The sequence below is a fragment of the Triticum aestivum genome, chromosome 3A, assembly GCF_018294505.1.
Source record: "Triticum aestivum cultivar Chinese Spring chromosome 3A, IWGSC CS RefSeq v2.1, whole genome shotgun sequence".
NCBI classification, from domain to species: Eukaryota; Viridiplantae; Streptophyta; class Magnoliopsida; order Poales; family Poaceae; genus Triticum; species Triticum aestivum.
The window spans coordinates 43,599,238-43,671,326 of NC_057800.1; the positions used below are offsets into that span (position 1 = coordinate 43,599,238).

At 43.6% G+C, this 72,089-nt stretch overlaps 2 protein-coding genes and 1 pseudogene across 4 annotated transcripts; 1 reads left to right on the forward strand and 2 right to left on the reverse strand.

Moving 5' to 3' along the window:
- Positions 1–44,115: 44,115 nt before the first annotated feature.
- LOC123056725 (uncharacterized) lies at positions 44,116–48,592 on the reverse strand (annotated as a pseudogene).
- A 1,181-nt stretch (positions 48,593–49,773) lies between these two features.
- On the forward strand, positions 49,774–51,930 carry LOC123057807 (uncharacterized). Its single transcript, XM_044480693.1, has 6 exons — positions 49,774–50,032; positions 50,534–50,586; positions 50,692–51,125; positions 51,200–51,392; positions 51,474–51,581; positions 51,668–51,930. The coding sequence occupies exons 2-5, from the start codon at positions 50,578–50,580 to the stop codon at positions 51,561–51,563; spliced, it is 726 nt and encodes a 241-aa protein (XP_044336628.1). The 5' UTR covers positions 49,774–50,032; positions 50,534–50,577; the 3' UTR covers positions 51,564–51,581; positions 51,668–51,930.
- A 1,025-nt stretch (positions 51,931–52,955) lies between these two features.
- On the reverse strand, positions 52,956–59,068 carry LOC123060114 (uncharacterized). 3 transcript variants are annotated; one of them, XR_006427788.1, is made up of 16 exons: positions 58,852–59,068; positions 58,299–58,374; positions 58,050–58,190; positions 57,823–57,959; positions 57,439–57,714; positions 57,114–57,253; positions 55,763–55,833; positions 55,381–55,458; positions 55,235–55,303; positions 55,097–55,156; positions 54,867–54,986; positions 54,653–54,780; positions 54,340–54,565; positions 54,033–54,163; positions 53,466–53,501; positions 52,956–53,391 (listed from the first exon to the last, which is right to left on the reverse strand). XR_006427788.1 is itself a non-coding variant. In XM_044482681.1 (16 exons), the coding sequence occupies exons 2-16, from the start codon at positions 58,363–58,365 to the stop codon at positions 53,283–53,285; spliced, it is 1,839 nt and encodes a 612-aa protein (XP_044338616.1). In that variant the 5' UTR covers positions 58,366–58,374; positions 58,852–59,067; the 3' UTR covers positions 52,956–53,282. The 3 variants fall into 3 exon arrangements, 2 of the variants coding, with proteins under 2 accessions (XP_044338616.1, XP_044338618.1); XM_044482681.1 differs by having other exon boundaries at positions 54,290–54,565; positions 58,852–59,067; XM_044482683.1 differs by lacking the exon at positions 54,340–54,565.
- Between the last annotated feature and the right edge of the window lie 13,021 nt (positions 59,069–72,089).

Genomic DNA, 72,089 nt, shown 5'->3' on the forward strand with positions numbered 1-72,089 from the left:
TGGCAGAACCAATCTAGGGCTCCAGCGGAGCTTTTCTGCTGGGGAAACATCCCTCTGTGAGGGGGAAATCATCACCATCGTCATCACCATCGATCCTCTCATCGAGAGGGGGTCAATCTCCATCAACATCTTCACCAGCACCATCTCATCTCAAACCCTAGTTCATCTCTTGTATCCAATCTTAGTCTGATAACCTAATATTGGTACCTTTGGGTTGCTAGTAGTGTTGATTACTCCTTATAGTTGATGCTAGTTGGTTCATTTGGTGGAAGATCATATGTTCAGATCCTTCATGCATATTAATACCCCTCTTATTATGAACATGAATATGATTTGTGAGTAGTTACGTTTGTTCTTGAGGACATGGGAGAAGTCTTGCTATAAGTAGTCATGTGAATTTGATATTTGTTTGATATTTTGATGAGATGTATGTTGTCTTTCCTCTAGTGGTGTTATGTGAACGTCGACTACATGGAATTTCACCATTGTTTGGGCCTAGGGGAAGTCATTGGGAAGTAATAATTAGATGATGGGTTGCTAGAGTGACAGAATCTTAAACCCTAGTTTATGCGTTGCTTCATAAGGGGCTGATTTGGATCCATATGTTTCATTCTATGGTTAGGTTTACCTTAATATTTCTTTCGTAGTTGAAAATGCTTGCGAGAGGGGTTAATCATGAGTGGGATGCTTTTCCAAGAAGGGGCGGTACCCAAGCACCGGTCCACCCACATATCAAATTATCAAAGTAACGAACACGAACCATATGAGCATGATGAAAACTAGCTTGACGATAATTCCCATGTGTCCTTGGGAGTGTTTTCCTTTATATAAGAATTTGTCCAGGCTAGTCCTTTGATACAAAAAGGATTGGGCCACATTGCTGCACCTTGTTTACTTTTGTTACTTGTTACCCGTTACAAATTACCTTATCACAAAACTATCTGTACCGATAATTTCAGTGTTTGCAGAGAATACCTTACTGAAAACCAGTTGTCATTTCCTTCTGCTCCTCGTTCGGTTCGACACTCTTACTTATATAAAGGACTATGATAGATCCCCTATACTTGTGGGTCATCAAGACTCCTTTCTGGCACCGTTGTCGGGGATTGAAGCGCCTTTGGTAAGTGGAATTTGGTAAGGAAAAATTTATATAGTGTGCTGAAATTTACTGTCACTTGTTACTATGGAAAGTAATCCTTTGAGGGGCTTGCTCGGGGTATCTTCACCCCGACTAGTAGAGCAAAGAGTTTCTCCTCAACCTACTGAACCTACTGAAAATGTTTACTTTGAAATTCCTTCGGGTATGATAGAGAAATTGCTAGTTAATCCTTTTACAGGAGATGGAACATTGCATCCCGATTTGCACCTAATCTATGTGGATGAGGTTTGTGGATTATTTAAGCTTGCAGGTATGCCCGAGGATGTTATCAAGAAGAAGGTCTTCCCTTTATCTTTGAAGGGAAAGGCATTGACATGGTGTAGGCTATGTGATGATATTGGATCATGGAACTACAACCGATTGAAATTGGAATTTCGTCAGAAGTTTTATCCTATGCATCTGGTTCATCGTGACCGTAATTATATATATATAATTTTTGGCCTCGCGGAGGACAGAGCATCGCTCAAGCTTGGGGGAGGCTTAAGTCAATGTTATATTCATGCCCCAATCATGAGCTTTCAAGAGAAATTATTATTCAGAATTTTTATGCTCGGCTTTCTCTCAATAATCGCTCCAAGCTCGATACTTCTTGTACTGGTTCTTTTATGATGAAGACTATTGAATTCAAATGGGATTTATTGAAAAGAATTAAATGCAACTCTGAAGATTGGGAACTCGACGAAGGTAAGGAGTCAGGTATAACACCTAAGTTTGATTGTGTTAAATCTTTTATGGATACCGATTTTTTTGTGAATTTAGCACTAAATATGGACTTGACTCTGAGATAGTAGCTTCTTTCTGTGAATCCTTTGCTACTCATGTTGATCTTCCTAAGGAGAAGTGGTTTAAATATCATCCTACCATTGAAGTAAAAGTAGTTGAACCTATTAAACTTGAAGAAAAGACTATCACTTATAATGTTGATCCTATTGTTCCTACCGCTTATATTGAGAAACCACCTTTCCCTGCTAGAATAAAGGATCAAGCTAAAGCTTCAAATGTGATTCGTAAGAGTAATACTAGAACACCTACACCCCCTGAGCAAATTAAAGTTGAACCTAGCATTGCTATGGTTAAAGATCTCTTGGTCGATACTAAAAATAAACATATACCTGTTGTAGGCATGCCTGTTATCTCTGTTAAAACAGGAGATCATTGCTATCATGGCTTATGTGATATGGGTGCTAGTGCTAGTGCAATACCTCATTCTTTATATGAAGAAATTATGCATGATATTGCACCTACTGAGTTAGAAGGTATTGATGTTACAATTAAGCTTGCCAATAGAGAGATGCTACCTCTTGAGCTTGCGTTGGTTTTTCCCTTGAAGAGGAAAGGAAGATGTAGCAAAGTAGCATAAGTATTTTCCTCAGTTTTTGAGAACCAAGGTATCAATCCAGCATGAGACTACACACAAGTCGCCTCGTACCTACACAAACAAATAAGAACCTTGCAACCAACGCGATAAAGGGGTTGTCAATCCCTTCATGGCCACTTGCAAAAGTGAGATATGATAGAGATAATAAGATAAATATTTTTGGTATTTTTATGGTATAGATTGAAAGTAAAGATTGCAAAGTAAAAATAGATTGGAAACTTATATGATGGAAAATAGACCCGGGGGCCATAGGTTTCACTAGTGGCTTCTCTCAAGATAGCATAAGTATTACGGCGGGTGAACAAATTACTGTCGAGCAATTGATAGAAAAGTGCATAATTATGAGAATATCTAGGCATGATCATGTATATAGGCATCACGTCCGCGACAAGTAGACCGAAACGATTCTGCATCTACTACTATTACTCCACACATCGACCGCTGTCCAGCATGCATCTAGAGTATTAAGTTCATAAGAACGGAGTAACGCATTAGGCAAGATGACATGATGTAGAGGGATAAACTCAAGCAATATGATATAAACCCCATATTTTTATCCTCGATGGCAACAATACAATACGTGCCTTGCTGCCCCTGCTGTCACTGGGAAAGGACACCACAAGATTCAACCCAAAGCTAAGCACTTCTCCCATTGCAAGAAATTAAGATCAATCTAGTAGGGCAAACCAAACTAATAATTCGAAGAGACTTGCAAAGATAACCAATCATACATAAAAGAATTCAGAGGAGATTCAAATGTTGTTCATAATAAACATGATCATAAACCCACAATTCATCGGATCTCGACAAACACACTGCAAAAAGAGTTACATCGAATAGATCTCCAAGAAGATTGAGGAGAACTTTGTATTGAGATCCAAAGAGAGAGAAGAAGCCATCTAGCTAATTACTATGGACCCGAAGGTTTGTGGTAAACTACTCACACATCATCGAAGAGGCTATGGTGTTGATGTAGAAGCCCTCCATGATCGATTCCCCCTTCGGCGGAGCGCCGGAAAAGGCCCCAAGATGGGATCTCACGGGTACAGAAGGTTGCGGCGGTGGAAATAGGGTTTCGTGGTGCTCCTGGATGTTTTCGGGGTATATGGGTATATATAGGAGGAAGAAGTAGGTCGGTGGAGCTGCGAGGGGCCCACGAGGGTGGGGGCGCGCCCAGGGGGCAGGCGCGCCTCCCTGCCTCGTGGCCTCCTCGATTCTTTCTTGACGTCCACTCCAAGTCCTCTGGATCACGTTTGTTCCAAAAATCACTCTCCCGAAGGTTTCATTCCGTTTGGATTCCGTTTGATATTCCTTTTCTGCGAAACACTGAAATAGGCAAAAAAACAGCAATTTGCACTGGGCCTTCGGTTAGTAGGTTAGTCCCAAAAATAATATAAAAGTGTATAATAAAGCCCATTAAACATCCAAAACAGATAATATAATAGCATGGAACAATAAAAAATTATAGATACGTTGGAGACGTATCAAGATACTATTTCACCAGTTGGGATTGTTAGAGATGTTGAAGTCTTGTGTGGGTAAGTTAAATATCCTACTGATTTTCTTGTTCTTGATTCCCCACAAGATGACTTTTGTCCCATTATATTTGGCAGACCCTTCTTGAATATTGTTAATGCTAAGATAGACTGCAAAAAGGATACTGTTACTATTGGTTTAGGGGATATGTCTTATGATTTTAATTTTGCTAAATTTCGTAGACAACCCCATGATAAAGAATTGCCTAGTAAAGATGAAATTATTGGTCTTGCTTCTATTGCCATGCCTCCAATGATCCTTTAGAACAATATTTGCTAGACCATGAAAATGATATGTTTATGAATGAAACAAGGGAAATAGATGAAGTATTCTTTAAACAGGGACCTATTTTGGAACACAACTTGCCTGTTGAAATTCTAGGGGATCCTCCTCCACCCAAGGGTGATCCCGTGTTTGAGCTTAAACCATTACCTGATACTCTTAAATATGCTTATCTTGATGAAAAGAAGATATATCCTGTTATTATTAGTGCTAACCTTTCTGAGCAGGAAGAAGAGAAATTATTGAAAACTCTGAAGAAGCATCCTGCTGCTATTGGATTTACTCTGGATGATCTTAAGGGCATTAGTCCCACTCTATGCCAGCACAAAATAAAATTGGAGAAAGATGCTAAACCGGTTGTTGATCACCAACGACGGTTAAATCCTAAGATGAAAGAAGTGGTAAGAAAAGAAATACTAAAGCTTCTGGAGGCAGGTATAATTTATCCTGTTGCTGATAGTCAGTGGGTAAGTTCTGTCCATTGTGTCCCTAAGAAGGGAGGTATTACTGTTGTTCCTAATGATAAAGATGAATTGATCCCACAAAGAATTGTTACAGGTTATAGAATGGTAATTGATTTCCGCAAACTAAATAAAGCTACTAAAAAGGATCATTACCCTTTACCTTCTATTGATCAAATGCTAGAAAGATTATCCAAACATACACATTTTTGCTTTCCAGACGGTTATTCTGGTTTCTCTCAAATACCTGTGTCAAAAGAGGATCAAGGAAAGACCACTTTTACTTGCCCTTTCGGTACCTTTGCTTATAGACGTATGCCTTTTGATTTATGCAATGCACCTGCTACCTTTCAAAGATGTATGACTGCTATATTCTCTGACTTTTGTGAAAAGATTGTTGAGGTTTTCATGGATGATTTTTCCGTATATGGAACTTCTTTTGATGTTTGCTTAAGCAACCTTGATCGAGTTTTGCAGAGATGTGAAGAAACTAATCTTGTCTTGAATTGGGAGAAGTGCCACTTTATGGTTAATGAAGGCATTGTCTTGGGGCATAAAATTTCTGAAAGAGGTATCGAAGTTGATAAAGCTAAAGTTGATGCTATTGAAAAGATACCATGTCCTAAGGACATTAATGACGCGTTTGGTTCGCGATATTCTGGCTGTCTTCTGAATACACCGGCTCACGATTACATTACCAGTGTTTGTTTCAGCCACATCGGTTTCAGTTCCCGTGTAATCGGAAAACATCTTTCACAAAATAGAAAACACCTGATACAGCCTGGTATCCAATACCGCTCGTCCTGATCATTTTCTTCACCGCCAGGACCAAGGAGCAGCGATGATGATCTCCCTCGCCATGAGCACTACCATCGCCGTCCCTCCATTTGCCTCCGCCGCCGAGCGTCACCGATCTCCATTCTTCTCTGCCGCCGAGCGCCGCTGATATCCATTCGCCTCCGCCGCCAAGCGCCGCCGATCTCCATCGCCTCCGCCGTCATGGGCGGCGCCACCCATCTCTCTTCGTCGTAGCCGTGGGCAGCGCCAGCGGGAGCAGTAGCGATTGTTGTGAACGGCCAGTGATCTCACTTTCTGTCACGAGCCATCGAGTAGTCGTCCGTCCTCCAATCGCCCGGCATCGTCTACAAGGCTGATGACAGTATTAATTCCACGGCTTTCTACTCCCTTGCGTGAACCAAACACGTCTCGTATTCAACTACCTCTAATCCAATACAGTGTATTCTCATTACAACAGTGAATATGTTACCTGAGCTCCAACCAAACGCGTCGTAAAGGTATAGGAAGTTTCCTTGGTCATGTCGGGTTTTATAGGAGGTTCATGAAAGACTTCTCTAAAATTTCTAGGCCTCTGACTAATATCTTACAAAAAAATGTTCCTTTTGTTTTTGATGATGATTGTGTAGAAGCGTTTGAAATACCTAAGAAAGCCTTGATTTCTGCACCTATTGTTCAACCACCTGATTGGAATTTACCCTTTGAAATTATGTGCGATGCTAGTGATTATGCTATAGGTGCTGTTCTAGGACAAAGAGTTGATAAGAAATTAAATGTTATCCAATATGATAGTAAAACTCTAGACAGTGCCCAAAGAAATTATGATACTACTGTAAAAGAATTTTTAGCAGTTGTATTTGCTTGTGATAAGTTCGCAACTTACATTATTGATTCTAAAGTAACTGTTTACACTGATCATGCTGCTATTAAATATCTTATGGAAAAGAAAGACGCTAAACCTAGACTTATTAGATGGGTTCTCCTACTACAAGAATTTGATTTGCATATTATCGATAGAAAGGGAGCTGAGAACCCCGTTGCAGACAACTTGTCTAGGTTAGAAAATGTTCTTGATGACCCACTCCCTATTGATGATAGCTTTCCTGATGAACAATTAGCTGTCATTAATGCTTCTCGTACTACTCCATGGTATGATGATTATGCTAATTACATTGTTGCTAAATTTATACCACATATTTTCACATACCAGCAAAAGAAAAAGTTTTTCTATGATTTAAGACATTACTTCTGGGATGACCCACACTTTTATAAAGAAGGAGTAGATGGTGTTATTAGATGTTGTGTACCTGAGCATGAACAGGAACAGATCCTACGCAAGTGTTACTTCGAGGCTTATGGAGGACACCATGCTGGAGACAGAACTGCACATAAGGTATTGCAATCTGGTTTTTATTGGCCTACTCTTTTCAAGGATGCATGTAAGTTTGTCTTGTCTTGCGATGAATGTCAAAGAATTGGTAATATTAGTAGACGTCAAGAAATTCCTATGAACTATTCACTTGTTATTGAGCCATTTGATGTTTGGGGCTTTGATTATATAGGACTGTTTCCTTCCTCTAATGGGTATACACATATTTTAGTTGCTGTTGATTACGTTACTAAGTGGGTAGAAGCTATTCCAACTGGTAGTGCTGATCATAACACCTCTATTAAGATGCTTAAAGAAGTTATTTTTCCAAGGTTTGGAGTCCCTAGATACTTAATGACTGATGGTGGTTCACATTTTATTCATGGTGCTTTTCGTAAAATGCTTGCTAAATATGATGTTAATCATAGAATTGCATCCCCATATCACTCACAATCTAGTGGTCAAGTAGAACTAAGTAATAGATAGATTAAATTAATTTTTCAAAAGACTGTTAATAGATCTAGAAAGAATTGGTCCAAGAAACTTGATGATGCATTATGGGCCTATAGAATTGCATATAAAAATCCTATGGGTATGTCTCCATATAAAAGGGTTTATGGAAAAGCATGTCACTTACCTCTCGAACTAGAACATAAGGCATATTGGGCCATTAAAGAGCTCAATTATGATTTTAAACTTGCTGGTGAGAAGAGACTATTTGACATTAGCTCACTTGATGAGTGGAGAACCCAAGCCTATGAGAATGCCAAACTGTTTAAAGAAAAAGTTAAAAGATGGCATGACAAAAGGATACAAAACCGTGAGTTTAATGTAGGTGATTATGTTTTTCTATACAACTCGCGTTTAAGATTTTTTGCAGGAAAACTTCTCTCTAAATGGGAAGGTCCTTACGTTATCGAGGAGGTCTATCGTTCCGGCGCCATAAAAATCAACAACTTCGAAGGCACAAATCTAAAGGTGGTGAACGGTAAAATAATCAAACATTATATCTCAGGTAATCCCATAAATGTTGAAACTAATGTAATTGAAATTGTAACCCTGGAGGAATACATAAGGGACACTTTCCAGAACATTTCAGACTCCGACAAGGAATAGGTATGTGGTACGATAAGTAAACCAACTCCAAAACAGTTCTAATAGCAATTTTTCTCCGTTTTGGAATATTTTAGAAAATAGGAAAATAAGAAGTAGTCCGGGAAGGACACGAGGCATCCACAAGGGTGGAGGGCGCGCCACCCTGCCTCGTGGGCCCCTCGTGTGCTCTCCGGACTCCGTTTTCTTGCACGATACTTCTTTTGGTCGGTAAAAATTCATTATATAATCTCCAGAAGGTTTTGACCACCGTACCACGCAAATATCCTCTACTTTTCTACCGAGCTGTTTTTTTGACAGATCTAGATCACCATGACGTCTTCAAGCGCCCCCAAGGACAAGTTCTTCGAGAAGGTCATCAACCCCTACCTCGTGGAGGTGTTGCAACACCCTCAAACCATTGAGATGCGTGAGGGGTTGCTGCACATCCATGATGTTGAGGGACCAAGGAGGACCGAAAGCGTGGACACAATACTCGAAGCAATGGAGCAAAAAGTTTTCAAGTGCCAGGAGATGGTGGAACGTGGACTCCACACCAACCACATAATGATCACGGAGTTCACCAACAACCACAAGATGGATGCCAAGAATATTGGGAAGGCCATCTTCAAGCTTCACGAAAAAATCGAGCACCTCCAAGCCGAGATCTATGACCTGCAAAACCAAAACTGTGAGTATGAATATATATTCAAGAGGATGAGCTTGGCTGCAAATTTGAGGATCCCGGAGACTCGATCATCCTTCTATGATGGTGAGCCTATGCCTTGGAAGATGGACGGCAAGCCTACATCATCAACAACTCCATCTTCACCACCTCCAAAGAAAGAGACATAAATACATGGGTATGGGCACTCCCCTTGGCAACTGCCAAGCTTGGGGGAGGCGCCCCGGTATCGTATCACCATCACACTTATATCTTTACGGTTTTTCTTAATTTGATCCTTTTGGTTATATCTTGATCTAGTAGAATAAAGTTTTACTATGATTTAGTTTTGAGTTTTGCTTTATGATCCTTCTATGTAATCGAGTCCGTGAGCTATATATAATAAAGATTAGTTTTGAGTCAAGGGCTTGATTATCTTGCTATGATCTTAAGGGAATAAAAATAAAAGATAAGAGAAAGAGTAAGAAGGATTAAAGAGATTATATTGATCTTATGGAGAGTAATGACTTCACGTATAAAAGAGTATGATGAATAAAAGTTGTTGAGAGTTGACAAACATAGTTTTGGTCATCATTGCAATTAATAGGAAGTAATAAAGAAAGAGAGGTTTTCACATATAAATATACTATCTTGGACATCTTTTATGATTATGAGGACTCATTAAAGTATAACATGCTAAGAAGTTGATGTTGGACAAGGAAGACAACGTAATGGATTATGTTTTCTTATATCTGAAATAAAATATATTGTCATGGATCATCCAACATGTTGAGCTTGCCTTTCCCCCTCATGCTAGCCAAATTCTTTGCACCAAGTAGAGATACTACTTGTGCTTCCAAATATCCTTAAACCCAGTTTTGCCATGAGAGTCCACCATACCTACCTATGGATTGAGTAAGATCCTTCAAGCAAGTTGTCATTGTTGCATGCAATAAAAATTGCTCTCTAAATATATATGATCTATTAGTGTGGGGAAAATAAGCTTTAAACGATCTTGTGATATGGAAGCAGTAAAAGTGACGGGCTGCATAATAAAGGTCCCTATCACAAGTGGCAATATAAAGTGACGTTCTTTCGCATTAAGATTTTGTGCATCCAACCATAAAAGCACATGACAACCTCTGCTTCCCTCTGCGAAGGGCCTATCTTTTATTTTTCGCTTATGTCTTATGCAAGAGTCACGGTGATCTTCACATTTCCCTTTTTACACTTTATACTTTGGCAAGCACAGTGTGTTGGAAAGATCCTGATATATATATCCAATTGGATGTAAGTTATCATAAACTATTATTGTTGACATTACCCTTGAGGTAAAAGGTTGGGAGGAAACACTATAAGCCCCTATCCTTCTCTGTGTCCGATTAAAACTTCATACCCATAAGTATTGCGTGACTGTTAGCAATTGTGAAAGACTAAATCATAGTTGAGTATGTGGACTTGCTGAAAAGCTCTTATATTGACTCTTTCTGATGTTACGATAAATTGCAATTGCTTCAATGACCGAGATCATAGTTTGTTAGTTTTCAATGAAGTTTCTGATTCATACTTGACATTGTGAATTGATTGCTACTTTAGCATAAGAAATCATATGACAATATTTATATTTGTTGTTGTTATAAGAATGATCGTGATGCCCTCATGTCCGTATTTTATTTTATCGACACCTCTATCTATAAACATGTGGACATATTTTTCTTTATCGGCTTTCGCTTGAGGACAAGTGAGGTCTAAGCTTGGGGGAGTTGATACGTCCATTTTGCATCATGCTTTTATATCGATATTTATTGCATTATGGGCTGTTATTACACATTATGTCACAATACTTATGCCTATTCTCTCTTATTTTACAAGGATTACACAAAGAGAGAGAATGCCGGCAGATGGAATTCTGGGCTAGAAAAGGAGCAAATATTAGAGACCTATTTTTCACAACTCCAAAAGTCCCGAAACTTCACGAAAGTCAGTTTTGGAATATATTAAAAATATTGGGCGAAAAAAGCACCAGAGGGGGCCCACACCCTGTCCACGAGGGTGGAGGGCCCGCCCTACCCCCAGGGCGCGCCCCCTGCCTCGTGGGCCCCCTGGCAGCCCTCCGGTGCCCATCTTTTGCTATATGAAGTCTTTCGCCCTGGAAAAAATCATAAGGAAGCTTTCAGGATGAAGCGCCGCCGTCTCGAGGCAGAACCTTGGCGGAACCAATCTAGGGCTTCGACGGAGATGTTCTGCCGGGGAAACATCCCTCCGGGAGGGGGAAATCATCACCATCGTCATCACCGTCGATCCTCTCATCGGGAGGGGGTCAATCTCCATCAACATCTTCACCAGCACCATCTCATCTCAAACCCTAGTTCATCTCTTGTATCCAATCTTTGTCTCAAAACCTCATATTGGTACTTGTGGGTTACTAGTAGTGTTGATTACTCCTTGTAGTTGATGCTAGTTGGTTTATTTGGTGGAAGATCATATGTTCAGATCCTTCATGCATATTAATACCCCTCTGATTATGAACATGAATATGATTTGTGAGTAGTAACGTTTGTTCCTGAGGACATGGGAGAAGTCTTGCTATAAGTAGTCATGTGAATTTGGTATTCATTCGATATTTTGATGAGATGTATGTTGTCTTTCCTCTAGTGGTGTTATGTGAACGTAGACTACACACTTCACCATTGTTTGGGCCTACGGGAAGGCATTGGGAAATAATAAGTAGATGATGGGTTGCTAGAGTAACAGAAGCTTAAACCCTAGTTTATGCATTGCTTCGTAAGGGGCTGATTTGGATCCATATGTTTCATGCTATGGTTAGGTTTACCTTAATATTTCTTTCATAGTTGCGGATGCTTGCGAGAGGGGTTAATCATAAGTGGGATTCTTGTCCAAGAAAGGGCAGCACCCAAGCACCGGTCCACCCACATATCAAATTATCAAAGTAACGAACGCGAATCTTATGAGCGTGATGAAAACTAGCTTGACAATAATTCCCATGTGTCCTCGGGAGCGTTTTCCTTTATATAAGAGTTTGTCCAGGCTTATCCTTTGCTACAAAAAGGATTGGGCCACCTTGCTGCACCTTGTTTACTTTTGTTACTTGTTACCCGTTACAAATTACCATATCACAAAACTATCTGTACCGATAATTTCAGTGCTTGTAGAGAATACCTTACTGAAAATCGCTTGTCATTTCCTTCTGCTCCTCGTTGGGTTTGATACTCGTACTTATAGAAAGGACTATGATAGATCCCCTATACTTGTGGGTCATCAACCGAAAGGTCGAGCGTGAATCATATAGTAGATATGATCAACATAGTGATATTCACCATTGAAAACTAATCCATCTCACGTGATGATCGGATATGGTTTAGTTGATATGGATCACGTGATCATTTAGATGACTTGAGGAATGTCTATCTAAGTGGCAGTTCTTAAATAATATGATTAATTGAACTTAATTTATCATGAACTTAGTCCTGATAGTATTTGCATAACTATGTTGTAGATCAATAGCTCGCGATGTAGCTCCCCGTTTAGTTTTTTATATGTTCCTAGAGAAATATAAGTTGAAAGATGATAGTAGCAATGATGCGGACTTGGTCCGTGATCTGAGGATTTTCCTCATTGCTGCATAGAAAAATTATGTCCTTGATGCACCGCTAGGTGACAGAACTATTGCAGGACCAGATGCAGACGTTATGAACGTTTTGACAAGCTCGGTATGATGACTACTTGATAGTTTAGTGCACCATGCTTTACGGCTTAGAACCGGGACTTCAAAAATGTTTTGAACGCCACAGAGCATATAAGATGTTCCAAGAGTTGAAATTGGTATTTCATACTCATGCCTGTGTCAAGAGTATGAGACCTCTGACAGTACTTTGCCTACAAGATGGAGGAGAATAGCTCAACCAGTGAGCATGTGCTCAGATTGTCTGGGTACTACAATTGCTTGAATCAAGTGGGAGTTAATCTTCCAAATAAGATAGTAATTGACAAAGTTCTCTAGTCACTATCACCAAGTTACTAGAACTTCGTGATGAACTATAATATGCAAGGGATAACGAAAACAATTCCCAAGTTCTTCGCGATGCTAAAATCGGCGAAGGTAGAAATCAAGAAAAGCATCAAGTGTTGATGGTTAACAAGCTCACTAGTTTCAAGAAAAGGGAAAAGGGATAGAAAGGGAACTTCAAGAAGAGTGACAAACAAGTTGTCACTCCCGTGAGGAAGCCCAAAGCTAGACCCAAGCCAGCAACTGAGTGCTTCTACTGCAAAGGAAATGGTCACTAGAAGTGGAACTGCCCTAGATACTTGGCGGATAAGAAGGATGGCAAAGTGAACAAAGGTATATTTGATATACATGTTATTGATGTGTACTTTACTAGTGTTTACAGCAACCCCTCGGTATTTGATATTGGTTTAGTTGCTAAGAGTAGTAACTCGAAACGAGAGTTGCAAAATAAACAGAGAGTAGTTAAGGGTGAGGTGATGATGTGTGTTGGAAGTGATTCCAAGGTTGATAAGATCACCATCGCACACTCAGTTTACCTTCGGGATTAGTGTTGAACCTAAATAAATGTTATTTGGTGTTTGCATTGAGCAGGAATATGATTGGATCATATTTATTGCAATTCGGTTATTCATTCAAGTCAAAGAATAACTGTTGTTCTATTTAAATGAATGAAACCTTCTATGGTCAAACACTCAATATAAATGGTTTATTGAATCTCGATCGTAGTGATGCACATATTCATAATATTGAAGCCAAAAGATTCAAAGTTAATAATGGTAGTGCAACTTATTTGTGGCACTGCCGTTTAGGTCATATTGGTGTAAAGCGCATGAAGAAACTCCATGCTGATGGGCTTTTGGAATCACTTGATTATGAATCACTTGATGCTTGCGAACCATGCCTCATGGACAAGATGACTAAGACTCCGTTCTCCGGAACAATGGAGAGAGCAACTAACTTACTGGAAATAATACATACTGATGTATGCGATTCGATGAGTGTTGAGCCTCGCGGCAGGTATCGTTATTTTCTGACCTTCACAGATGATTTGAGCAGATATGGGTATATCTACTTGATCAAACATAAGTCTGAAACATTTGAAAAGTTCAAAGAATTTTAGAGTGAAGTGGAAAATCATCGTAACAAGAAAATAAAGTTTCTATGATCTGATCACGGAGATGAATATTTGAGTTACGTGTTTGGTCTTCATTTGAAACAATGTGGAATAGTTCCGCAGCTCACGCCACCTGGAACACCACAGCATAATGGTGTGTCCGAATGTCATAACCGTACTCTATTCAATATGGTGTGATCTATGATGTCTCTTACCAATTTACCACTATCGTTTTGGGGTTATGCATTAGAGACAGCTACATTCGTGTTAAATAGGGCACCGTCTAAATCCGTTGAGACGACACCGTATAAACTATGGTTTGGCAAGAAACCTAAGCTGTCGTTTCTTAAAGTTTGGGGTTGTGATGCTTATGTGAAAAAATTTCAACCTGATAAGCTTGAACCCAAATCGGAGAAGTGCGTCTTCATAGGATACCCAAAACGTTGGGTACACCTATCACAGATCTGAAGGCAAGATCTTTATTGATAAGAATGGATCCCTTCTAGAGAAGGAGTTTCTCTCGAAAGAAGTGAGTGTGAGGAAACTAGAACTTGATGAGGTAATTGTACCTTCTCCCGAATTTGAAAGTAATTCATCACAGAAATCAGTTCCTGTGATTCGTACACCAATCAGTGAGGAAGCTAATGATGATGATCATGAAACTTCATATCAAGTTACTACCAAACCTCGTGGGTCAACCAGAGTAAGGTACCACACCAGAGTGGTACGGTAATCCTATTCTGGAGGTCATGTTACTTGACCATGACAAACCTAAGAACTATGAGGAAGCGATGATGAGCCCAGATTTCGCGAAATGGCTTGAGGCCATGAAATCTGAGATAGGATCCATGTATGAGAACAAAGTATGGACTTTGGTTGACTTGCCCGATGATCGGAAAGCCATAGAGAATAAAATGGATTGTCAAGAGGAAGACGGACGCTGATAGTAGTGTTACTATCTACAAAGCTTGAATTGTCGCAAAAAATGTTTTCAACAAGTTCAAGGTGTTGACTACAATGAGATTTTCTCACTTGTATCGATGCTTAAAATTCTGTCCAAATCATGTTAGCAATTGCCACATTTTATGAAATTTGGCAAATGGATGTCAAACCTGCATTCCTTAATGGATTTCTTAAAGTAGAGTTGTATATGATGCAACTAGAAGGTTTTGTCGATCCTAAAGGTGCTAACAAAGTGTGCAAAGCTCCAGCGATCCATCTATGGACTGGTGCAAGCATCTCGGAGTTGGAATATACGCTTTGATGAGTTGATCAAAGAACATAGTTTTATACAGACTTGAAGTGAAGCCTTTATTTACAAGAAAGTGAGTGGGAGTACTACAGCCTTTGTAATAAGTATATGTGAATGACATATTGTTGATCGGAAATGATGTAGAATTTTCTAGAAAGCATAAAGGAGTGTTTGAAAGGAGTTTTTCAAAGAAAGACCTCGGTGAAGCTACTTACACATTGAGCATCAAGATCTATAGAGATAGATCAAGACGCTTGATAAGTTTTTTCAATGAGTACATACCTTGACAAGTTTTTGAAGTAGTTCAAAATGGAACAGTCAAAGAAAGAGTTCTTGCATGTGTTGCAAGGTGTGAAGTTGAGTAAGACTCAAAACCCGACCACGACAGAAGATAGAGAGAGAATGAAAGACATTCCCTATGCCTCAGTGTAGCGACCAGACCTCAAACAGTCTGATCTCTATGCTTTAGTGTCATCCCTGGATCAGTAATGCTGACACGCACAGTACTTGAAGGATTTATAACAGAGTAGCAATCACACACTTATTACATCGAGTGTCTCAAAGGAGAACTTCTTACAATAAATATGGCTTAAGGCCATCTAATAACGATAACAGCGGAAGGCTTGGAAGATAAGTGAGTCCATCAACTCCAACGGCATCACTGAGTATAGAACCACGACCTAAAGGCACGTTACTCGTCGTCTGAAAAGTCTGCAACATGAACGTTGCAGCCCAAAATGGGTCAGCACATGGAATATGCTAGCAAGGTAACACATAGAGAGTAATGAAAGAATAAAGCTATACTACATGCATATATGGCTGGTGTAAAGCTCTATGGTTACAGTTTTTGCATAAAGCCAATTTTTCCCTACTGCAAAGGAATAAATTTTATTTAACTATCATGGTGGTTGTTAAACATTGAGAAGATAGAGATCCTCTCAATCCCAATTAAGCATCATCATTAAAACCCAACAATATTAATTAAAGTAACATGACAAGATTCACATGATAATCCAAGTACTAGATACTCAAAACATCCATAACCGGGGACACGGCTAACCATGATTAGTTTATACACTCTGTAGAGGTTTGCGCACTTTTCCCCACAAGAATCGATCTCCTCCGTTGGGATTCTCGCACTACATGATGTTTGAGAAACGGATGACCGAGACATAGTCTTTCAGAAGCGCTAGCACCTTACGATCGGGTAGACAGTACCAACCTACATCCCCTACATCTGCTAGTCTACCACTGTAAGAGTTCGCACGACTTAGTAAACTATGTTAGAGCCCATAGTAGCTTGTGGCTGCACACGGAAGTTTCTAGTATGAATAATCTCATGATCCCTTTGAGCCTGGGTGGCGGTCCATAAAGAAAACAGGCAATCGCTGGAATACCCAGGTGCCTCAATCCACCCAGATGTGTATTTAAGTTGCCACCTTAAGTAAACCATTAATTTAACAATCTCACATCTTTCATGGATTTCACTCACCCAATCCACGTCCACAAGCATAGCATGGCATAACAAGCAAACGTAGAAGTAACTCTCAAGGGTTTGATATTAAAACAGGTAATAGGTACTACCTCAACTACTTCCCAAAACCCACATATTAAACAGATCCTAATCATGCAATTGTTGAGGATTGTTCTAATGCAATAAAAATTGGGTAGTAAAGGGGTATGATCAAAGTGTTACTTGCCTTGCTGATGATCCGCGAAACCTAGAGATTCAAAGTAGCAAGCGGCGCACTCCGGGTACTCTATTGCAAACAAACAAGCATACAATAAGTACTCATTGAATGCACGGGTAAAACTCAAATAAGAGATCTAACCATAAAGTTCAACTTAAGAACTCCGGTTTGCAAAAAGAATCAAATCGAACGAAGCAACGAAAGTCAAACGGCGAATAAAACAAGCTTCGTTTACTAATCTGGATCTAAGTCAAATTTTACAGAAGCAAAATCTCGTTTGAGTTGGTTAAACCAAAAGAGGGTTCTGAGACGAAACTCCAGGCGCTTGAATCGCCTGATTCCGATAAACGAGCAAAAAGTTATACTAGAACGAAAATCGGATCAGAAATCACAATCAGAAATAACCGCGGAAAAATCCGAGAAAAAGAAAAACTGACAAACAGATTAACGAACGGACATTCGTTATCTGTAACTAAACGGCGAATTCGTCCATTAAAACGAACGAACGGGCGAACGCTCGCTAGATAAATAAACCGAGAAAGAAAAAAATAAAACCGATCTATTTCTAAAAAAACGAATCTAGGGTTTTCTAAAAAAACGGATCGGTTTCTTTAGAAAACTGGGGCGGCGGGGCGGCTACCTCGACTCGGCTCCGGTGGGGCTCCGGCGGGGTTTCAGTGCAGCGGCGGGGCGGCGTGGGGTGGCGGGGCTGCGGCGGCGGTGGCGGGAGGCGACGGCGGCGAACAGCGGCGGCGGTGGCTGCGGCGAACGGCGGCGGCGGCTACTGGGGCGAACGGCGGCGGCGGCTGCTGCGGGGCTCGGGGTGGCGGGGTGAGGGCGGCGGCGGTGGCGGTGGCTATTTAAGGAGGGGGCGGTGTCCTGGCTTGGGTAGGGGGCGCCTCGGGAGGCGTGCTCCTCCCGGACTCGGGCGGCGGCGGCGATCGGGACTTCGGTCCTGATCCGGTGCGGGAGTCGGCGGCGGCGCTGGGCCGGCTCGGCTGGGCCTTCGGCCCAGTCGTGCGCGCGAGAGTTTTTTTTAAGAAGTATTTCGCCGAAACTAAAAAAATCTAGAAAATAAAATAAAATTCTAAAAATACCAAAACAAATTTTCACCGTCTAAATAAAATATTTAGAACAAGATGAACATTTTCTTGGCCCTAAAATGCAGTTTTGAAAAACATGCAATTTTTCCTAATTCAAATAAAATAGCGAAAACTCCAAAATAAATCTTATTTGATTTTTTATTAAATCCTCAATATTTCTTTATTTTGGGAAAGTCATTTTATTCCCTCTCACTTATTTTTATAATTGAAATAATTGAAGATAAAATAAATAAAATCAAATGATCCAATTTTCAAAATTTGAGAAACTCAAATATGAAAATAACGAAATCCCCAACTCTCTCCGAGGGTCCTGGAGTTGCGTAGAATTTCTAGGATCTAGCCAAAATGCAATAAAATATGATATGCAATGATGATCTAATGTATAACATTTCAAATTAAAAATTTGGGATGTTACAAACCTACCCCCCTTAAGATGAATCTCGCCCTCGAGATTCGGGTTGGTTAGAAAATAGATGAGGGTGGTCCTTTAGTAGATCTTCCTCTTGCTCCCAGGTGGCTTCATCCTCGGTGTGGTGGCTCCACTGAACTTTGCAAAACTTGATAACCTTGCTGCGGGTGACTCGGCTGGCATACTCAAGAATCTTGACTGGTTTCTCCTCATAGGTCAAATCACTGTCCAACTGAATCGCTTCCAGTGGCACTGTATCCCACAGTGGTATATCAGCCATCTCAGCGTGGCACTTCTTCAACTGGGAAACGTGGAATACATCGTGAACTCCTGACAATCCTTCGGGCAATTTCAACTTGTAGGCTACTTCTCCCATACGCTCCAAAACCTTGTATGGTCCTACAAAACGTGGCGCTAACTTTCCCTTAACTCCAAAGCGCTTAACTCCTCGAAGTGGAGATACTCGAAGATAAACTCGGTCTCCAACTTCATAAATTGTCTCGCGTTTAGAATCTGCGTAGCTCTTCTGCCTGTACTGGGCTACCTTGAGCCTATCATGAATCAATTTCACCTTCTTTTCAGCTTCCTTAATCAAATCCGGTCCAAACAACTGGCGGTCTCCAACTTCATCCCACGACAATGGGGTCCTGCACCTCCTTCCGTACAAGGCTTCGAAAAGGGCCATCTTCAAACTGGATTGATAACTGTTGTTGTAAGAGAACTTTGCATATGGCAAATTGTCGTCCCAACTAGATCCATAATCTAGTGCACAAGCTCTCAACATATCCTCCAAAATCTGATTGACTCTCTCGGTCTGTCCATCTCTCTGCGGATGAAAAGCTGTACTGAACTCTAGCCTGGTACCCAAAGTTTCGTGCAACTGATTCCAGAACTTTGAGGTAAACTGGGTTCCTCTATCTGATACAATACTCCTCGGAACTCCATGCAGACATACAATGCTGGTCATGTATATCTTAGCCAACTTGGCACTGCTGTAAGTAGTCTTCACTGGAATGAAATGAGATACCTTTGTCAAACGATCGACTACAACCCAAATCGAGTCATAGAATGAACGAGTTCTGGGCAATCCCGTAATAAAATCCATGCCTAGCTTATCCCACTTCCATTCGGGTATTGGCAATGGCTGTAACAATCCTGCTGGCTTCTGATGCTCTACATTTACTCTCTGACATACATCACAAACTGCTACATACTCCGCAATATCCTTCTTCATTCCAGTCCACCAGAAAGTATTCTTCAAATCCAAATACATCTTGGTATTTCCTGGGTGAATCGAATATGGTGAATCATGGGCCTCCTGCAGAATCATCTTCCTGATCTCCGGGTCGTTAGGCACATAAACACGGTCTTCAAACCATAGGGTATCGTGCTCATCCTCACGAAATCCTGTAACTTTTCCTTTGCTCATCTTCTCCTTTATAGAGGCAACCTCCTTGTCAGTCTTCTGAGCTTCTCTGATCTTATCCATCAAAGTAGACTGAATCTCCAATGCTGCTATATAGCCTCTCTGAACTATCTCCAAACATAGCTCACGAAGGTCCTCAGCTAACTCCTTCGGTAAATCTCCTGTCATTAGTGTGTTGACATGGCTCTTACGGCTCAGCGCATCGGCTACTACGTTAGCCTTTCCAGGATGATAATGCAATCTCATATCATAATCCTTGATGAGCTCCAACCATCTCCTTTGCCTGAGATTTAGCTCCTTCTGCGTGAAAATATACTTCAAACTCTTGTGATCCGTGTACACTTCACAATGGTTTCCAATGAGAAAATATCTTCAGGTCTTCAATGCATGCACTACGGCTGCTAATTCCAAATCATGCGTGGCATAATTCAACTCATGAGGTTTCAGTTGTTGTGAAGCATACGAAACAACTCTTCCCTCCTGCATAAGCACTGCTCCAAGTCCTCGATGTGAAGTGTCGCAATACACCTCATAATCCTTGCTCTGATCTAGCAAAATCAACAATGGTGATGTAACCAAACGTTTCTTCAACTCCTGGAAACTGGCCTCACATTCCTCAGTCCATTTGAACTTGGTATCCTTCTTCAACAACTTCGTCATAGGCTTCGCAATTTTTGAGAAACTCTCAATGAATCTCCAGTAGTATCTTGCAAGTCCAAGAAAACTCTGTATCTCTCCAACTGTTGTTGGTGCTTCCCAATTTGTCTCAGTGACAACCTTGGTGGGATCTACTGCTATACCTTCTCCGGATATAACGTGTCCGAGGAATCCGACTTCCTTCAACCAAAACTCACATTTGCTGAACTTGGCATATAACTGATGTTCTCTGAGCTTCTCAAGTACCAAACGCAAATGCTCATTATGCTCCTCTTCATTCTTTGAGTAGACCAAAATACCATCAATGAACACCACGACGAACTTATCCAAAAACTCCATAAACACCTTGTTCATCATGTTCATGAAATATGCAGGTGCGTTAGTCAGACCAAATGACATAACGGTATACTCGTACAACCCATACCTGGTGGTAAAAGCCATCTTAGGTATATCCTGCTCTCGAATCTTCAACTGATGGTATCCTGATCGCAGATCGATCTTGGAAAATACCTTACCTCCTTGCAATTGATCAAACAGATCATTGATCATCGGCAGTGGGTACTTGTTCTTGATTGTTACTTCATTCAATCCGCGATAATCAACAACCATCCTTAATGATCCATCCTTCTTCTCTATTAGAAGTACTGGCGATCCCCAAGGCAAAGAACTTGGGTGAATATAACCTTTATCCAATAACTCTTTAATCTGCTTCTTAATCTCTTCCAAATCTTTTGCGGGCATCATGTATGGTCTCTTAGATATTGGCCCTGTGCCTGGCAAAAGCTCAATCAGAAACTCAATATCTCTATCCGGTGGCATGCCTGGAAACTCCTCTAGAAATACGTCAGGGAAATCCTTCACCACTGGTACTTCCTCCTGCACAACTCCTGATAAGGAATTTACTTGAGTCCTCTTCGGCACATGCCGGGATACATACTTGATCCTTCTTCCTTCTGGCGTCGTAAGAAAAAATGACTTACTGGCGCATTCAATGTTCCCTTCATAATTCGATAACCAATCCATGCCTAATATCACATCCAATCCTTGAGATTCCAATACTATTAGGTCCGAGGGAAATACATAGTTACCAATCCTTAATGGTAACCGATCACACCATAGACTAGCCATATACTCTGCTCCAGGCGAAGTTACTAACATGGGTGACCTAAGGGCTTGGGTTGGCAGTTTATACTTATCCACAAATCCCCTTGAGATGTATGAATGCGATGCACCAGTATCAAAAAGAATGAGTGCAGTAAATTGAAGGAAATATGCCCTAGAGGCAATAATAAAGTTATTATTTATTTCCTTATAATCATGATAATTGTTTATTATTCATGCTAGAATTGTATTTACCGGAAACATAATACATGTGTGAATACATAAACAAACAAAGTGTCACTAGTATGCCTCTCCTTGACTAGCTCGTTAATCAAAGATGGTTATGTTTCCTAACCATGAACAATGAGTTGTTATTTGATTAACAAGGTCACATCATTAGTAGAATGATCTGATTGACATGACCCATTCCATTAGCTTAGCACCCGATCGTTTAGTATGTTGCTATTGCTTTCTTCATGACTTATACATGTTCCTATGACTATGAGATTATGCAACTCCCGTTTACCGGAGGAACACTTTGGGTACTACCAAACGTCACAACGTAACTGGGTGATTATAAAGGAGTACTACAGGTGTCTCCAATGGTCGATGTTGGGTTGGCGTATTTCGAGATTAGGATTTGTCACTCCGATAGTCGGAGAGGTATCTCTGGGCCCTCTCGGTAATACACATCACATAAGCCTTGCAAGCATTACAACTAATATGTTAGTTGTGAGATGATGTATTACGGAACGAGTAAAGAGACTTGCCGGTAACGAGATTGAACTAGGTATTGGATACCGACGATCGAATCTCGGGCAAGTAACATACCGATGACAAAGGGAACAACGTATGTTGTTATGCGGTCTGACCGATAAAGATCTTCGTAGAATATGTAGGAGCCAATATGGGCATCCAGGTCCCGCTATTGGTTATTGACCGGAGACGTGTCTCGGTCATGTCTACATTGTTCTCGAACCCGTAGGGTCCGCACGCTTAAGGTTACGATGACAGTTATATTATGAGTTTATGCATTTTGATGTACCGAAGGTTGTTCGGAGTCCCGGATGTGATCACGGACATGACGAGGAGTCTCGAAGTGGTCGAGATGTAAAGATTGATATATTGGATGATTATATTCGGACACCGGAAGGGTTCCGGAAGAGTATCGGATAAAACCGGAGCACCGGGGGGTTACCGGAACCCCCCGGGGGGTTAATGGGCCTTATGGGCCTAAAGTGGAGAAGAGGAAGGGGCTGCCACAGCAGGCCGCGCGCCCCCTCTCCCCCTAGTCCGAATTGGACAAGGAGGGAGGGGCGGCGCCCCCCCTTTTCCTTCTCTCCCTCCACCTCTCCTAGTTGGACAAGGAACGGGAGGGGAGTCCTACTCCCGGTAGGAGTAGGACTCCTCCTGCGCGCCTCCTCTAGGGCCGGCCGCACCTCCCCCCCTTGGATCCTTTATATACGGAGGCAAGAGGACACCCAAGACACACAAGTTGATCCACGTGATCTGTTCCTTAGCCGTGTGCGGTGCCCCCTGCCACCATATTCCTCGATAATACTGTAGCGGAGTTTAGGCGAAGCCCTGCTGCTGTAGTTCATCAAGATCGTCACCACGCCGTCGTGCTGACGGAACTCTTCCCCGACACTTTGCTGGATCGGAGTCCGGGGATCGTCATCGAGCTGAACGTGTGCTCGAACTCGGAGGTGCCGTAGTTTCGGTGCTTGATCGGTTGGATCGAGAAGACGTACGACTACTTCCTCTACGTCGTGTCATCGCTTCCGCAGTCGGTCTGCGTTGGGTACATAGACAATACTCTCCCCTCGTTGCTATGCATCACACGACCCGGACCAACCTTACGCGTACGCTTACGCGAGACCGGTTCCCTCGACGTGCTTTGCACAGAGATGGCTTGCGGGCGACTGCCTCTCCAACTTTAGTTGAACCAAGTATGGCTACGCCCGGTCCTTGCGAAGGTTAAAACGGAGTCTATTTGACAAACTATCGTTGTGGTTTTGATGCGTAGGTGAGATTGGTTCTTACTTAAGCCCGTAGCAGCCACGTAAAACATGCAACAACAAAGTAGAGGACGTCTAACTTGTTTTTGCAGGGCATGTTGTGATGTGATATGGTCAAGGCATGATGCTGAATTTTATTGTATGAGATGATCATGTTTTGTAACCAAGTTATCGGCAACTGGCAGGAGCCATATGGTTGTCGCTTTATTGTATGCAATGCAATCGCGATGTAATGCTTTACTTTATTACTAAACGGTAGTGATAGTCGTGGAAGCATAAGATTGGCGAGACGACAACGATGCTACGATGGAGATCAAGGTGTCGCGCCGGTGACGATGGTGATCATGACGGTGCTTCGGAGATGGAGATCACAAGCACAAGATGATGATGGCCATATCATATCACTTATATTGATTGCATGTGATGTTTATCTTTTTATGCATCTTATCTTGCTTTGATTGACGGTAGCATTATAAGATGATCTCTCACTAAATTATCAAGAAGTGTTCTCCCTGAGTATGCAGCATTGCCAAAGTTCGTCGTGCCCAGACACCACGTGATGCTCGGGTGTGATAAGCTCTACGTCCATCTACAACGGGTGCAAGCCAGTTTTGCACACGCAGAATACTCAGGTTAGACTTGACGAGCCTAGCATATGCAGATATGGCCTCGGAACACGGAGACCGAAAGGTCGAGCGTGAATCATATAGTAGATATGATCAACATAACGATGTTCACCATTGAAAACTACTCCATCTCACGTGATGATCGGTTATGGTTTAGTTGATTTGGATCACGTGATCACTTAGAGGATTAGAGGGATGTCTATCTAAGTGGGAGTTCTTTAGTAATATGATTAATTGAACTTAAAATTTATCATGAACTTAGTCCCTGATAGTATCTTGCTTGTTTATGTTGATTGTAGATAGATGGCTCGTGCTGTTGTTCCGTTGAATTTTAATGCGTTCCTTGAGAAAGCAAAGTTGAAAGATGATGGTAGCAATTACACGGACTGGGTCCGTAACTTGAGGATTATCCTCATTGCTGCACAGAAGAATTACGTCCTGGAAGCACCGCTGGGTGCCAGGCCTGCTGCTGGAGCAACGCCAGATGTTATGAACGTCTGGCAGAGCAAAGCTGATGACTACTCGATAGTTCAGTGTGCCATGCTTTACGGCTTAGAATCGGGACTTCAACGATGTTTTGAACGTCATGGAGCATATGAGATGTTCCAGGAGTTGAAGTTAATGTTTCAAGCAAATGCCTGAATTGAGAGATATGAAGTCTCCAATAAGTTCTATAGCTGCAAGATGGAGGAGAACAGTTCTGTCAGTGAGCATATACTCAAAATGTCTGGGTATAATAATCACTTGATTCAATTGGGAGTTAATCTTCCGGATGATTGCGTCATTGACAGAATTCTCCAATCACTGCCACCAAGCTACAAGAGCTTCGTGATGAACTATAATATGCAAGGGATGAACAAGACTATTCCCGAGCTCTTCGCAATGCTGAAAGCTGCGGAGGTAGAAATCAAAAAGGAGCATCAAGTGTTGATGGTTAACAAAACCACTAGTTTCAAGAAAAAGGGCAAAGGAAAGAAGAAAGGGAACTTCAAGAAGAACAGCAAGCCAGTTGCTGCTCAAGAGAAGAAACCCAAGTCTGGACCTAAGCCTGAAACTGAGTGCTTCTACTGCAAGCAGACTGGTCACTGGAAGCGGAACTGCCCCAAGTATTTGGCGGATAAGAAGGATGGCAAGGTGAACAAAGGTATATATGATATACATGTTATTGATGTGTACCTTACTAGAGCTCGCAGTAGCACCTGGGTATTTGATACTGGTTCTGTTGCTAATATTTGCAACTCGAAACAGGGACTACAGAATAAGCGGGCACTGGCAAAGGACGAGGTGACGATGCGCGTGGGAAACGGTTCCAAAGTCGATGTGATCGCGGTCGGCACGCTACCTCTACATCTACCTTCGGGATTAATATTAGACCTAAATAATTGTTACGTTGAGCATGAACATTATATCTGGATCTTGTTTAATGCGAGACGGTTATTCATTTAAATCAGAGAATAATGGTTGTTCTATTTATATGAGTAATATCTTTTATGGTCATGCACCCTTGAAGAGTGGTCTATTCTTATTGAATCTCGATAGTAGTAATACACATATTCATAATGTTGAAACCAAAAGATGCAGAGTTGATAATGAAAGTGCAACTTATTTGTGGCACTGTCGTTTAGGTCATATCGGTGTAAAACGCATGAAGAAACTCCATACTGATGGACTTTTGGAACCACTTGATTGTGAATCACTTGGTACTTGCGAACCGTGCCTCGTGGGAAAGATGACTAAAACACCGTTCTCCGGTACTGTGGAGAGAGCAACAGATTTGTTGGAAATCATACATACCGATGTATGTGGTCCGATGAATATTGAGGCTCGAGGCGGATATCGTTATTTTCTCACCTTCACAGATGATTTGAGCAGATATGGATATATCTACTTAATGAAGCATAAGTCTGAAACATTTGAAAAGTTCAAAGAATTTCAGAGTGAAGTTGAAAATCATCGTAACAAGAAAATAAAGTTTCTACGATCTGATCGTGGAGGAGAATATTTGAGTTACGAGTTTGGTGTACATTTGAAAAACTGTGGAATAGTTTCACAACTCACGCCACCCGGAACACCACAGCGCAATGGTGTGTCCGAACGTCGTAATCGAACTTTACTAGATATGGTGCGATCTATGATGTCTCTTACAGATTTACCGCTATCATTTTGGGGTTATGCTTTAGAGACGGCCGCATTCACGTTAAATAGGGCACCATCAAAATCCGTTGAGACGACGCCTTATGAACTATGGTTTGGCAAGAAACCAAAGTTGTCGTTTCTTAAAGTTTGGGGCTGCGATGCTTATGTGAAAAAGCTTCAACCAGATAAGCTCGAACCCAAATCGGAGAAATGTGTCTTCATAGGATACCCAAAAGAAACTGTTGGGTATACCTTCTATCACAGATCCGAAGGCAAAACATTCGTTGCTAAGAATGGATCATTTCTAGAGAAGGAGTTTCTCTCGAAAGAAGTGAGTGGGAGGAAAGTGGAACTTGACGAGGTAACTGTACCTGCTCCCTTACTGGAGAGTGGTTCATCACAGAAAACTGTTTCAGTGACACCTACACCGGTTAGTGAGGAAGCCAATGATAATGATCATGAAACTTCAGATCAAGATACTACTGAACCACGTAGATCAACCAGATTAAGATCCGCGCCAGAGTGGTACGGAAATCCTGTTCTGGAAGTCATGCTACTAGATCATGATGAGCCTACGAACTATGAAGAAGCGATGGTGAGCCCAGATTCCGCAAAGTGGCTTGAAGCCATGAAATCTGAGATGGGATCCATGTATGAGAACAAAGTATGGACTTTGGTTGACTTGCCCAATGATAGGCAAGCAATTGAGAATAAATGGATCTTTAAGAAGAAGACTGACGCTGATGGTAATGTTACTGTCTACAAAGCTCGACTTGTCGCAAAAGGTTTTCGGCAAGTTCAAGGGATTGACTACGATGAGACCTTCTCACCCGTAGCGATGCTTAAGTCCGTCCGAATCATGTTAGCAATTGCCGCATTTTATGATTATGAAATTTGGCAGATGGATGTCAAAACTGCATTCCTGAATGGATTTCTGGAAGAAGAGTTGTATATGATGCAACCGGAAGGTTTTGTCGATCCAAAGGGAACTAACAAAGTGTGCAAGCTCCAGTGATCCATTTATGGACTGGTGCAAGCCTCTCGGAGTTGGAATAAAAGTTTTGATAATGTGATCAAAGCATTTGGTTTTATACAGACTTTCGGAGAAGCCTGTATTTACAAGAAAGTGAGTGGGAGCTCTGTAGCATTTCTGATATTATATGTGGATGACATATTACTGATTGGAAATGATATAGAATTTTTGGATAGCATAAAGGGATACTTGAATAAAAGTTTTTCAATGAAAGACCTCGGTGAAGCTGCTTACATATTAGGCATTAAGATCTATAGAAATAGATCAAAACGCTTAATTGGACTTTCACAAAGCACATACCTTGACAAAATTTTGAAAAAGTTCAAAATGGATCAAGCAAAGAAAGGGTTCTTGCCTGTGTTACAAGGTGTGAAATTGAGTAAGACTCAATGCCTGACCACTGCAGAAGATAGAGAGAATATGAAAGATGTTCCCTATGCATCAGCCATAGGATCTATCATGTATGCAATGCTATGTACCAGACCTGATGTATGCCTTGCTATAAGTTTAGCAGGGAGGTACCAAAGTAATCCAGGAGTGGATCACTGGACAGCGGTCAAGAACATCCTGAAATACCTGAAAAGGACTAAGGATATGTTTCTCGTATATGGAGGTGACAAAGAGCTCATCGTAAAAGGTTACGTTGATGCAAGCTTTGACACTGATCCGGATGATTCTAAATCGCAAACCGGATACGTATTTACATTAAACGGTGGAGCTGTCAGTTGGTGCAGTTCTAAACAAAGCGTCGTAGCGGGATCTACATGTGAAGCAGAATACATAGCTGCTTCGGAAGCAGCAAATGAAGGAGTCTGGATGAAGGAGTTCATATCCGATCTAGGTGTCATACCTAGCGCATCGGGTCCAATGAAAATCTTTTGTGACAATACTGGTGCAATTGCCTTGGCAAAGGAATCCAGATTTCACAAAAGGACCAAACACATCAAGAGACGCTTCAACTCCATCCGGGATCTAGTCCAGGTGGGAGACATAGAGATTTGCAAGATACATACGGATCTGAATATTGCAGACCCGTTGACTAAGCCTCTTCCACGAGCAAAACATGATCAGCACCAAGGCTCCATGGGTGTTAGAATCATTACAGTGTAATCTAGATTATTGACTCTAGTGCAAGTGGGAGACTGAAGGAAATATGCCCTAGAGGCAATAATAAAGTTATTATTTATTTCCTTATAATCATGATAAATGTTTATTATTCATGCTAGAATTGTATTTACCGGAAACATAATACATGTGTGAATACATAAACAAACAAAGTGTCACTAGTATGCCTCTCCTTGACTAGCTCGTTAATCAAAGATGGTTATGTTTCCTAACCATGAACAATGAGTTGTTATTTGATTAACAAGGTCACATCATTAGTAGAATGATCTGATTGACATGACCCATTCCATTAGCTTAGCACCCGATCGTTTAGTATGTTGCTATTGCTTTCTTCATGACTTATACATGTTCCTATGACTATGAGATTATGCAACTCCCGTTTACCGGAGGAACACTTTGGGTACTACCAAACGTCACAACGTAACTGTGTGATTATAAAGGAGTACTACAGGTGTCTCCAATGGTCGATGTTGGGTTGGCGTATTTCGAGATTAGGATTTGTCACTCCGATAGTCGGAGAGGTATCTCTGGGCCCTCTCGGTAATACACATCACATAAGCCTTGCAAGCATTACAACTAATATGTTAGTTGTGAGATGATGTATTACGGAATGAGTAAAGAGACTTGCCGGTAACGAGATTGAACTAGGTATTGGATACCGACGATCGAATCTCGGGCAAGTAACATACCGATGACAAAGGGAACAACGTATGTTGTTATGCGGTCTGACCGATAAAGATCTTCGTAGAATATGTAGGAGCCAATATGGGCATCCAGGTCCCGCTATTGGTTATTGACCGGAGATGTGTCTCGGTCATGTCTACATTGTTCTTGAACCCGTAGGGTCCGCACGCTTAAGGTTACGATGACAGTTATATTATGAGTTTATGCATTTTGATGTACCGAAGGTTGTTCGGAGTCCCGGATGTGATCACGGACATGACGAGGAGTCTCAAAATGGTCGAGACGTAAAGATTGATATATTGGATGATTATATTCGGACACCGGAAGGGTTCCGGAAGAGTATCGGATAAAACCGGAGCACCGGGGGGTTACCGGAACCCCCCGGGGGGTTAATGGGCCTTATGGGCCTAAAGTGGAGAAGAGGAAGGGGCTGCCACAGCAGGCCGCGCGCCCCCTCTCCCCCTAGTCCGAATTGGACAAGGAGGGAGGGGCGGCGCCCCCCCTTTTCCTTCTCTCCCTCCACCTCTCCTAGTTGGACAAGGAACGGGAGGGGAGTCCTACTCCCGGTAGGAGTAGGACTCCTCCTGCGCGCCTCCTCTAGGGCCGGCCGCACCTCCCCCCCTTGGATCCTTTATATACGGAGGCAAGAGGACACCCAAGACACACAAGTTGATCCACGTGATCTGTTCCTTAGCCGTGTGCGGTGCCCCCTGCCACCATATTCCTCGATAATACTGTAGCGGAGTTTAGGCGAAGCCCTGCTGCTGTAGTTCATCAAGATCGTCACCATGCCGTCGTGTTGACGGAACTCTTCCCCGACACTTTGCTGGATCAGAGTCCGGGGATCGTCATCGAGCTGAACGTGTGCTCGAACTCGGAGGTGCCGTAGTTTCGGTGCTTGATCAGTTGGATCGAGAAGACGTACGACTACTTCCTCTACGTCGTGTCATCGCTTCCGCAGTCGGTCTGTGTTGGGTACGTAGACAATACTCTCCCCTCGTTTCTATGCATCACATGATCTTGCGTGTGCGTAGGAAAATTTTTGAAATTACTACGAAACCCAACATAAATGACTTAACCAAAAACTTACCTATTACTGCATCTGGCTGAGCTTCAACCTCCTCCACGTTAACGTGGTTCACCTATCCCCTATTGAAAGGGTTCGGCTTCTTCCCAGAGCTTACATTGCCATTTCCATTCTGGGCTTCAGGACATTCATTGGTGTAATGTCCAGTCTTCTGGCACTTATAGCAAGTGACTTGGCTCAGGTCTCTCTTGGCTGGTGTTGATGGGTTGGTATGGTTTTGGCCGTTGCTTCCTCCATTCCCATTACCATTCTTGGGGCCATTATGATTGTGCGAGCTACTCCTCCATGGGTATGCTGAAAATGTCCTCCCAGTTTAGGGGTAAAACGTGGCTTCTGCTAAGCTCCAGAATTGTACTTCCCTTGTCCATACTTCCTCTTGCGGTTTTCAATCTGCTGTCGCTTCCCTTCTATCATAAGAGCACGATCTACCAACTCCTGGTAGTTGTTAAAAGTTGCTACCATTGACTGCATGATCAACTCATCATTCAGTCCTTCCAGAAACTTCTCCTGCTTAGCTGCATCCGTAGCAACGTCATCCGGGGCATAACATGCTAACTTACTAAAGTCATCCACGTATTGGCCAACTGTCCGTCCTCCTCGGCGCAAGTTGCGAAACTCACGCTTCTTCATGGCCATAGCTCCTGTTGAAACATGGGCAGTACGAAAAGCTTGCTGAAACTGATCCCATGTGATAGTGTCGATAGGATAAGTGGCTGTGAAATTCTCCCACCATGATGTTGCGGGTCCTTCAAGCTGATGTGCGGCAAAACGCACCTTTTCCGCATCTGTGCATCCTGCTGTGGTCAATTCCCTCCCTGTCTTGCAGATCCAATCATCTGCCACTATCGGCTCGGTGCTACTGGAGAACACCGGCGGATTCAATCTAAGGAAACGGGTTAAGAGGTCCACAGGTGGTGGTGGTGGTGGTGGGTTGTTGTTGTTGTTGTTCCCCTGATTCTGATTCTAGACTAGCAACTGCATCAATGCATTCTGCTGCTGGATTAACTGAGTGAGCTCCGATGGGAAAGCAAATCCATTGTCACGTCTCGGGGGCATCTGAGGGTTTAGAAAAGATGAGAATATAGAATAGATTGAGGTCTAGAGAGAAAACACTACCCATATGCACATGAGGCAAATGCAAATAGAATCACTTCATTCAATTCAAACAAGGGCATACAATCGGTCTAGAACTATCGTTACAAAAGTGCTTGGACTATGCTATATACATGGTGGAATTCTACTACTGTTATGGTGGTCTACTAGAAAAACTGCTCCGATGAACACTCCATGATATCCGCTCCAGCTTCATCAACATAGTCATCATCGCTGTCGTCTGGGTCCGAGTCGGTGTCGTCGATGATGATGTAGTTCTCCGGGCAAGTGGAATCGTCATCTTCTCCTCCTGGCGCGGGATCTCCCATGAAAACTCCTAGCTTCCTTGTCAGGTCATCATTCTTCTCCACTAGTATGACGATTTCTTCCTCATAATCATCACGTGTAGCCTTGAGTTCTTCCTCTAGTTCCGTAATCCTCGTCATTGCTTTCTTCAAATCCATCATGCCTGCGCACACTTGATTCTCCTGACGTCGAATGTGCTGGTTTAACTCCTGGATAAAAGCTGCGATTGATCTATCCTTCCTGGTGTTGACCATCTCCAATGCTCATCTCGGCGCCCACAAATCTGGTAGATAGTATCCTTGAGATCATTGCGGTAAACTTCTCCAATACGTCCCATAGTGATGTGGGCCGCCATGCTCTTTCCTAGACTCCATGTTGGTGCATCAAAGGAAAACTCTATGGGTTCAGTGACTGGCGCGAACGTCCTTCCTGGAACTTGAACTTGAATCATCCAGTGCTCCTCCTCGGGTAAAGTGGTGTTGTAGGTCCCGGTGAAGCTTGGTACTCTGATGTTCAGGTAATTAGTGACTTCCTTCAAGTGACGTCCAAAGGGTGTATCTTCATCCGGTTGCGTGAACTTGTTCCTTGCATCCGCCATCCTAAAAGAGTAGAAAAGATGAGGAGTCAGAATGAGAAGAGTGAGTAGTGATCTAGGGCTTTAGCTTAGTGGTCGTGTCCTACAGTCAGCGTGAGCTCTGATACCATCTGGTAGCGACCAGACCTCAAACAGTCTGATCTCTGTACTTTAGTGTCATCCCTGGATCAGTAATGCTGACACGCACAGTACTTGAAGGATCTATAACAGAGTAGCAATCACACACTTATTACATCGAGTGTCTCAAAGGAGAACTTCTTACAATAAATATGGCTTAAGGCCATCTAATAACGATAACAGCGGAAGGCTTGGAAGATAAGTGAGTCCATCAACTCCAACAGCATCACTGAGTATAGAACCACGACCTAAAGCCACCTTACTCGTCGCCTGGAAAGTCTGCAACATGAACGTTGCAGCCCGAAATGGGTCAGCACATGGAATATGCTGGCAAGGTAACACATAGAGAGTAATGAAATAATAAAGCTATACTACATGCATATATGGCTGGTGTAAAGCTCTATGGTTACAGTTTTTGCATAAAGCCAATTTTTCCTACTGCAAAGGAATAAATTTTATTTAACTATCATGGTGGTTGTTAAACATTGAGAAGATAGACATCCTCTCAATCACAATTAAGCATCATCATTAAAACCCAACAATATTAATTAAAGTAACATGACGAGATTCACATGATAATCCAAGAACTAGATACTCAAGACGTCCATAACCGGGGACACGGCTAACCATGATTAGTTTATACACTCTGCAGAGGTTTGCACACTTTTCCCCATAAGACTCGATCTCCTCCGTTGGGATTCTCGCACTACATGATGTTTGAGAAACGGATGACCGAGACATAGTCTTTCAAAAGCGCTAGCACCTTACGATCGGGTAGAGAGTACCAACCTACATCCCCTACATCTGCTAGTCTACCACTGTAAGAGTTCGCACGACTTAGTCAACTATGCTAGAGCCCATAGTAGCTTGTGGCTGCACACGGAAGTTTCTAGTATGAATAATCTCATGATCCCTTTGAGCCTGGGTGGCGGTCCATAAAGAAAACATGCAATCACTGGAATACCCATGTGCCTCAATCCACCCAGATGTGTATTTAAGTTGCCACCTTAAGTAAACCATTAATTTAACAATCTCACATTTGTCATGGATTTCACTCACCCAATCCATGTCTAAAAGCATAGCATGGCATAACAAGCAAACATAGAAGTAACTCCCAAGGGTTTGATATTAAAACAGGTAATAGGTACTACCTCAACTACTTCCCAAAACCCACATATTAAACAGATCCTAATCATGCAATTGTTGAGGATTGTTCTAATGCAATAAAAACTGGGTAGTAAAGGGGTATGATCAAAGTATTACTTGCCTTGCTGATGATCCGCGAAACCTAGAGATTCAAAGTAGCAAGCGGTGCACTCTGGGTACTCTATTGCAAACAAACAAGCATACAATAAGTACTCATCTAATGCACGGGTAAAAATCAAATAAGAGATCTAGCCAGAAAGTTCAACTTAAGAACTTCGGTTTGCAAAAAGAATCAAATCGAACGAAGCAATGAAAGTCAAACGGCGAAAGAAACAAGCTTCGTTTACTAATTTGGATCTAAGTCAAATTTTACAGAAGCAAAATCTTGTTTGAATAGGTTAAACGGAAAGAGGGTTTCGAGATGAAACTCCAAGCGCTTGAATCGCCTGATTCTGATAATCAAGCGAAAAGTTATACTAGAACGAAAATCGGATCAGAAATCGCGATCAGAAATAACCGCGGAAAAATCCAAGAAAAAGAAAACCTCACGAACAGATTAACGAACGGATGTTCGTTATCTGTAACTAAACGGTGAATTCATCCATTAAAACGAACGAACGGGCGAACGCTCGCTAGATAAATAAACCGAGAAAGAAAAAATAAAACCGATCTATTTCTAAAAAAACGAATCTAGGGTTTTCTAAAAAAACGGATCAGTTTCTTTAGAAAACCGGGGAGGCGGGGCGGCTACCTCGTCTTGGCTCCGGCGGGGTTCCGATGCGGCGGCGGGGCGGCGTGGGGTGGCGGGGCGGCGGCGGCTGCGGCGAACGGCGGCGGCGGCTGCTGCGGGGCTCGGGGTGGCGGGGTGAGGGCGGCAGCGACGGCTATTTAAGGAGGGGGCGGCGTCCTGGCTTGGGGGAGGGGGTGCCTCGGGAGGCGTGCTCCTCCCAGACTCGGGCGGCGGCGGTGATCGGGACTCCGGTCTCGATCCGGTGCGGGAGACGGCAACGGCGCTGGGCCGGCTCGACTGGGCCTTCGGCCCAGTTGGGCGCGCGGGAGTTTTTTTTAACAAATATTCCGCCAAAACTAAAAAAAAATCTAGAAAATCGATGTTTTCCTCCGTTCCAAAATAGATGACTCGACTTTATACTAACTTGTGGGAATACCTAAAATCGATGTTTTGTTCAAATGAAAAATGCCCCAATCTCGTCTGGATGGTGGATGATCTTTTGCAAAGCATGTAGACAGAGTAAAGGAAAGTGAGAAGTCTCGTCTGGTGAATATGGAAGGAAATGGGCAGTGGCAAAGCATGCTTTACTACCAAAAATACCCTATAAAATGCATGGACTAAAATTTTGAGTAAACAATTCCATATGTGAAGGATTATCCTAAAAATGGTAATTCATGATGGAAAGAGTGAATAAAAATACATGACATTTTTATTTAAATTTCCGGGGAAAATATTAATTTGATGAAAAATGGTACTCCCTCTAATCTAATCCAAGAAAAAAGTGTTGTGCTTTTTTTGGATCGGAGGGAGTTTCTTATTTTGAGACAATTCATAAGCTTTTTTAGGGGAGAGAAAATGCATTTTAATATATAACCTTTTTCAATTAAGGGAGAGAAAATGGTTGACCAACAAAATAAAGAAGCCCCAGTGATCTCTCATTCTCAGTGCGGTGTTCCCAAAGCCCAGCCCAGCTCGCTTAGCTGAGTTTTCTGCGTAGGCCTCTCCTATCCTCTCCTTCTTGACACCCCTAAAAAACCTGAAATCTAAAAAGCGGCCGGCCACTAACTGACCGAAACGAGCGGCCAGCCCGTGGTCGTTCGATCGCGCGAGCGATCGCTCCCAGATCCGCCAGGTGCCACCTGGTCGCGCACCGCGGTCGTGGGCGGTTTTGTCCGCATCCGGACGTGGGAGGCCCACCTGTAAGTGATAGAGGAGAGAGTAGTGGGGGTCGTGGGCGGCGGTTTTTGAAATCTGCGCCTGAAATCCCTCGCCGCAGTGTGCTCTCTCTCCCCATTCCTTCATCATCTTCCTCCTCGCCATCCTCTCCACCGAACGGGGCGTGGCGGGCGGAGTGCTCAGATTTGACGGCGGCTTGCGGGTGGTTCTCCTCGCCAGGGAATCGCTGGTGCTCCTCGCCGCCGGAGGTATGCTCTCCCTCCACTTCTACATGCTTCTCCTCCCTTTCTCTATCTCGCAGAGCACGGATGGTGCCGAAATGCGAGGGGAATGCTCTCTAGGGTTCGGGAACGGCGCGAACTACCCCCGCTTATCTACGATTTCCTGCGATTTTAGGGCGATTTTAGGGCGAGGGGAATGCGAGGTCACGTTGAGTTCCGTTCTCCCATCTCGCAGCACGCGCCCAACGGTGGTCGGGATCTACAAGGTGGCCTGAAATCCCTTGCCACAGCGAGTTCTCTCCCCATTCCGTCTTCGTCTTCCTCCTCGCCATCCTCTCCACCGAACGGGGCGTCGCGGCGGAGTGCTCAGTTTGGCGACGGCTTGCGGGTGGTTCTCCTCGCGGGGGAATCGTTGGAGGCGTAGTTCACGGCACGGGGGTGGCTGGACAGGGTCAACGTGTAGTCCCCGTTTGCACGATTTTAGGGCGATTTGGCTGTTTACTTCATGTTCCATTCAATTTTGCAGAGATTTGAGATCTGTTCATGATTCTTAGTTATTCTGTAAGTTTGTATTAGATGTGCGCAATGTTGTGTGCAATGCATTGGCTGATTTCGTAGTTGGTGTTCAGAGATTTAAGTGGTTAGTTGCACAAAATTCTCCTCAGTTGGCTGCGTCCATATAGTACTTGGCTGTCCATATGCTCTGCAGTTGCAGCAGTTGTTTTGGTCAGTTGGCTCACTGCTTTTGTACTAGGTGGTTGTCTATATTGTGTTCAGTTGCACAAGTTGCCTGCTCGGTTGGCTGCATCACTTTTACTAAGTTGGCTATTCATATGTTATACACTTGTGCCAGTTGCTCTACTTAGTTGGTTTTACTTAGTTGCATATGTTATACACTTTTACTAGTTGGTTGTTTCCCCCTCTGCTGTGTGCAACTAGGGACTCTTGTTTGTACAATTTTAGCACCAATGCTTGCCAGTTTTCCAATATAATCTACCAAATCCACCAACATTGTGGTGGCTGTGGTGGTTTATGTGTTATTCTCCTGCTTTGTGCAACTAGGACCCCTTGATTTGTGCAAATTAGTACCAATGCTTGCCAATTTTCCATTTTAATTTTTCTCAATGTGCAAGTCTTTTGTTGTGGATGTGGTTGTTTTCATGTGTCTCTCTTCATGTTCAACTAGGGACGCTTTTTTCAGAATAAGTTATCTCACTGAGCTTGTTGCCTTTACTTAACTTTTTTCTGTCTAGGTATTACTTGTCACAGTTGGCAAGTAATAATTAGGCAGAAAAAAGTTAGTTGGCTTATTTGATGTCCAGTTTGCACAAGGTTTACTGCCCAGTTGGCTGCATCATTGTAGTAGTTGGTTATCCACATCTTCTAACTATGTTTTTTTTTGTATTTCCTGCCGCAGGGCAAAAATGGTTATAATAGGAGGAGATGCGGGTGGCAATCAAGGAGATGTATTTTTATTCACTTTTTTCTTTTGTTTTTGAGTTTTTTTTGAACTTATGCATGTATGCTAATGTCTTTTTTTCATGTTTTCTTTTGGTTGCTTAATCAGCGTTCTGGAAGTCAGCCTCTTCGCCGGAACTCGAAGCGTCCTGCTAATCGCCAGCCACGACCTGCACAGAGTGTTGAGCAGGGAGAGGATGTTGAGGTAAGTGGCATGTTGATGACACAAGTCCATTTTTTTGGTTTTGTTTGGGTCATATAACATTTTTTTATTTTTTCCCATGCTCATGTTTTTTATTTTTTTTCTTAGGATGCTGATCAGTTCCGTGTTGTAAAGCGGACTAGACGTGCAGCACTTGGCAAGGGAGCTAAGTCATCTTCTAGGGTAAGTAAAATCTCAAATATAAGTGTTTTTCTCGCTTTTTTTAGATAGTGATGAAATTATGCAGCAGTTCCGAACAGTATTTTTGTTTTTAGTCTGTCAATAACAACCTTTTGTAGTTGACATCTCTAGTCATTTTGATTTAAATACAGTTGACATTAGTTGGCATTAGTTGACATCTTGTAGTTCACTAGTTGGCATCTTTTCATAGTTGACATCAGTGGTCATTTTTTTTGTGCAGGCAGCAGTTGCTGGAGAAGCTGTCGCATCTTCCGCAGCAGATGCTGAGGTATGTGGGTTTTTTGTGTGTGTTTATGAGCTATTTGAATAGTTCTTTGCAAACCTTTTTTTAGTTACTGTTTTTCTTGTGTTGCAATATCATTTCTTATTGTTGCACATAAACTAGAACTTTTTGTAGCTGCCAGGTCTCGTTCTTTTTTTATTTACTGTTTTATTGTTGCACATTCAGTTGCACACTGGCAGTCTTTGCAGTTGTCCTCATGAGCTTTATTAGTTGCACAAATACATCATATTAGTTGGCATGATCCATTTTATGAATATATAGCTCATTCTAATACTGATTCAAATGATGATTGCTAGTTTTTTTTCATTCTTGTTTTTCTCTTGTGTTTAATGTTTGTGTAATGCTTTCATTTTCTAATCAACAGGGCAGCGGTGAAGGAGTTGAGGTGCCTCCAGGGGAAGATGTGGAGCGACCATCACAAGCAGGCAGGATAAGGGCATCACCAGCGCGCTTTGCATATTTCAACGCCTCTCTAACCCCACTACAAAAATCAGAGCTAGTTTCGAGGTCGGTCGGGGGGCTATTGAACTTATCAGACACACTTCCAGTGGACCTCACTAAGTTCCTGGTGCAGTCCTACCAGCCACAGACCTCTGAAATGGTTTTCCTAGGAAGGGGAAGGATCCGTGTCGATGCTGACAGTGTTCAGAGGGCATTTGATCTCCCAAACAAGGGTCCAAAAGTCAGATATTTAGTTGACAAGGATGCCACTAGGAGATTCAGACAGGCTTTCAACATAATTGGAAATTCTCATCCCCAGATCACTACATGGCTCAAGATGATTGAGCATATGGCTGGAAGAACGAATGACACATTCTTTATGGCCTGGCTTGCGGTTGCCTTCAGCACTTTTCTAGCACCAACCATGGCCTTGAAGCTCAGCCCAAAGTGTTATGGACTTGTGCTAGATCATCAAATGCTAAAGAATACAAACATCTGCCTCTTTGTAGCAGAACACATTAACGAAGCTTTCCGGAACATGGACCAGGAGAAGCAAACTGTTTGCTGCTGCTTGTATCACTTGATGGTTAGTGAAAACGACCACTTTTTTCCATCTGTTCCTGTTCTTTTTGTGCAGTTATAGTTTGCTGAAATTCTCATAACAATAACTGAACTTGGCTTTTTCTTTTGTTTGGGTCTGGTGCAGATACTATACCTTGATGCGCTCGTACATGACATCCCAGTAAGCAACTGCGCGATACGATCGAATGCATGGGATAGTACTCTAATTGCCAAGGTGATCAAGAAGGATACTATCTCTCCTGGTGTGTTCGGCAAATTACAAGTGAGTTATTTTTTGTTTTTTTCCAACAGTGTCTTCCTTCTATGTTCTTTTGATGTCTGGTCACTCTTTTTTGGAAATTGCACAGAAAACTGTCATCAGTTGGCACAACAATGCATGTAGTTGCACAGATTATAGCTTTAAGTTTGGCAATCTTCACACATGTTCATTTTAAATTGGCACACCATCTTTTTTAAGTTGCACAGTTTTACTAATCTTGTTGCACAGATGTGTTGCATCAGTTGGTAGGAACTTTTTTTTAGGTGCCATGTGTGTTGCACAGTTTTTGTGTCTTTGTTCAGTTGCATATATGTATAGTTGAATTTGTCTACTCCAGTATCTTGTTGTAGTTGCACAGGTTGTAATGTGTGGTTTCATTCAACACACAAATCTATTTTGATAACCTTGTTATTTTCTGTTTCACTTTTTTTTACATCAGCTTAAAGAGGAGTATAGAGGCACGGAGCAGACACCACTGTTTGGTGGAATTTTGCAAGCTGAAGCATTTGTGGCATCCAAGTTACCAATAACATACAATCCGCAGGTTAGTGTTTTGCATACAGAAACTTGTATCACTTACTAATATTTTTTCTATTGGCTGGGATGTATGTTCAGTTGGACATGTATAACTTTTGTAGTTGCGAAAATACAGAATTTAGTTGGCTGTGATGTATGTTCAGTTGCACATATAAGCTTTTGTAGTTGCACATGTTCTTTTGGATAGTCAAAGTGTTCATTTACAACCATTGTCATCAACTTTTGGCAGAAATTCATGGTTTTTACTTTGTGCCACAGTGCATTTTGTAGTTGGCTAGAATCATGTTTTTAGTTGGACAGAAAGTGTGTATTAGTCGTTTTTGCTTATCACATCATGGTCAGTTACAGACATTTTTACTTTTATTATTTTTTCTAACTGAATCAGTACTGAATCTTTTTTGTGTTGATGCAGAAAAAGGCAAAATTTGCGAAAGTGGTCAATGAGCTGTGCAAGGCTGTAACTGAACAGGTTGGCACCTTCATTGAAGAAGTTGCCAAGATTGATGACGAGGAACCAGATATTGATCCTTATGTACAGCAGCCATCAATGCAAACTGGGGCATCACGCCGTGCTCCAAAAAGAAAGAGACGGCGGTCAACTATACAAGAAGAAGAAGAAGAATTTGTTGAGGATGATTCAGAAGAAGATGAGGAAATGGAAGCAGCGATAGATGCTGACGACGATGAGGAGACAGATGCGGATGAATCAGAGGAGGAGGACAAGGATGAGGATGACGATGAAGAAGATGCAGACGAGGAGGAGGATGAGGAGGAAGAGGAGGAGGAGGAGGACAAACAAGAAGAGGACAAAGGAGAGGAGGAGGACAAGGAAGAAGATAGTGATGCAGAGGAGGAGGAAGAAGAAGGTGAGGCCAGAGAGGGGGACGGGGACAAAGGGGCAGCAGTTGATGGCAGTGGGAGGGGAGAAGACAAAGGCACAACAGCTGATGGCAGTGAGAGGGAAGAAGACGAGGATGAAGAAGACGAGGATGATTATGGTGATGATAAAGGGGGATCCAATGGAGGCAGCGACAGCAGCGATGACGATGATGATGACAACGCCCCTGGTTCTGGTGGTACAGGTGGCAACACATCCAGGAGGACTAGCACTCATGCCAACCCTGCGAGCAGCAGCAATTCATTGAGTAGCAGGAGCACACTACAGATGTTGATTGACAAGACTTGTTGGAAAGACAAGGATTTTCCAAAGTCAAAGAAAAATGATGAAGCAGAGTCTCAGGGCAGCATTGATATGTTCAAGCTCTGCAACTTGAAGCCAGCTTTGCCAACCACCTTTCCCGTGCCAGATTTCAGCGACAAAGATATGTGTGAGAAGATCAACTTTGCCATTGACAAGAGCCTGTTCTTATCAACTGATGCTGAAAAGAATCAAATTGACATGGAGGAAGCAGGAAAGGGTCTTGACTGGGTTCATTCAAAGGAAAAATACAAGGAATATTTAAAGCAGCTCCCAGACCTAAGCTCCAGCAAGAGCAAGGCAGCATCCACGGCAAACCCTCACGTGGTTCAGAAGCGTAAAGCAGTTTCAATTAAGAAGAATCTGCAGTTGCCTCAAACCAAGGAGAAGATGGTGAGTGCAGATGCTGAAGTAAATATGGTCAAGGAATCTGTGCTTCAAACTGATATGCCAATAGTAGTGAGCAGAGAGCCAACCAATGTCAGAGAAGTTCAACAGATCAAGGGGAAGACTCCCCTTTCAACAGTCCCACCAAAACCACCTAAGCAGAAGATTGTCAAGTTTGCCAGGGGTGCAAAGGGGGAACAGGCCACAAAAGATTTGGGGTTCAGAGACGAGAGAGAGCTGCGAGCCGCGGCCATTGATGCAGGGGTGCCAAGTTCTGCCAGGTTGCTGCCAACTCAGACTGGAAAGATGCCAACTACAGATACCAGTGTGCCAACTGATGTGTCAGTTAGCAGCATGGTCACAGTTAAAACCACCACAGCTGGCCAGGAAGGCACCACTGCAACTGCAAGTCCCAAGGTGCCTACTGATAGAGATGCTTCAATGCCAAACACAAAAGGAGGTCATCCAACTATCAAAGTGCCGTCCCCAAGAGCTGTCTTTCAGCAACCATTAACACAAGAGGAGGTGTTCGACATTATAAGTAGGTGCAAGCCTCCAAGGCCGCCAACTACAACACTATTGCGAACCAAGTCATTGAATGATGCACCCGTGTTTGTGCCGCAAGGAGATGCCCTGGTCCTTGAACCCTTACGAAGATCAAACTCTTATCATGGTGACAGGTTCTGCGATGCACCATCTTTTGACCTCGGCATAGATGGTGATGCTCCAGCACCTACTCCAGCAGCAGAAACAACGGAAGCCGGTGTGATCAGCATCGATGAGTGTGAGTTAGACCCAGCAGCTGTGAATGAAGGATGTGATGCTGCTGATGCTGGCAAGGCAATAGCTCAAGAACTAGATGTTGGTTCACCAAAGAATTGCCACACCCCGATATGCGCAGAACCAGAACTTGGCACGAGCAGTTCTTCGGGGCCACCTCTTGCACAAAGACAGAGGAGGGTAAGAAGGCCCGCAGCATCTCAAAGGTCTCCATTCATCGACTACAACAAGAACAAGACTTTCAGCACCAATGAGGTAGTGAACAAGCTTTACGCTGCCCTCTTGTATTGGGTCAGGCATCACAAAGGAGTAGATGATGGAGCTACCAGGTAAACTAACTCCCCACATCCTACATACATATCTTTTTTAGTTGCATAGTACCAGCCACTTAGTTGCACAGAAAGCATAGTATGTTGCACAGAACAGGGCTTTTAGTTGCACACTGTTCTTTTTTCATTTTCATGCACATTTTTTTTGCTGCTGTGACCCTTCGAGCTAACTTGTCTTTTTATTTGCTTTCAAAAAAAATCAGCCCTGAGATAATCAGGTATGGTGCTTTCTACATTTCTTTAGAGGAGTTAGTTGATTCGATGAAGCCGGTTCAATGGTTGTCAAAAATTGTTATTGAGACTGGAATCTTACACATAATGGATAACTTATCGGAAGGGTCAAAGAAGGTTGTTATGCCACTGAGGTTTTCTGTAAATTTTTCCAAAACCTTCTTTTTACCCTCATCTTTGTTCTGTAGAACTTTTTCGTTGACCATTTGAGGGAGGCCTTTCACCTACTAAGGAGTTTTCAGCCATGTTTTATAATCTCTGCAGATAAAATTACAGCAAGGGATCCACAATGTGAATGAGATGAACAAGAAGTTTGATTACAAGAACCGTCTCGACAAGAAAGACTTGGTGAGTGTTGTGTCCACATCATCAATCTTTTTTTAGTTGGCACCCACAGCATGTCCAGTTGCACATGACACATCTGTTAGTTGGCAGATACTTGCTGCAACCCGTTTTTAACTTGACCAAGTCTTTTTACTGTTTTTCTTAGCTACATCTTGTATTTGTGTCTGAAATCGTTCACGCTTGCAGGTCATGCTGCCAGTGCTCGAGTGCGCAGATGTAACCGATAAGGACGGAGGGAGGCATTATTGGGTCTTTAGTGTCAACTTGAGGGACGGACGCTTCGAAGTTCTTGATTCAAGCAGGACGCTGGACAACATTGAGCTGATGAACAACGCCTCTACCATTGCGGGGGCAGTACGCCAGCTATGGAGGAAGCATTACCCAAAGTTCAGCTTCGAGCACTTCCAGATAATTGACATTGACGTACCAAAGCAGCTTGGCAAGTAAGACAATAAGCATTTCATTCCTTCTCAATCAAATACAATCATTTTGTAGTTTTTAAATTTTTCTACATGTGCAATCTTTAGTATTTTTTAGACACAGTACTAGTCTTCAATCTGTTTTATCATTTTTATGAGTTTCTAATGGATTATCTAGCTAGTTGCAGAGTGGCGCATAAGTAGTTGCACAGTGGCACATAATGAGTTGTAGTAGAACACAAGCAGTTGCACAGTAGGACATAAGTAGTTGACCCAATTATTTGGTTTTAATTTTATGTGACATTTTTTTGCCCATTTTTTGCGGTAATGAGTGTGGGTTGTTTGCACTGCTTAACGCCACCGAGTGGAATGGTAGCCAACTGCCCAACTACGACCCCAAGGAAGTACTCAACATCAGGAAGAAGCTGGCGTATGATTGGGTCACCAGCGTGCACAACACCGCCCCATGGAGGAAGTTGCTGAGATACGACAAGGAGTAGGTCAGTACTATTTTTTTTCTGCTCCACGGAGGAAGTTGCTGGTTTGTACAATTTTATTAAGTAGATTTTGTAGTTGCACACTGCTAGTAATTGCGTTTGCAACTCAATATCATCACTTTTGTTGATACATTAGGAGCACTGGATATACAATTGTTCAACAACTAAATATTTAACCAGTTGCCAACAAAGGCACAAATAGCAACTTTTTTTACACAGTGCATGAACTAATTCAAGCAGCATAAATTAGATAAAGAGGAATCATAGATGCTGAATGTGTCCACTTGGTCCCAACATTGCTAAAAAAGACATCATTATTTTCCTTTTTTGTTCCAAAGTTACAAATGAGGAAACAGAATCACAGGAGCCTCTGTGGACACACACCAGCAGTGTGCTCTGTAGATTGGCACTGGCTGCATTTATTTTTCTTCTTTGGGTGTAGCTCCAGCGCCGATTTGTACCGTCGACTCTTTGCCCTACCCTTTGTAGTAGACCTTGGAGGATCCCTGGGCACAAAATCATCAGAAGCTTGTGCAAGGGATGCAGCCTCCAACGGGGCAGTAGGACCGTCACAATCACCTGTGTAATAATCATATAAAAAGTTTAGTATTTTTGTTATTGTGCAACCAGCACTGATGTTCTGTGCAACCACACAGTACATTTTGTGCAACTAACTGGTTGCTGTGTGCAAGTTAAGTTGAAAAAAACACCTGCAATAGCACGGCCTGTCATGGTACTTGGATTGTAGTCTCCTATGGGCAGAACATGAAAAACAAGTTAGATTTTTAGCTTGATCCTCAAACTAACACAGCGCACGCAACTGGCAGCATGTTTTTGTTCAACTAGGCACTATGATATGTGCAATTAAAGTCACTCACCCTAGTTTTTGTTTTGGAGTCGGTGAAGGTACTAACCTGGGTTATGAGCCCCCTGAGTCCTGCCTGTAGGTCCATTCGGAGTAGCACAAAGGGCACTGCTAGTTGGGCCTGGCGGGGGAGGAGGTCTTTGAGGGTTGGCATCACCTATAGGCAGAATAGGACAAACAAGTCGGTTGTGTTTATCTTTTTGATGCTCGAACTAACACAGCATGCGCAACTAGGTAGCCTGTTCGGTGCAACTGAGCACCATGATGTGTGCAATTGGAGTTACAGACCTAGTTTGATGGGGAGTTGGGGGCAGGTAATTACCTAGACGACGAGCCCCCTGAGTGCTACCTGTAGGGCCATTGGGAGGAGCATGCGGGGGAGGAGGTGGCGGAGGATGCCGTGTACAGCCAGGAGGGGGAGGAGGTCCTTGAGGGTTGACATCACATATATGCATAACTGGAAAAATAAGTTAGCTGTGTTATCTTGATGCTTGAACTAACACAGCGTGCGCAACTAGGCAGTATGTTTTGTCCAAGTGGCTACCATGGTGTGTGCAACTGGGCACAATGATGTGTGCAACTGAAGTTACACACCTAGTTAGATCAGGAGTTGGGGCAGGTAATTACCTGGATGATGAGCCCCCTGATTGCTGCCTGGAGATGGAGGAGGTCCTCGAGGGTTGCCATCATCTGATGGCCCCGTTGCAGCAGTCGGTTTTTTCTTTTTCTTGGACTTGTTCAGGTGGCCGATCTCGGTACGTGCTGCACACATATGCTTGTATACAATAGCTTGTGCTGGATCAGAACCACTCGCAAACTTTGCTAGTTTCCGAAAATCGTATATCATGTTCCTCTCCCTTATCTGCTTCTTTGATTGAGGAGGCATTTCATCCGGTTGCTCATAACCAGTCCCTGGCGCACTAGGTACAGCAGTAGGTGTCCACCGTCTTAGCAGGTACCTTTCCGGTATGACATCAACGCCAACATGGGTGAACACCTTGAGGATGTGGCAACAGAGGATGCCGTCCTTGTCCATTTTACAACACTCACACAAATAGGAACCCTCCTCCACCCTTGCCTGCACCAAGTAGTTTCGAGAACCATATTTCACAACAAATTCCTGGTTCGGTCTGAGCTCAAACGCATCAGCACCAACTTGGAATGCATTATAACGTCCAATCAGCTCAAACTCTTCTCTAAACTTGCGGTAAAGGTCTCTAGTATAGGTTTTGTAAGCTTGCTTCTCTATTGGGAAGTTGGACCACAACTCAATCTCAAGGTGTTGTGTCCTGTAATCATTGCAGCCTTCCTTGGCAAGGATGTGGTTCTGTATTTTTTCATATTGCTTGACGAAGTTCAGCATTGAGTTGTGTGGGTTCACATATCTTTTGAGGACGGCGTTGAACCCCTCACTACGTTGTGTAGACTGGAGGAAGGGAAAGAACCTGTGTTTGAAGTAGCACGGCACCCAAGTTGACCTGTATTCGTACAACTTCTCAAAGTGCGTGTGTGCCATAGCCTCATACTTCATCATTAACCCAGCCCAATTCTGCTCAAACTCGTCTATAGTGAAGCTGAAGTCTACACACTTGTTGAAATCATCAGAGAGTCCTGGATTCCGGCACAGCAACCAACCAACCTTTTCCTGAGCCTTTTTCATGATGTGCCATCGACAACAACGGTGCACGGTGGTTGGAAAGATGCTCTGTATTGACTGCCTCATCGCACCATCCTGATCGGTGATGAAGTTGTCAGGAGGTTTGCCATCCATAGCCTCTAGGAATGCTCCAAAGACCCAATCAAAGCTCGATGCCAACTCCTGCCTCACAAACGCGCAACCCAGCATGAAAGATTAGCCATGTCGGTTTATTCCTATGAAGGGCGCGAATGGCATATTGTACAAGTTGGTCATGTAGGTGGTGTCAAACGATATGCAATCGTGGTACGCCTCCGCATAAGCTTTTCGAGCTAAGCCGTCCACCCAAAATATGTTCACAACTCTGTCCTCTTCATCATATTTCACCTTATAGAAGAAGTCTGGATCGGTTTTTTGTATATCCTTGAAGTGCGCAATTGTCTCAATCAGATCACCCTCCTTTGTGTCATCTCTACGGAAACTTGTACAAAGATTTGTTATTGCCTTTGGTCCGAACGGCACCATCATCTCAGATCCATAGAACTCTGCCATTACATGCATCATTCGCCCTGTATAATACAAAAACAAACAGTATATCCTTTTTTTAGTTGCACAAATGCGCACATCCAGCTGCACAGTAATAGGACACATGTTGGCACAGAAGATAATCACAGGAAATGGACACCTAGCTGCACCTTTTTAAAAACACTATGCAGTTTTTGCATACAGGACATTGTGTATTTGCACAGTAAAGACAATCTAGTTGCACAAGAAGCACCAAAAGTGAAATATAAAAAGCATGGGAAGTTGGACAGCAGTTGCATAGTTAAGCCATTTCAGTTGCACAGTAGTACCATAACAGTTGCACACTGGACTGCCTAGAGGGAAACTTAATTCTTCAAGGGATATAGAAAAACACCACACCTGTAGTCAAGTTGCAGTTATACAAGATGCGCAGAAACTCCTTTTCATCAGGTCAGATGCCTTGGTGGGATCTCAAGTATTTGGACAATGAAGGTTTGTTCACGAGCGGATGATTGTGGTCACGAACAAAGTGCGTCACCTCCCATCGCCCATCTATCAGCTTCACCAACATTTTCGCCTTGCATTCAGTCTGCTTTATTGTCTCGCGTTTGCGCTTCTTCTTCTTCTTCTTACTAGTACCAGCCTCCTCTTCAGCAAATATTGGAGGTTCTTCTTCCATCTCCTCATCACTGTTAACAGATGTTGGATCTGGAATAGGGTCCAGGTAAGGAGGAGCCTCAGCTCCTCCATCATCAGCTTTGGGCTTCTTGAACTTGTTGCAGCAAAACTGTTGTTTTATCAATTCATTGGTGCGGTGTGTCCGTCTAGAGGTGTTCATCTTGATAGAGAAACCCATCCGTAGTGCGTAACTGTTGTAGTGATCCTTAGCAATTTGAAGGCTGTCAAACCTCATGCCAACATAGGGTTCCATAGGTTGAGAACCAGCCTCATCCTCTCCTTCTTCTACTTGCACAGCTCCGTCAACAGCCCGAGCTCCTAGCTCAGTCCTGGTTGGACCAGGAACATTTGCCTCGGTTCCTGTGTCATCAAGAGTATGGCTCTCTGACTGCAAAGACACCACTACAGGGGCACCAGGGGCTGATGACTGGCCTGCCACATTGTCATGGCTCGTAGGGTTACCATCACGACTTGCTTGCGTGTAGTAAACAGATCGACCATTTTCTGTCCAGTTTCCTTGTTGTATGCTGGGTTGCTGCTGATCCATATCATGAGGAAGCTCATTGAGATCTGGAGGCAACTCATTGAGATCAAGCATTTTTTCCCTTTGTTTTTGGATGCTGCCACACACTCCCTGCACATATAAAAAAAGAAGAAATTGATGTCATCAGTTGGTAACCACAGAAAAACTGTGTTTCAAACAACCTAAAAGCAACATGACCATAGCATAATCTTTTATTATAACAGTTATGAATTTTTTTGTTTGCACAGAGTTGTTATGTTAGTTGCACAGTTTGCAGTAAATAACTAGCAAGAGCATGACTTCTTTTTGCTACAGAGTTTTTCTTACCTTTTCCCTTTTTTGTTTTGTTGCAATGATCTGTAGGTTTCCGTTTCGCAAGGAGCTCTTTTCAGATTTTTCTGCACATAATTGGATGCTACATTTGGGAAGGAAAATCCAGGTGAAAGAAGAAAGAAGAATTGGAGGACAGATTATAGTTAATATGGTTCTAGATCTGGTATATTTGAAGATATTAATATGGTTTGCAATAGGTGTGGGACCAGAATATATGCGTGGGACAAGATTACGTGTGTGAATATGTTAATATGGTTTGTGGCTTCATTAGCCATGGACAAAAGTTCCTATGTTTTTCCTGTTGCACTATAGATTTCTGGTTTTCTCTAGAATAGATGTCTCAATTTCCAGGATTTCCACTTGGCCAGCATACATATTCAGTTGGACATTCAATGCTTTTAGTTGGCTAGAATAGATGTCTCAGCTGGCCAGGTTGCATTTTTTTCAGTTTGTGGCCAACATGCAGGTTCAGTTGGACAGTTAATGCATTCAGTTGGCTAGAATAGATGTCTTAGTTGCCTAGAATATATGTCTTAGTTGGTCATCAGTTTTTGGCCAACGTGCATGTTTAGTTGGCCAGAAAACATGTTTTTTATTTCCACATATACTACATTTTTTCCAAAGTGTTCACTCAGAAACATGTATTGCCAAATATATGTTTAGTTGGCAGGATACATGTTTAGTTGGCCAGGATACATGTTCAGTTGGCTGGGATGCATTTTCAGTTGCACATTTATGAATTTTTCGTTGCACATGTTCAACAAAGCATTGGGCAGTCAAATTTTTGTTCATTTTGCAAACAATAACTAGAAGTTGGCTTTAATCATGTTTTAATTGGCCAGAGAACTCGTTTTTAGTTGGCTTGTTTTAACACATCCAGGTGGTAGTTTTTGGCATGTTTAACACATCCAGCATGTTTAACATCTGGTGTGATGTGCCAGATTCACCTCTTTTTTAAAGCAGATTCTCCATGGATCCATGAAGAAGGGGGAAGTGAAGTGGAGAGGGGGCTTACCTGCTCGATCTTACTGCCTGGTATGGCTCTGACCACCCTGCCCTTTAGATCTTGAAGCAGCTCCTTCTACTTTGGGGCTCCCATGGCGGCTATGTAGGAGGAGGAAGAAGGGCTGGGGGCGATTGCGTTTGGATCTGTTTCTGGCGTGCAGAAGAAGAAGAAGAAGGCAGCGTCGGTGGGGCTGAGGCATGGGGGCGAGCGATGGCGTGGATTCTGCAACCTGGGCAGATCCTCCTTCTTTCGTGAGGAAGAAGAAGATAGCCAGGGCGCAGTTTGGCGAGGAGGGTGCACATGATCCCGTGGGGCATGGTTTGGCGAGGAGGGTGCACGTGATCCCGCGGCCAGCTGGCGGGCGGGGCAGTTGCCTTTTTCGCTCCGACGGGCGGGGACCAGGTGGACCACGTGGGCGAGCGGGGGACTGTTTCCTCTTTCGCTCGAGGGGGGACCAGGTGGTTTCCTTTTTCGGGTGGCCGCTGGCTAGCGATCCCAGGGCGGCCGGCCGCCCACTAGACGCGTCCAAAAAAAAATCCTATCCTTCTTGACCGCCGTAAAATTTCGCTAGCCCTAGCCCTCCTCCGCCTCCCCCTCACCCCTTGCTCCCAACCGCGCCGCCTCCGCCTCTGCCGCAGCGGCATATCCAGCCTTCTGCGGCGACCTCCGAGTGCCTCATACGCTCTAGATCCGTCGACCTGAACCAATTGTAAGCAGTTTCAGACTCGAGTCCTCTAGTATTTTGTCAAAGTGTTGCTAAGTCGACTGGGCTTTTAGTCGTGCCTGCTTGCATTGATTTCTTGCCTCGATGTAGCTGTCCTATTTGTTTGCCGTCCCTACTGGCATCTTGCTTTCACCTGATTTTGCTTTTTCTAAATCTTCTTATACTTTGTATATCACGATGTTTGCCATGTTTTCATGCTGATTGGGGAGGGGGGGGGGGATTAAATCTTTACAAAGTTTTGTAGAAAACTACGCATAGCGAAGTGTGCTGCATCCGTAGCCTGGGGGTTGCTAATCTTGTAGTGTTACCAGATTCTGTAGTTCAAGTCGAAATATATAACCCTTATGAATAGAATTAAGTTGTTTCTGAAAAAAATTCAAAATTCCATGGGTAGACAGCAAAACTGATAACTGGTTTTATGGCTGGGGCTCTTGATGAATTAAATCTCATATGCCTGTCTTCTTTTCTTTTTTTGTTAATGTACAGATTCGTGTGAGGCACTGCAGAATATAAACTAAAAAGTGGTTACCATGGCTGAGGTGAATATATTGTCATTTTCTCTCTCATTTTTCTTTGTATGTTTTGGTTTCTGTCAATTCTCTTACCGTGAAAGCTAATGTCTAGCAACCCTTTTTATGTAATAGGATGCTATTGCGCTGAATGGACTAAATGGTGACCATCATAGGCAGTTTCATAGGTCCGTGATACCGATTCTTATGTATGAAAGGGAAGGTAAAAATCCAAATAATCCAATTGCTGTTATTTCGGGCATAGTCACGGTCTCTGGTGGAGGGTTTTGCCACATAATAGCATACAAGGGGTTACTTTTCCCCAATGAGGCACACAAGTACAGATATGAAATTGTTTTTCCCAATGATATGAGGGTAGACCTTGAACACCTCGGCATGGAAAGACATGGCTTTTTGGCTGGTTTCTACTGTCGTGTTCCTGCTGGAACTGTAGATGCTGTCCACTTTGGTATTCAAACTACGAGGAACCAAAAACTTAAGATGTATGGATATCAGGTCGATGATGTATCAGGGCGATTACAAAATGATCTAACTGACGGCCGTGTGACGTAAGTTTTTTGCACAATGTAATTGAATTGTCAATGTTTTGTTTTTGTTTCTATTCTAATATGTCTGTAAACAGTCATGTAGAGAAACAAGATCAAAAATTGGGACATGATTGTACACCTTCCATTTTTTCTCGAAGTGGATCACCTGTTTTCAATCAGCAAAGGCAACTTGTTGGTATATCTTATAAGGATATTGGTGTAACTAAGGCCTTGGATGTTGGGTATATAACTGCTACCCTTCCAAAATTTTGTGGAGGGGATAACATGGTAATGTGTTTTCTGGTATCAATATAATGTAATCTTATGATGTTTGCAATGCTTATTCTTTTTTGTTTATGTTTTGTTTAGCCTATGTCAGATGTCTTAGAACGTATTAGACTTCTTGGTGAACAAAAATTTGCTCCACCTGAGGATATGGAGCCTTCTCCTTCACCCTGAGAATCGTATGACTTGATGGTAGGCATACCACTCTCATTCCAGCATGCATAATCTCTGACGATTGCCTTATTTTGACATTGCGATGCATAATCATCATCTTGCAGGGCCGTTGTGTGAACATGAAGGAAGGCAGCCAGAGCATTGTTGTTGGTTTCTTGTGTAGCTTTAGCTTCTCCTTGACTGTTTCTAGTAGTCTACCCGTTTAAACATTGTATGTAGCATTTGGTTGGTGTTGTTTCGCTACAAGCTCCTTCACTATGTAACTATGTGTGCTGCTGTGGTCCAATCTTTGTAGTAGCAGGGCATTTGTGATCCAATCTGATATAACAGCGTCACATTTTGTTACTTGGTTGATTGTGAAGTGAGATTATCCAGTCAAGTTGAGCTGTGATCCAGTTTCTCCCTCTCCTGGTTAATTTATACTTCTGTTGTTGTTTCCTTTCCCACTTATGTGGATGTCTGAATTCTCTGTCATTCTACATACCTGGTTAGCTATAGGCTTTCCATTCTACATACCCCAGTGTAAGATTGTGCTGGTGATGCTTAGGTTTTATTGTCTTAATAAAGAAAGAAAAAGACTGAAAATAGACTTGAGACATGAGACACACATGTAACACTGCTCATATGTCCATCATATAATTTAGCTAGGCATGTTGAGCTGACTTGGGCAACCAGTGGTTTGGCTGTGAGCTGGTGTGACCGAATGCATAGTTCTGTCACATGTAATATCATTTTCATAGATGCTGAAGAAGTGCCGAGAATTCTTTGAGTTGCGGTTCAGATGATTTTGTTGCCAAAATGGATGTTACTCAAAACATGTTATCCACCCTGAATACAGAGCTATCTTCAGGGCATTCTCATTGAAAACGAAAACGATATCACAATAGTAGTTTTCAAATATGAAAACCGAGTTAAAATTCCAAAAATATGCTAACAGCAAATAACAGAGCATACTGGCATTAAAGAGCTTCTCCAAGTGGCATCAAACCTCGCGCAGAGAAACAGAGCCCACGCTAATCGACTGGGTGTTGCGTGAAGTTAGAAAGGTGGAAGAAAATTTTCAGGCTTGCAGTATTCTGTATTCCCCCAAAGTTAAATAGTTTGTACGAACAAGTGCTGAAAATCCATGAGCGCGGTTCAAATACTTTTATTGCTGAAATGGACGATACTCAAAAATGTTATCGAGTGGAAGTTGAAACAAGTTGAGGCGTTGATCACCGGATCCGTAACGAAAATTCCAAAAGTAAAATATTTCTGGTTCCATTCATGTGATAAGAAACACAGCGGTCACACATATAAAAGCAGCAAGCAAATAGAGTAGGTTGGACCTTGCGCGTGTTCTCAACACGAGCAAGGTAGACAGACGGCCATCATGCAGCTGACAAAGCACCCAACCAAATGAACAAGAGTTGCACCAATGTTTCTTAAGACAACTGCTGACCACTGTACCTTAAAATCACAACCACAACTGCAAGCAAACTTAGTAGTAGCAAAAAATACGACGGTCTCCCGCAAACCATCTCTTAACGGCTCCAGTTCAGCCTTAGTACAGGTCCATCACATCAAGAGGCGTACGTTCGTAAGCTAGTATTTCAGGCTTCAGATTAGTTAAGTTACAAACGCTTCATACTTGCTAGACAGGATCAGCTTGTGCTTCAACTGGATCAGCAGCTTGAGGACAAAGATAGGCGCACATGCATCGAGATACACTTCATCAGGTTAGAATTGTTGCCGCTGCCGCAGATATTTAAGTTCTTCTTCCACATCTATTCCTTCCTCAAGCTCGTGCCACTCCGGATAGCACCAAAATGGCTTGGGCACGGGCCATCTGTCCAGAGTAAAACATAAATAAGCTATAATATATATAGCAGTGTTATTGAATGTGTAGTAAATAAACAATACCTGTTTGGGCTATCATCATCGTCTCTAGCAAGAGTCCTACAAACAGGCCGAAAATAGTTTTACATACAAGAAGAAACACACGTGTGTGAGGACAAGATCAAAACCACACAACATCAGTTCACCACTTCATATATCTGAACAATAATAGGCGGAATGGTTCAACCGCAAAAGCAAGTTGGGATTTAAGAACTAGCATGAGTTCCAAATTAAAACTAACCTGAAACTAACAACCAAAACCAACCCATATTTACCATTATAATTCCAGGTTAGAGTGATGCTATGAGACATACGATACGATACTTCCATAATCACAAATGTACGCACAACCAGACATGCTCAACTGTCGGCCACAACCACAGGATGGTCTTTATTGTACCAGTGTCGTATGCTATTTATCATATGCACAGCAGTTCTATTCAAGCTTCTAATTAATGTGCTCAGTATAAGAAGATCAAAATGGTAACAAATGTCCTTTTGAGGCTACTAAACTTCCTCAAGATTGAATATTATGCACACGCAAGACACCTGCATACTGTACAAAAAATTACATAAAGATAGAAAGCATACCCTTGTGCATCAAAATTCTTCAAGACTTTTATAATTATATTCACTGGTATGTATGGAGCCTCTTCCAAGCCATAGAAGTTCATGCCAATAAAATTTCCATCAAAATCAATAAGAGGCCCTCCAATCCCAGCCTAGCACACACAAAAGTAACGAATAGGAAAAGACAGTATTTGTAAGCTATACAGATGTGGTGATGGATTTAATTACTCATTCTGATGCAACTATTTATTTCCACCACACGAAAAGACACAGCGTAACTTGGTGATTTTACAGGTGGAAATCTTAAGCTCTTTGCAACCAAGCTTACTTGGTTTGTCAATCACGATCCCACTTGTGGCCATTAAATTGCCTGATTGGTAGACGCGCCCTATAGCTACTACCTCCTTCTGAGGTTTAATTAGCATCTGGTTATCGATTTGTGTTGTCTGAGTACAGCAGAAATTCTTGATGTGGACTACGGCAATGTTATAATGTAGACTGTAATGTTGCAATGTCCCTCTGGTATGACGATTGTCTGGAAGGCACACTACAATCTGCAATTAATGATATGGTAAGACTAAACCAGTGATATCATGAATAAGTAGAAGGGGCAATTAAACAATTATTAGCAGAGTAACAACCTTAAGGTTATCAGCAACCTTGTTTTCATTGTCAGAAGTTCTAACCAAACTTGCCGAGGTCAGAACTCTTGTAGTGGACCCATTGCAGTCTATGAATATGCCTGTGCAAGCAAAACACCTTGTTTTTCCTACAAGAGTAATGATTCTGATAATTTAGTGAAGAAAATGGAAAAAGAATATTGAAAGTAAACGAGCTTATAATGAATATAATTACCACTGAATGAAGCCAATGCGACAACACTTTGAGACATATTTGAAGCAACGTTTCTTTCGAGTTTACCCCAGATATCTTCACTAAATTTCTCTTCAAAATTGTTAAGCAAACGCATGCCCACTGGCAAAACCAATAAAGATTCAGTAGTGGAGGGGAGCTGGATAGACCAGTCAGATGACAAATGTTCCAACAGAAAAGAGTAAATATCAAAAGGACATGAATGAACTCACCATTCTCCCAAACTGGGAGGGGATAACCATTGGACCTCAGCTCTTTTTTTGTAGCAACACCTGAATTTTGCAACATAGTTAAGTGATTGATGACCCCATGTATAATGATGGTCAGGAAAACTGCAAGCAATGACTCACCAAAATAAGGATAACTTGGCCGCCCAGACCATAAAGATTTCCGCTCTAATAATAATCTATCCATGAGTCCTGGTGCCACAGGGGTGAAACAATTAATGACTGTGAACAATGATCAATAATTATTATAACATTAGAAGTGACCCAACCTGGTTGACATTCTGGATCACAGAGAGTACATATGGAAGGTTTCTTATCCTTAAATTTCTCTCCCTTCCTTGAGCTGTCTACAATGGAGAAGGTTGAAGAAGGGAAATAAGCAGAATTTAGAACACTGAAAAGCAGTATGAAGGAAAGGAGTATATTCTAATATTCATATACTACACTGGAGTACTTAGAATGAACTAATTAATTAGCATATCATATGCTGTATGTTATTAGCATGATAATAGGTGCAACCATAAAACTAAGTATGTACCCAGATTCTACAAATGATTGTTGAAAATTAACATTGGTGGTGACTCTGGCGAGGAATTGCCTGGTGATGTGATGATTGCGCACAATTTAGCAATCTTAAGGTGTTTTTCTCACCTTCTGAATCAGGCTTATAAGGTCTGGGAAATCTTTCAATTTTACTACCAGGTCCTTCCTTATTTGTAGCCCTGCAGCAGAATGCAATAAACTCATCGGAATAATAGAGAAATCCACAAAAAATAAAACATGGATGATATCTATGCATGGATACCAAACAACAATACAAATTTCAATGTTTATAAGGGACAAATCAGGAAAATTGTTGACTGGGGTCAGATTGCGCTAAACAAAACAATGGGGAAATCCTAAAACCTAAATATTTATTGCGTTTGATTTTGTATAGACAAAAATATTTATTAAATATGAGTAGCCTAATATAGTGGAAAACTTTTCCCATGCATGTTGTGGTGAGCGACAACAAAAAACAATAAAATGGAGATAATATTATACCAAACCTACCAGGGAACCGTCACTACCTTATCATTTAAACAAGTATTAATAGCTTAAACATGGACACCAGAGTCCCAATTGAGTACAGGGCAACTGCGAGACATCATGACAATTGTAGTATGGACTGTCACAAACAACTAATTTGTTATCAAGGGAGATGTTGTCAAATGCAGATCACCTACCAGATGCAAGAATTACAAAAACATCAAAACAACGCATTTCAGAAACTGTTTGACATTCAGTGTGATTGGTAGTACCACCAAACCTCGGCTATTGATGAGCGGAATTATTCTTATGTACTTAGTTTATTCATTTTGTATGTCTACTGATGTGTGGTCAGCTTCCTGGAAATTCCAGGTTGAATAATAAACTTGCAAGAAGCGGAACAGATGGCCTGTGGTCATCCAGGCAATGTTTCAGTTAGACTAGTTGTTCGCCGTTATCCAGAATAGAATGTACTCAGTCAAGTTTATTTGCAAATCAGGCCATGTGTTAAGTGCATGGCACTAATTTCTCTGCTAAATAGTTCTCATTCGCTCGGTATTACAGTAATTGAGCATGTTAGACTCCTGACTACATACCAAGCTGTGATCATCCTTTAACTCTTCTTAGCCTTGTACAACGTATGCAGTAACTTAAACAATGTGATTTCATATTCTATGTAAAATGCCTGCGCATTCTTTTAGAATGCATGAATTGTTAACACAATGTTTTGTCAACAAATTTTCCAACAACACGAGAGATTTATATAATGCATGTTGTTAGCAGCAGTATGATGTCATAAGAAGCCACTAATGTATTGTTAACAACACGAGAGATTTTTATAATGTCACTCTTGATTAAGCTTTCCACCATTATTTATTTTCCTAAGCATGTGTGGCCCATGTGCACAAAAACTAATAAGAGAGTATGGAGGACAAGTGTAGAAAAGCAATCAGAGTGAGTATGGAGGACATACCACCACTGAATTGTTTTCCTGAACTGCGACAGGAGTTCAAGAATTTTAAACCTTGGTAGGAATGGAGTCTCTTTCTCAGCATAAAAGTTCATCCCGATGAAATCCCCATTAAAATCAACAAGGGGCCCTCCAACTCCAGTCTAGGAAAAGAATAAAGTGACAGTGAGCCAAGCACAAAGACGTAGAGATGCTCAACAAAGTTTGTATAATTGAAAAAAGGAGTATTTTGCCCCTCCCCCCCACCCAAAAAAAGTCCAATGCATATCATGACACAGTTATTTATTTATTTTCACTATGTATAGAAAGTGAGAAATTAACACCGCACCATAGTAATTTTACATGTGGAGATGGCAAGCTCCTCCCGGTAAGTTCCTTTTGGATTTTCAGTCAACTTCCCAGCTGTGGCCATTAATTTTCCTGAGTTGAAGCAACGCCCTACGGCAACTACTTTACTGTGAGACTCAAATTGCCGCTGATGATCTAGACATGTTACTTTTAGAGAATGGTAGCGAGCGATAGTGATAACCGCGACATTGTATGTCAAATCGTAGAATTCCAACCATCCCAGTTCAAGTGTGTTATCCGGAAGGCGCACTTCAATCTGCATCAATAAGGCAAGGCAACAAGTATATAGCCTGGTTAGCAGAATGATTAACATGATATTAAATAACCAAGCAATAGTGTACAAAAAAAAGTTGGCAGTACCAACCGTCATATCATGAAGGATCTTGGTATCATCATCAATAGATCTAACCAAACTTAATGAAGTCAGAAAGCTTGTAATGGTTGGCACAGTTGGCTTGTTTGCGATAACTATGCCGGTGCATGCAAAAAACACGGTGTTTTCTGCACAAGATGGCATTTCCAAATTCTCAATCATGAAGTACTAACAAATAGACATAGATAAAATTTTGCAAAGCTAGTGTTTATAATCACCATCAGCAAATGAAGCAAGCGATACAACAGTGCCCGCTAAATTTGAGGTGACTTCTTTACTGAGTTTCGTCCAGACACCTTGACCAGAATTACTTAAACTGCCAAATTCCTCTTCAAAAGGATTGTCGGGATGCGAATTTCCTAGTTAGGGAAGCATCATCATATTCATATCATACAACATAATTCTGATCGTAAGTTGCAGAAGAAGGGAAAAGCAGCGAGACTGAAACCAGACAACCAGTGGCTCACCTCGCCAACCTGTCCAAATTTTTTGTTTTTTGGTCTGGCTTCTCGTGTGAACACCTGCTCGCTTCATATTTCCAGCCTGGAGTGGAAATAACACATAAAGAAAGAGAATCACCTTTTTTTTAGGATAAAAAGCCGAGCTTTATGGATTATGGCACAAAAGCAGAGTTTTCGTTACAATCATCCAACACAATATTAATAATAAAATGAAATAAATGGTGGAGCGTGGCTGAGCCAAAGTTAAGAAATGCTGTTCGCTCTAGCAAACGCGGATCTAGAAAGTGAGAAATTGTGAGCGTCATCGTGGTTCGATAAACCGCTTCATCGCCAAAAAGAGGAGTGTGTGTGTGTGTGTGTGTGTGTCAGCTAACCACTGGATGGAAAGAAGCTCATGCCGCAAAATCAACTAATCAAATTGCCAGAATGAAATGACCTCATCGAATTGGGGTCATTGGGTTCCACAAATCACTTCGCCGCAACGAAATCACTTGATCTCAAAAGAAAAGGAGGGGACGGAGGTTCAGCTAATCATCACTGGATGAACAGAAGCTCATACCGCAAGATCAGATGCCCGGAAATCGCGGCCGGGAGAGACAGCGGTGAGGAACGGCGATGGCGGCGGCGGCGGCGGCGGCGATGCGCTTGGGGGTGGGGAGTGGAGGCGGCAGCCCTAGGGCACGCGGCGGTGGGTCGGGTCGGTAATGGTATGTCAGGGAGGGAGGGCTGGGGAAAGTAAGAGCAGGAGGAAAAGACGGGACGGGACGGTTTGAGACGACGATGAATTTCCACCGTGGAGGAGAGCGGATTACCTTTTTTTCCACGGACTATTTCGCGGCTATTTCACGGGTTATTTTAATGTATGGGAAATCTACTCCCACCTATCCAAATCAATCCACGCAACTACTCCGAGGAGGACAAGTAGTATACTAATTTGGATCCGAGGAGTACTTCTTTCCGGTTTCAGTGGAAAATCACATATTTGATCCGAGGTCCAAATCAAATCACAAACTGACCTCGTTCCGAAAAAATTTCACTCTGCTGACCCTTTTGTGTGGCGCCCGACAGCTGGGCGCCACACACTACTATGCAGCGCCTCTCTCTTGGGCGTCGCACCTCGTGGCAGCCCTGGTCCAGTTGCGGCCCCACAGACAGCACTGCAGCGCCTCAGACTTAGGCGTCACATTTATAATATGCAGCGCCTAGCTTTTGGGCGCTGCACAGTCTGTGTTCCACTTAGGCTGGCCCCACCCTCTTTCCCATCCCACCCCCACCCCACACACCCCACCCCACACAAACCCTTAGCCTTGCGCCCCTCCTCTCTTCCCCTCTCCCCCTCTCAAATCCTTCTCAAATCTTGCAAATCCGAAGTATTTGACCGTGGATTTCGAAGCCAACCCCTCCCTTAAGGTAATCTCCTTCGATCCCCTCGTTTTCATCCATAGGAATTGTCACATTTGCTCAAATATTGCTACTTTGGGGAAACCCTAGTTTTGGCTTGGATTTGCAAATTTGTATTGAATCATGTTATGTTTCTTTGCTAATTTGGGTTGGTTAGGCTTTCATAGTATGCTAGGGTTAGAGTTATGTGTGTTTGATGTTGGTGTTAGGGTTATGCTATGGTTAGGGTTGTGGTTATTGTTAAGTGGGGGTTAGGGTTATTAATTCATATATATGTTATGGCATATGTATTTTGTGCAAATATTTTTTGTTAAGTACTTACTTGATATATGTGTGTTTTTTATTATTGTAGGGATGGGGAGAACATGTGTTTATGTTCATCATGTGGATAAAGAGGCCTTTTTGAAAGGCAATGTTGAGCCGGACCTGGATGAGCTTGACATGGTGTTTGAGAGTAGTCCAAGCTATGCGGAGCTCTTGGACCAAGTGAGGAAGGATTTGAATTGGATGGACCCAAGTGATGTTGTTGAGTTCGTGGGAAGGCATAATGTTGCTTTTGGAATGCACATCCATTGGAAGACAATGCGTGTGAACTCCGAGCAACGTTGGGTTGCATACAAGGAGACGGTTACCGAATCTCTAGACAAGGCTCTTGAGTTACTTGCCTCCAAGAAGGTTGAGTCTACTTTGAATTTGGACTTGAACCGGAACCCCTCCCCGTTGGTTGCTAGCACTCCACCACCCATGAACCAAGATCAAATGAGTGAACCTCATTTCACGCAACAAGATTGGCCAACACTGAGCCCGACTCCAAACAACCAAAATGAAGGTTTTGAAGAGGAGAATGATGAGTATGAGGAGGATGACAACGAAGTTGATCTCCATGACAACAATGTGGGTGATCTCGACCAATATCATGTGGAAGAGACAATGGACCAATCCATCCCATTTTCCTGTGCATATGCATCGGACTCGGATGACGATGGTCCTGATGAAGAAGTTGATGAGGAGGGGTTCACACCGAAGGAGGCCCAAGCATTCAAGAAGGTATTCGGGCGGGATCACAAGACACCATTGTTCAAGGATCTTAGTCCCGCGGATGAAGCCGTTGTGGATGGTGGCAAATGCATATCTCTTGGAGCTAGACCAAGTTCTACCGTGATTTGGAAGACGGCAAGAACGGGATATATCCCGGTTGTGAGTTTCAATCCTTCTTGGAATTGAAGATGTGGCTTGACAACTACTCGGTTACGCATTATCGTCCACATAAAGTGGCCAACTCGGACGTCAATGTGCGTTACACGGTCAAATGTGAAGTGCCAAGTTGTCCATGGATTGTGCGTGCAAGGCCATGGAAAGGAGGTCCCACTTGGCGCATAGTGAGTTGTCTACCAAATCACATGTGCCGGCACAAGAATGCGGATGGCAAGCTTGTGTACCAACAACACAGACAACTCATGTCCGAGTTCATCGCTTATAGTCTTTCCAACCAAATATCCACACTTCCAACAATGAGCATCAAGAGTGTCATTGACCTTGTGAAAGCCATCTTTCATTACAAGGTGAAGTACGGCAAGGCATGGAAGGCAAAGCAAGCCGCATTCAAGATGTTGTATGGCAATTGGGAGGAAGCATACAACCGACTCCCTAGGTTGTTGTTAGCTATGGCCACTACAAACCCAGGCATGGTTCACGTGGTTGAGCCTCATGGGCACCAAACATTGATTCACAACGGGAGGACCGTCCGAGTATTTGGCCGTGCATTTTGGGCCTTTGAGCAATGCATGAGGGCTTTTGAGCATTGTCGGGCCGTCATCGCCATTGATGGCACGTTCTTGACCGGATAATACAAGGGCACTTTATTGGTTGCAATAGCAAGTGATGCCAATAACTGGGTGTTGCCTTTGGCTTTCGCTTTGGTTGAGGTGGAGAATAATGATAACTGGGAGTGGTTCTTGCGTCAATTGAGAACAAGGGTATTACCGGCTGAAAGGGAAATTTGTGTCATATCGGATCGCCATCCAGGAATTCTCAATGCGGTGGTGGTTGACATTCCCGGACATAGAAAGTTGCACCATCGATGGTGCATGAGGCATTGTTGTGCAAACTTCTATAGGGAATGTGGTATCAAGGAGTTGGCCGATGATCTTCAAGATTGTTGTCTCGCTTTCACCAACAAGCAGTTTGCCACATTGTTCAATGCATTGCTCAGACACAAGAAACTTGACCCCGATGGTCATGAATTTCTCAGTAAGAACATTGTCGAAAGGAATATGTGGGCACATGCTTTCGATGAAGATGGCCGGAGGTACGGTCAAATGACAAGCAATATGGCAGAATGCTTCAATAAGGTGCTCAAGGGTGTACGTGCATTACCCGTGACGGCAATAGTTCAATACACATTTGACAAGATGAATGGATACTTTTTGAAGTATTCAATGGAGACGGATAAGCAGATTGCTGGTGAGAACAAGGATAAGCACAAGTACTATTTCCCACCAAAGGTTGAAGAATGGTTGGACTTTCAATCACGAAAGGCAGACTCCCAAGAAGCTGTACTATATGACGACAACAAGTGGAAGTATGAGGTGAAAGAGCCTGGAGGAACCACAAATGATGGCCACCAACACGGAGACCCTCTGGTTTATATATGAAGGAAATATGCCCTAGAGGCAATAATAAATTTGTTATTTATATTTCCTGATATCATGATAAATGTTTATTATTCATGCTAGAATTGTATTAACCGGAACTTGATGCATGTGTGGATACATAGACAAAACACAGTGTCCCTAGTAAGCCTCTACTAGACTAGCTCATTAATCAAAGATGGTTAAGTTTCCTAACCATAGACATGTGTTGTCATTTGATGAATGGGATCCTATCATTAGGAGAATGATGTGATGGACTAGACCCATCCGTTAGCTTAGCATAATGATCGTTAAGTTTTATTGCTATTGCTTTCTTCATGTCATATACGTATTCCTTTGACTATGAGATTATGCAACTCCCGGATACCTGAGGAATACCTTGTGTGCTATCAAACGTCACAACATAACTGGGTGATTATAAAGATGCTCTACAGGTATCTCCGAAGGTGTTTGTTGAGTTGGCATAGATCAAGATTAGGATTTATCACTCCGAGTATCAGAGAGGTATCTCTGGGCCCTCTCGGTAATGCACATCATAATAAGCCTTGCAAGCAATGTGACTAATGAGTTAGTTGCGGGATGATGTATTATGGAACGAGTAAAGAGACTTGCCGGTAACGAGATTGAACTAGGTATGAACCGACAATTGAATCTCGGGCAAGTAACATACCGATGACAAAGGGAATAATGTATGTTATCAAAACGGTTCGACCGATAAAGATCTTTGTAAAATATGTAGGAACCCATATGAGCATCCAGGTTCCGCTATTGGTTATTGACCGGAGAGGTGTCTCGGTCATGCCTACATAGTTCTCGAACCCATAGGGTCCGCACGCTTAAAGTTCAATGACGATTTTGTATTATATGAGTTATGTGATTTGGTGACCGAATGTTGTTCAGAGTTCCGGATGAGATCACGGACATGACGAGGAGTCTCGGTAAAGATGATATATAGGACGATGTTATTCGGACACCGGAAGTGTTTCGGGATGCACCGGGTACTTATCGGGTCACCGGAAGGGGTTCTGGGCACCTCCGGCAAAAGATATGGGCCTTATGGGCCAAGAGGGGAAACACACCAGCAACAAAGGGGCTGGTGCGCCCCCTCCCCATATGGGCTGGCCAAATTGGAGAAGGAAAGGGAAAAAAGGAAAGGAAAAAGGGAATAGGATCCCCCCTCTTCCCTTCCTACTCCAAATAGGAATAGGAAAGGGGGGAGGCCGAATTGGGACGACCCCAAGTAGGATTCCTCCTACTTGGGCCACCCCCTTGGCTGCCTCTCCTCCCCTCCAACCTATATATATATATATATATATATATATATATATATATATATATATGTGTGTGTGTGTGTGTGGGGGGGGGGGCACCGCTAGAACACAGATCAATAGTTGTTAGCCGTCTGCGGCGCCCCCCCTCCACAGTTTACGCCTCCGGTCATATTCACGTAGTGCTTAGGCGAAGCCCTGAGCGGATCACTTCACCATCCACTACTAGGAAAAGGCCTACTAATGGCGCACCTAATTTGGCCATTAATGGCGCATTAGTGGTGCGCCATTAGTAGCACGCCATTAGTATATTTTACTAATGGCGCACCACGGGTGCGCCATTAGTATCTGGTATACTAATGGCGCACCTCAGATGCGCCATTAGTATATACAACAGTGCGCCATTAGTATGCCTCTCAGGGGGCCAGGTATACCCAGGTGCTTTGGCATACTAATGGCGCACGACAACGAGATGCGCCATTAGTAAGTTCGGCATACTAATGGCGCACTGTCTAATGATGCGCCATTAGTATCCTTTGGCATACTAATGGCGCACTATAGTGTGATGCGCCATTAGTATGAATATTAGGTTTTTTTTTTAATTTTCTGTTTTTTGCATAGGTTACAAAATGTATAATTGGACAAAATATAAACAGCCCACATCAACAACAGATTCATCGAATACAATAGAAGATTAGTCTCTGAATACAATTCATCATTTTAGTCTCCGAATACAATTCATCATATTAGTCTCCGAATTGAAAAGACTGAACAAAGATAGAACATTATATTACAAGTCTCGAGACCGCGAGTTTGTCTTCACATTACAAGTCGATATCGATCATCTAAACTACCATCACATAGAAGAGAGTTGCGGTCATCACGATGAGCATCATCACGATGAAACTCGTCTTCATCCGGTTCCTCCAATGCTCCCTCCCCTCTCCCGCTAGATAGCGGGTGTATCTAGATTCGGCCTCAGCCCTAGTGGCGTACCCTTTGTAACTGTTACCGCTGAATCGGTGAACCTGTCTCCGACACTCCTCCCAGTCGTCGTAGACTCCGGGAACCTTACCCTTGTACACGACATACCACGGCATCGCTATGCAGTAGCCAAACGAAACGTTAGTACCAATTCACAGACAATACATAAGCAATATATAAGTATGCAACAGAACGATCGGAAGAGAAAAGCAAGACATTAATAGCATCGATTACATCTTAAGTTGAACGACTCTCGAAACCAAAGAGACATACTACAAGTTCATTAAAGTTTAATTACAACATGAGCCAATCGATGTTTCAGAACTAGACACAACATCACTGCTTTCGACTCGACTCAAGGGACCGGAGCATGGATGAAGCCGCCGTCTATGGTGGGAGTCATGAAAGAACGGGCGTTGTCAGCCTGCATTTGTAGGATTGTGTCGATGTCACTGTTGGACGGTTGATTTCTAAGGTAGAACTGCCCGAGGTACGAAGGACATCTTGATGGATGATTTCCGCAAACTCCGACTGGATGCGAAAGAATTCTTGTCTGATGTCCGCGTCCTGGATTGCCGACACGCTCGCGGCCCAATCTTTGAGTCTACTCGGTAGCAGAAGGTGATGATGGTCCCGTACGATCGCCCGCATGTGATGGATGGCGTAGTAGGCACCCTTCTGACCGCCAGGCGGCTGCTTGACGCAGCAGAACATCGTATTGTGGGAGAACACGTGCTTGCCGTACTTACGAATAGGCCTGGTGAAGGTGCCTCCAGATTTGACGTAGCCGGGGAGAACATCATCAAGAACCTTCTTGACATTTGTGTAGTCTACGTTCGACTGACGGTCCGGGTCGAAATACGTGGCCATGGAATATTTGGGGCTTAGGAGGATGAGCGTGCAATGTGTGTCACTGCAGAAAACACGGAATGTTAAAAGAAAAACGATCAAAATCTAAGAATTCATATGTTACGGGGCGGTTGAGGGGAGGACTTACTTGGGAAAGTAAGGCACGAGGAAGTTATCCTTATCTTGGTTTGCCAGAATGACGCCTTCGAGGTAAGAACTCGCGACTTGCCGGTCCCCAGCGCTGCCCAAGATCTTGGCACGCATGTAGAAGGGGTCGACTATCACGATGTCCGGGGTCTTGTCGCGAATGATCCGCATCTCCATACTCAGCGAAAATAGCTGAACGAAGGTGTAGTGCAGCGGATGAAGGTTCAACATAGTGTGGATGTCATCAAACCGCAGGACGATCGTACCCAGGATGGAGTTATCCACAAAGCCCTTGCCCTCTGGCACCTTGGCCGCAAAAACCGGGTATGCCACATCCTTCTCTCCGAGACGCCGCTTCTCCAAAGAAAGAACACTGTCATGCAGACTCCGCATAGCACCGGTTGCAGCATCGAGCATATTTCTCGGTAGCATCGACCTACCCGCCACATGCACCCTCCACGAGATATCCTCAGGTGAAGGTGGCCCGTCCTGAGCATGGATCGTAGTCAGTGCCGGCTGGCCTGCACCCTTGTTAGTCTTTCTTTTGCGTGCCTTCTTCTTCTCCTGTAATGGTTCCGAGTTCTGCTCACAGACCGCCTTCTTGAGTGTGTTGGGGCTGATCATATTTCGCACCTCGCCTATCTGAGGCTCGGTGAAGTCGGTAGCTGGAGGCGTCTCCTGAGAGCTGAACTGCAGACGACGCCTATTGCAACTTGGCTTCTCCGCGGTACCAGCTAGATCGCGCACGTCTTTTGTTGGGTTGGGTTCTTGAGAAGGAGGCCCCATGAAGTCGCCATCGTACCCATGATCGGCAAAGTACTGATCGACGTTGGCAAATGTATCGTCGTCGTCGTCGTTTTGATCCTGTGCCATATGCATGTTTGGATCCAGTGGCATAGGGATGTCCGGCACCGTTGCGGTGGTCTTGCCATGGGGCCGACTTGGCGGCGGCACGACTGGCGGTGTTGTCTTTGGGGTGGTGTCCCCCGCCCCCAAACGAATCTGGCTCTTCGGCCAAAGCAGGGGCCAGCTCAGGCAAGCGCTGGGGGTCATCACGTCATCATCGTCGGCCCCGACGGGTCGAATCGGAGGTAACAACTCGTCGCAGCCTGGCAGCACCCGAACCAGTTGAACCCTAAACAAGTTGGGTGGCATCTGGGTACCGTGGAACAAGGGGTTGCCCGGTTGAACGATTTTGCCCTTGGCGACATCGACCAACTCGTTGTTCACGAAGTGCAGGAGAGTGCACGGAACGTTGGCGGCGCCCTGCGAAAACATGTAGGGCGTCAGGGATGCCCAGTCAAAGGCAAGGAGATGAAGTCCTCGGCCGAGAGAGGCTTAATTAGTTACCGTGATGATGGCGTCGAGCTCGGCTAATGTCGAGGCACCACCAACGGCGGGCGTGCAGTTGACGGAGGGGCCGCTTGCTGCAGAGGTGCCGGCCGCCGTACACCCGGATGCATTAAGCTCCCGTGCCGCCTCCGCCGGAGACACCAATGGCCCCGCCATTGCGTTCTGCGAGTTGCTGGACGTGAAGCTAGGAATCGGGGGCGGCCCCTGTTGGCCGCCCGCAATCCACGCACTAATCCCCTGGATCAAGGTAGGCACAATGGCGGTGATCGTCGCTCCGAGTTGTTGTTGCACTTGCTCTTGGACGATCTCCGGAATCCGCGCCACCTGTGCCCTGAGTTCTTGAACCTCGCGCGCCTGGCTTTCCAAGCTGGTCTTTTTCTCCTTTCGCCCACCAGTGTTATAGTATGACGACCATTTTGTCGACAAGCCTTTGCCGGCCACACGACCAGCTGACGTCGGCTTACTGAGCTTATCCTTGTTCTTCATTACATTCAACGCCCTATTTAGAGTGGTGTCCCAAGGGTTGCTCTTAGTCGACCCCGCGCTACTGCTTTCAGTCGCCTGCGGAAGGAATGTGAACCATTTAGAAATTTGGCTTCATTAATTAGAATGCAACCATATGGAGCTAATTACGCGGGGGTGTATTCCTTACCAGAACAAGCTCAAGCGCCCTGGTCTTTGGATCCGTGGTAAGCTCCTTTGTTTTCGGGTCCTTCTTGTACCGGGCCCTGACAAAGTTCCTGGTCTGCTTGTCACCGTATTTATCGAAGAGGGGCAGTAGGCCTCGCTCGGCACGGTCCGCCTCCTCCTTGTCTCATATAGGCTCCGCCACTCTGTAACCGCCGGGACCGAGTGTGTGTTCCCCTAAGTTCAGCTCCCACATTTCTTTCCCCCACCTACTTGATTCGGAGCTTGCGGTGCTCGAGCAATTGATCTTGAAGTCGTTGTAGTCATCTTCGGTGATCGAAGGATTTTTCTCCTTGATCTTCTCATAACTCTCACCTTTCTCGATCATTCTCTTCACATTGCTTTTCCAAGTAGACAGGGCCGTGCTCATCTTCGTGAGGGCAGCATTGTTCACTTTATTCCCTTTGAGGCTTGTGTTTTCAAATTCAGCGGGGAACTTGTATCGTTCGTGCAGCTTCGTGAAGAGGAGGTTGCGCAAATTCCCTCGGTCAGGATGCCTGAGGTTCTCGGTGTTGATCGAGACGGTGCTCCGGAGAATGCACCTGAGCTGAAGCGAGTACCCCTTGACTATTCGTTCGGGCGCCGTTGGATTCCCGTTGGAGTCCACTTCAGTAACTTCCTCCTTGAGGGTGCGGAGCACGGTCGGGCGCCGGTCCTTCCGTTGCCTCTTCGGTTGGCTGCCATCTGTGCGTGCGCTGCCATCATCAGTGGTGGCATCCTCGGCAGCACCATCAGTGGTGGCAGCAGTGGGGTCATCCTCGGCGGTACCATCAGTGGTCTCAGGATCGGTGGGGAAGGCGGCGTCCTCATACAAGTGAGGTTGTTCCTCCATCTCCTGGGACAGCTCCCAGAATTTCTTGCCGCCCGAACCCCCGGCCTCATTGTTGTTGGCCATGTTTCTCTATAAATAGGAACAAAGTTTGGTCAAAAAGTTGGTTATTGTCAAGGAACAAGATCTCTAAGTTGACCAAATAACCTAATTCTCGAGGAATGTCGCCAAAAAGTTGGTTATTGTCAAGGAACAATTGAGAGATGTTTGTGATATTGCCTAGGTGTTTTGGGATAGAACCTGTTAGTGTGTTGTTGCTAAGGTCCAAGTCCACATTCTCAGGGTAACCTAGTTCTTGAGGGGTGTGTCTAGAAAGTTGGTTGCTGCAAAGATACAAGGTTGTGAGTTTGGTCAAATTGCCTATGATGTTTGTGATATTGCCTTGGATCTTGAAGTCGACATGCATTTCGCGACGACCCTCACGATGACCCCATCCAGCGGGCCTGCCGAGGTGCCTGTTGACGGGCAGACCAACGGGGTTCTCGATGCCTAGATAATTCGTGCAGTAGGAGATGCACTCTTCGGTCAGAAAGCCCCTGGCTATGCTTCCCTCTGGACGTGACATGTTGCGAACGTATCCTTTGATGACACCATTCATCCTTTCGAACGACATCATGCTGTGCAGGAACGTCGGCCCGAGTTGGATGATATCGTCCACGATATGGACCAGTAGATGCACCATAACGTCGAAGAATGCGGGCGGGAAGTACATCTCAAGCTCGCATAGTATCACCACGATCTCTTCCTGTAGCCTTCTGAGTTGCCTCACGCCAACAGACTTCCGAGAGATGACGTCGAAAAAGTTGCATAGGCCAAATAGGGTTTCACGGACGTGCGCGTCCATGATCCCACGGATTGCAACTACAAGTATCTGCGTCATCAGCACGTGATAGTCGTGAGACTTCATCCCGCTGAACTTCAGCTTCGCTGGGTCTAGGTATCTGCTTATCTTCCCCGCGTAACCGTAAGGAAGTTTTACTCCTACGAGGCAGGTGAAAAACTGCTCGATCTCCTCCTAACTTAGAGTGAAGCACGCGGGAGGGTAGTCATTTCCGGTCTTCTTGGCCTTTTTGCCTTTGCGACGACTTTCCGTGTCCTGCTTCGCCTCATCATCATCATCATCATCATCATCATATATAGCGTGAAGCTCTTGCCTGATGCCCATTGATTTCAAGTCTACCCTTACTTTCGGCCCATCTTTGGTCCTCTCTGGCATGTTGAGCAGGGTACCAAGGAGACTCTCGCACACGTTCTTCGTGATATGCATGACATCAAGGCTGTGAGGCACACGGTGGATCTTCCAGTACGGCAAGTCCCAGAAAACAGACCTCGTTTTCCATACCTTCAGCAGCGGCTCTGGCGCCTTTCGCTTCTTTCCCGGCTCTGGCGCCTTTTGCTTCTTTCCCGGCAGTGGGCAGTCTTTCCAATTTTTCAACAGCTCGTCTATTTCCTCGCCGCTCCTCGTACGCGGGCGTCCTCGGGGTTCAGTTTCACCATCGAACAGATCCTTGCGTTTTCTCCACGGGTCATCATCGCGAAGCCACCTTCGATGTCCCATGAACACGGTTTTCGAAGACCCAGGATCTCTATCTAGCTGGCGATACGTTGTGTCATCCATGCACCTGACGCATCCAGAAAATCCGTGGACCACCTGCCCCGCGACATATCCGTAACCGAGATAGTCGTGCACCGTCGTGAGGAGCGCGGCTCTCATAGGGAAATATTCTTTCTCTGCGGCGTCCCACGTATTGGCTGGCGTTTTCCACAGCGTGTCAAGCTCCTCTTTCAGCAGCCCCAGATACAGATTGATGTCGTTCCCTGGTTGTTTCGGTCCTTCAATTAGCATACTCATGTGAATGTACTTCCTCTTCATGCACAACCAGGGGGGAAGGTTGTACATCCACACAAACACATGCCAGGTGCTATGTGTGCTTCTCTGGCTGCCAAACGGATTGACTCCATCGGTGCTCGCGCCCAGCACAATGTTCCTTGGATCGTTCCCAAATTCTGGGTCTTCGAAGTTCAACGCTTGCCACTGGCTCGCATCCTTAGGGTGACTCAGCATCTTGTCTTTTTTATCTATCTCCGGATCATTTGCGTCATCTTCTCGCTTCTTCTCCTCCCTATCCGCGTGCCAACGCAGGAGCTTTGCTACCTTAGGGTCCGCGAAATACCGCTGCAGACGAGGAGTGATCGGAAAGTACCACACCACTTTTCGAGGAGCTTTCTTCCTCTTCTTGTATCGAGTGACGCCGCACACCGGACATATGGTAGACTCCGCGTGCTCGTCCCGATAAATGATGCAATTGTTCATGCACACATGGTATTTCACGTGCGGTAAATCCAAAGGACACACAATTTTCTTCGCCTCCTCCAAACTGGTCGGGCACTTGTTCCCCTTGGGAAGACGTTCGTGCCAGAATGACATGTTCTCGTCGAAGCATGCGTCGGTCATTTTGTGTTTTACCTTCATCTCCAGAGCCATGAGCGTTACTTTCAGGCGGGTATCCTCGGGCCTGCATCCTTCATACAATGGAGTAACCGCGTCTAACTCAAGTTGATCCATCTTGGCTTTCTCTCGGGCGGCAGCTCTTGCGTTATCCGTCTGCTTGAGAAGCAGCTCTTGAATATGAGGGTCCTGCACCCAGCCCATCGATGGTCCAGCGTCGTCTGCTCCGCCGGCATCATCATCTTCATGATCATGCCCGTCGACTGCTCCGGCATCTTCCTCATCATCATGTCCTGCATCTTCTACATGATGACTGTGTACAACATCACCGTCGTGATCATCTCCTTGGGATTCTTCGTCTTCTCGCCCGCCCGAGCCGCGGTGGTTGTCTTGCTGCCCTTCCTCATTTCTTGCCCGGCCCCCATGGACGACTTCATAGTCATCTTCATCACCTTGCCACCGATAGCCATCCATGAAACCACGCAAGAGCAAGTGGTCCCGCACCTGCCCGGATTCCGGGTCCGCAATAAGGCTCTTCAGCTTGCATCTTCGACACGGACATCTTATCTCCGTCTCGTTCTTTTGAAGCATCTCGGCCTTCGCGGACCTCAAAAACCTATTCACGATGCCTTCGGTCATCATGCGGACCATGGTCGCCTGCGGGGTAGAGCAAAACGATATTTTAGAACCAAGAAAAAATTTGGCATGACTTTCCCTAAAAATAGGACCAAAAAGAATGCTTAATGCCAAAATTCTCGCCGAAACGGAAATGAATCAACATTCCGGCAAAATATTGGCAACTATCGAATTTCAAATACCGGTACACCTCCAAACACAAACACATATGCAACACCACAAACATATGCAACACCACGAACATACATAGATCTAGCTAGGCCATAAAAAGTGCATGTGCACATTGTTGTAGGGAGAACAACATAAATATAGCTTCCCCCCTTACTTACCTATCAAAACAAGGTAATTTAACCACTTAAATTGAATGAATCTATGGTGAAAATAAGGTGAAAAAGAGGAGGCACCCGAGACAAGGAGGAGGTGGAGAGAATGAAGTGGGGAGAAAGTGAGTGTGGGTAGGAGAGGCTGTCCAAAATATCTTGTTGCTGCCCACTTACTAATGGCGCACCAACTCTAAATGCGCCATTAGTAATCCAGGTTACT

Coding starts and splice junctions, on each gene's coding strand:
- LOC123057807 (XM_044480693.1), top strand. Junction 51,126..51,199: donor CTAACTGACGGCCGTGTGAC/GTAAGTTTTTTG, acceptor GTCTGTAAACAG/TCATGTAGAGAAACAAGATC. Junction 51,393..51,473: donor TTTGTGGAGGGGATAACATG/GTAATGTGTTTT, acceptor TGTTTTGTTTAG/CCTATGTCAGATGTCTTAGA.
- LOC123060114 (XM_044482681.1), bottom strand. CDS start 58,365: ATGAAGCGAGCAGGTGTTCACACGAGAAGCCAGACCAAAAAACAAAAA. Junction 54,781..54,866: donor CGCATTGGCTTCATTCAGTG/GTAATTATATTC, acceptor TTACTCTTGTAG/GAAAAACAAGGTGTTTTGCT. Junction 54,566..54,652: donor AGGTTGCTGATAACCTTAAG/GTTGTTACTCTG, acceptor CATTAATTGCAG/ATTGTAGTGTGCCTTCCAGA.